This window comes from Crinia signifera, chromosome 11 (genome assembly GCF_055691185.1).
Source record: "Crinia signifera chromosome 11, ASM5569118v1, whole genome shotgun sequence".
Lineage (NCBI taxonomy): Eukaryota > Metazoa > Chordata > Amphibia > Anura > Myobatrachidae > Crinia > Crinia signifera.
Window position 1 is genome coordinate 86348334 of NC_139227.1, and position 72089 is coordinate 86420422.

Here is a 72089-nt window from a genome sequence, read left to right on the forward strand (position 1 = left end):
TAACTTCATGACATAAAAACACTATTCATAATAATAGTAGTGGTAGCCCTTTTATGGACTAACCCAATATTTTTGGGAACATACTCTGTGTCGTAACAATAGCCCCACAGACCCCGTGGTGGCGGGGAGGTGCTGAGAAAGTGTGGGCGCCGGGGGTCTGAGATGCTATTGTTACGCCGCTGCCGGCTGCTGGGACCTGCTGCATCTGTCTGTGGTCCCGGCTCTCCTGGCTCCTGTTGCTAATGCTACTGAAAACTGGCACTGACAAAATGGCTGCCCCCATACAGTAGACAATTTTTGAGGATGCTAGAGGAGGCGGCGACCTCCACCAGCATCCTTAAAAACGGTTTGCCGTATGGGAGAGCCGGGACCACAGACTGATGCGCAGACAAGACTGGCGGCGGAAGCCGCTTGATTCTGAGGGGTAAGGCAGGGTCGGGGAGGGTTTGGGGGTTGGGTTAACCCTACTTGGGGTGGTGCTGCCAAAATTTTCAGCAGGGGGTGCAAGTTTAATAGTTACACCACTAAACATACTTTAGCTTTTGAAGTCATTAGAGAGCAGTGATATCACTGAAGACCAATATGTCCTATATACACAGGGCTTTCAGGAGGAAAAGTAAGAAGCCTTCAAAACAGTGGATAAGTGGAAAAGTTGCCCAAAGCAACTAATCAGATTCTAGCTAGGATGTATCCAGTACATAAGAAAATGATAGGTAAAAGCTGATTGGTTGATGTGGTCAACTTTTTAACTCCTTAGGAGGATATTGGCTATAGTGATGTAACATAAACTTGCATGCCGTTTAAGTCCATAAGTCTGCTACCTCCATTGATTGACACTCTTTAACTCTCGCAAGACACCACCCAACTGTGCATTCTAAAATCTTCCCCTTTCATCAGTAGCTACAAAAATGGTATGTAATAGTCTTCAACGCTTTAAGAGAAATTGGGGGTATTCAATCCCAAATCTGATTGTCGGGACATTCACGCCCGTTTTCAAACTGTTCAGATTGTACCTCAACAGTCGGTTTTCAATGTTCCAACTGTCGAGCGTTGGTGCGGCTGTGTTTTGTGAGAAACAGACGCTAAATTGTCAGAATCGCCGAGAATTCGACAATTAACGTCCGTTTCCGACAATTCAGTTTCGACTGTAAAAAAATCAGATTCTGAAAGTTGTCAACGCTGCTATTTCCGCCGGACACATTGACTCTCACAATGTACAATAAATACATATTCAAAAAGAATTTAAACAGCTATTGGTGCTCTATATATTTCCCGCAGAGGTAGGTGCCTCTTACTCAGTTATATGTGTACTTTAATGTTTATAATGTGGTTATGTTTTCTCTTTTATTGTTATAATTGATGTTCTCTTACCAGACTGAACAAGTCTCATTATTGTATGATGGTACTGGTGATCCAATGGGGTATGAGTTTCCATAGTTATCGTAACAGTCACATGTGGCCACACACTGGTTAATATCTTCATCATAGTAAGGTGTATCTTCTGGGCAATTAGGGTAGCACCCTGTATGGACAAAACAAGCGATCGTCATCACTGATCATATGAAGAAATGCTTGATGAGCACCAAAAATATATATACTGTATGTACTGTAACATAATTCTCTATTTTAGATTAACCTTCCTGAATTCATGCACAGTGGTTCGATATTGCTCGAGCTGCGAATTCGAAGCCCAGGGATTGGGTCTGACTCTGAATCTTGCCCATTGTTCTTTGTAATATTTCTCTATTCTATTTTGCATTTTTAGAACATTAGAGATATAGGACAGTAGTGACCCAGTCCTATTCTCGGCCTGCTCGAGTGCATCTCGGCAGGCGGGATTCAATGTTTCGCAACCACACCGAAAAGAGGGCGTGGTTGCAAGAAGCGGCAGTGGATCACCGAGATCCGGCCGTGAGCTTGACAATCCACGTCCGTTCTCGGCAAAACGAGCCCAACTGCTTTTAAAGTCGGGCTTGTTTTGCCGAGATGCCTGTTCAATGCTGTCGGGAATAGCAGTGGGGGATTGAATACCCCCCTTAGTATAGAGGTTTGCCTCCTGCAGATCACAGACAATGCTCACAGCAGCTGGCAACTATGGGGAGAGACTTCCTCCTCAGTGCAGCCCTCCCACACACACACCCCTCTCCTTCATGTCCCCCCCCCCCACCCCCCCCCCAGCCCCCTACTCAGTACCAGTACCCATGGTCACTCCCTGTGGCCCTGCAAAAAGCTCTTTTTTTGCTATTACTTGTTTACATTGTAGAAATGTTAAAATAAATCTCTTATTGCCCTTAGATTAGAATATTTCTAAGAAATCCAACAGTTTTATGATACAAATTACTTTTGGGTTAATGCGTCATTTTATTTCTCACCTTCCAGGCCTGGCAAATCCTGGTAACAGTTGCCGCTAGGGTTCCTGCATGTCTTCATACACTCAGTACCAGAGCCATAGTCTCCACATGGTCGATAGTGCCACTCACACTCGTCTTCGCTGTTGTAGTAATCGCAAAACACAGCTGTATTGGGAATGAGCAAAACCAAGGTCATAAAAGACAAAAATCATTCAAAATAAATGCACTAAACATCAGATAAATGTTTATGTCTACTACCCCCCCCCTTCCTTTTTGTGATGTAGCTATGTGTGGAGCCCTCTGGTGTATGGGGGCTCCTTGGTAATCACCCCTTGTTGCCATGTTGTTATTCCGGCACTGGTAATCGGAGCAGACGAAAGTCATACTCACGACACAAGGACGGGTTTCTCCAGTGGACACAGGATCCAGCTTCACTGCAAGCTTGGGCGTATGCTGCGACAGCAGTACAGAAGCATTCGCAATCTCCGCCAGTATCACAAGCACAAGCATCATTCACACAAGCATCGTAATACACCAATGGATCCACCTGGCATAGAAGATAATGATAGTGGATTAAAGAATATAGGAGCTGCAAATCACATAAATGATCCCTCACAAACCAATTTCCACAGCATGCATGATTTGTGTAATGTATTGCGAGAAGATGTTGCTTGTATTTGGCATATCACAATTGTGCATGCCTTGATTTATTTCACAAAGGATCAAAGCAACCAGTAACTTATGCTAGTCAGCAGTACACTTTGTGGCTTCTCTAAGCTTCTCTAAGCTTCAAAAGTGATAAAATGGAGAGTGATAAACAGCCAGCCAATCAGCTCCTACCTGCCATGTCACAGGCTGTGTTTGAAAAATGTCAGACAGGAGCTGATTGGCTGGTTGTTTATCACTCTCCATTTTATCACTTTTGAAGCTTAGAGAATCTGGCCCCTTATGAGGAGGGATCCCACTCCTTCAACACACCCCAGCCCCTCAACAGACCCCGCCTCCATGAGCACTGCTTACATAAATTTCCCGGACAGGTTTTCCATCCTTATCTGTCCCTGGTAAGCATTCAGCAAATATGTGAGATTTACAGAATTATTCGGTTGTTCTAAAATTATTTGCATCATATTAATAATCCACCAGTCCGGTCCTTCAAAATAGCACAGTCAATCTTATAACATATTATTATCACGTGGAAAATAAGGTTAACGATGACACATTAAATAACGCTTGCAATATTTGATTTTTAGAATGTGATACATCTATTCATATTAAAATATGTTCTTCAAACAAATGGATTCATACCAAAGCATGGCAATCTGTAAATGTAGCGCTAGTTATGATGCTACATTGCCTTTGTGCCCAGGATTTCCTGTAGGGGTTCAGGGAACAAGGGTCCGTCAGAGCCAATGCATCTGGGCAGCTTGGAGAAAGCTTCCAACTGTTTCCAAACTCAACGACATTTCCGACCAGGGAAAGACTTCTAGTACTGAAATCATTGTTTGCGTTTCCATCAAAATTCCCGCACAATCCACAAACTGAACCCTATGGAATAAACAGAAGATATCTATAAAATCTACAATGGGATTGTTCACATTTTTCTAATTAAGGAAAATAACATCGGAATTTTAGCCTGAAGACCTGCTCCGAATTTGTAATTCTGTACCTGAAAAGATGCGTCCAACTTGACAAAAATGGTAGTCTTCTTATCCCATACCAACACTATTCCACTGAGGGCTTCAATCACCATGTAAAGGCCCATCTGATGCACCTTGTAGGGTATGTAGATTCCAGCATCAAGTTCTACTACCTCAAATTTTGCATCACTCAGGATGAATTGATAATTCTAGAGAAGTTAGAAGAATAAACACAAGGCTCAAATAACATTTCAACCTAAGGTTAAAGGATAATTATAAAATTAGATGTTTTAAGCTTATTGTTTTATATTTAAACCTTTACGTACACCAAGGAAGACCTTGATAGATTTTGAGCAGGTTGTGCCTGTTGATCCGCATGGAATGTTCTCAGTTATTATCCTGAATGTTCCAGTTGAAGGGTCGCTGCCACAGTAGTCCTAATATTGGTAGAGCATAATACATAAGTCAGAACATTGCACAGGGGAAAAAAATCAAGAACTTTAGAATTGGATACATTTTTGGGCCCGATACAGACCTGATTGCTGCTGTGCAAATTATCAGCGGCCAGCAAACAGCTAGATGCTGCCCCACTATAGTAAAATCCCACCTTGCAAAGCCCCCATCATTCATCGCAGGCATGAAATATAATAGGCCATCATTTTATTCCCCGGATGCCATCTTCAAGGTGCCCCACCACCCCATTACACCCAGTCCCCGTGCCACCCAGTACCCGTGTCCCACCCAGTCACCATGCCCTAGGCTGCCACTTAATCAGCATTTTGGTTAATCAGGCGCTGGTTGTACAAATTCACATCATGGAAGCGATTAGGGCTGATAGGGGCGCATTGTGCAGCTTTAAGAAGAAAACTTAAAAGTATTTATTTACTTGAGCCAATGTATATTCACAGTTTCCACTGAAGGCGTATCTCTTGGTGTCAAATGTAATGTAGTGACCGTCCCCATATATTGTACAGGTTCCCAGACATGATTGACTAGTACACTCCCAGTTTCGGTTTTGACAAGTACTGTAATGAAAAATAAAACTATTGTCAAGAATTAACTTCAACAATGATGTACTATATACTGTAGTGCAAGCTTTAAAGTTAAATGGAAATAAAAGTAGAACAAATGCACAATTGGTTTTAGTAGCCATTGGTGTTGAGAGAGGGGGTTTACTATTACCCGGGCCCAGGTCTGATGGAGGTGCCCAGTGTAGCAGCTTTTCCTAACCCAGTACATGTTGTTGTATGTTGGGATGCATTGTGGCCAGGGAGGTGCTTAAGGTACTATTTTTTTCCAATATTATAGTCTAATTGTGCATGGCCACGTCTCCACAATTGGACCACGCCCCCAGAAATGTACCTGGGCCCTGCCAGGCTCTCTACTGCCCTGTTAGTAGCATTATGTTCAGCCCCCGGCATAAAATTCTAACTAATGATGATGATGACTACGGCTCTGATGTCTGAATCCTTCCCGTATGGTACCGGGATGATAAGTCAACAGTGCTCAGGTTGACAGTCCATAGGCTGACACCATATGGTCATCATGCATTATGTCGACAGGATAAAAATGTTGACAGAGACAAAAGATCAACATGAACAAGGTAGAAAACTCAGACAATTATGCTCTCATTGGAGGCCTATAATCACCGCTGCTCTGCACAACCAAAATGGACATGAGTCAAAGTGAGGCCTCATCCCTTTTTGGTCCGGCTTCACATTGCTTTTAAGTTGAAAGGTACGGGCAAGAAGAGCAGAGTCCACTGAAGCATCTGTTATTAGCACTAGGATATATTGTAGGGGAGACTGCAAGACAATGAGTCTCCAAATAGTGGGATTATCCTGCTGAAAGGGGGACATTTGGGAGGTATGCTTGCCCACCCAAAACATCATGCACAGGCAAAAAGCACTGCTTTTTTGGGGGGTGGGATGTAGTTATTTTCTTTGAATTATTAATTACCATATATACTCGAGTATAAGCCTACTTTTTCTGAACATTTTTTATGCTGAAAAAGCCCCCCTCGGCTTAAACTCGAGTGAGGGTCCCACTTAAGTCAATAAGTTTTAACAGTTTTTTGTTGTAAAATTAGGTGCCTCGGCTTATATTCGGGTTGACTTATACTCGAGTATATACGGTAATTTTTTTTTATTTATATTCAAATCGTCTTCATCATCATCATCAACATTTTTTATAAGAACCTACCTGTATTTTCATACAGCAGATGAATTACGGCAGTATGCGAAGTCACATGAGACATTTATTGCGTTTGTGGCATACAATGCTAGCAAATATACACAAGAGCATATTATGATTTTGCCCATATTTATATCATTGTATGGAAAAACATTTGAGATTTTCATTTTAGACTTTTTATTTGCAATAAAGAAGTGCACCCTTATTATAGAATTTAGATAATATATAGAATTTATATTATTATTTAGTCACGTACCAGGTGTTACACTGCATTTTGATGGTAGAACCTGGAGAAAATACTTCATTGTTGTGTATACAAGGGCACGCGTCTTCCGTCACACATCCACCATTACCATCAGCTATCAATCCATTAGGGCACATGCATCCCGAAATACACTGTGTGCTGTACTGCAAGGGGCAGAAAGAAACAATCAGAGAAGAACTGTATTTACTAAAAACACATAAATAATGGTGTATTGATTTGCAATGCATTCCAATAGCTACAGTACTGTTCCTTCCAGTGCATTTATCTATAGAGGCAGACATTGTTTTAGGTAACCTATTATTTGTCAATTCATGGGTACACATTAAATTCACTTAGGGGCCGTTTCAGGATCGCTCGTCGCAATCCGAATTTGGCTCTAGGCCCGTTGGTCAGGGTTGCACATGTGCAAACCCCAGCACCGAACAGCTTTGGCCAGTTACCCCTTTCGGGGTTCGTTAATTGCGGGAAGGACGAGGGTGGAAATGGGGCTGGATCATAGGAATGGGGGTGGGTGGCTGACATCACAGGACATCAGCACCCGCCCCCTCTTCAGCGGACACCGACAGAAATAAAAGTCAGTTCAGACTGACCATCGAATGATTTCTGCCCCCTTCGACCGCATGGTACTGAGGGGATTCAGTGATGCGACACACACAGACACACACACATATGTTCATCCGGGCTCAATAGCGAGCCTTGCTGAATCAGGCCCTTAGTTATATAGGACCTCAATGAATCTGCTAGATCTAAAATGAAAGAAGACTCTTTGGTAAATATTTATTAGATAAAATTGTGAGATAAAAGGCCTAATTAATGAACTCACAAATTAGGCGATATATTGAATGACTGCACGTGTTCTGTACACATCAGGCATGCATGAGCCCAAATAACAACAGAAAATGCGTATGGATCATTAATGCAATCCGTTGCAACTTGACTGACAGGAAGTTGGGGGTGGTCACCGGATGTTTTCCGGGAGAGCCAGAACAAAATGCAGGTGTGCACCGCGCTTTAGGGATAGGACTGTGAAGTTACCACTGGCCTCCATCAACCTGTATATCAGTCGCGGATTAGTGGAAGGGTCAGAGCTAAATAGATTTGCACAGACTGCAAAAATATTTAGATGGTTTGAGAACTGTGTTACAGTATCTACTCCCAGTCATCTGCAACAAGCCGAATTATGCCCAAACTACCAACCACTCAGCTCCTAATTGTAATTTTTCAAACACAGTCTGTAACATGTAAGAAAGAAGCTGATTGGCTGGTACTTTATCCCTCACAATTTAATATCTCTCCGAGCTTTGATAAATACCCCCCTTAGTAGCTCCACATTGTACAGTGCGTTCGCCTCAAGCATATTGATACTATTGATTTTAACGTCAGTTTTTAAATGTAACTATCAAATATTCATTTTACGATGTTTTTTTCTGAAAAGTACCAATGGATATTTATAAATGTGCAGCAATTCTGGTCTATCAAAATACACATTCATCAAGTGGCATGTGGTTGGTTCTCACCATCAAATGTTATCCTCAAAGGACAAAATGGACCATAAGGGGTATATTCAATTAGTGTCAGATCCATTCCAATACAAGCTATTCAATCAGTGGGCACATCTGACTGTTGGATTTGGCCGCTGCTGCTGCTCACCCGGCCGGTGCCAGGACAGGGTGAGCGACAGCAGAAGGCAGCCGGGAGGCGGGATGACACCAGGTGAGCTGCTCTCTGTGACCCGGTGAGTGTCTAAGGAGGGTGCAGGATGTGTTCAGGAGGACGGCGGATGAGAGGACAGTATCGGGTGATCTGCTGCTGCTCACCCAGTGCCGTCCTCCCTGCCTCAATCTGATATTTGAGATTATCGGAAACATGGCCAAAACTTGTCGGATTTGCCCGGGTTTCCAACAAAAGCAATTCACATGGTTTCTGACAAGTCAGAACATTCCGACCTATCGGAAAAAAAAACAGACCTTATTAAGTAGGTTGAAAACCCTTCCGACCTATTCAAGTTGTAAACTGATGTCTTTCCGTAAAGACGGCAGGTCCAACAGGAATTAAATATACCCTACAGGGGTAAATTTACTAAAGTTAGACTTTTTAAAAGTGAGAGATGTTGCCCATACCAACCATTAAGATTCTACTTATCATTTATCTAGCACCTTCTAGAGCAGGGGTGACCAAACCGGTCCTCGAGATCTACCAACAGTCTACGTTTTCGAAATCACCTACCTGGTGCACAGCTGTAGTCATTACTAACTGTCACATTTTCAAACATGCTACATTCATTCCTACTATAGATCCACAGGTTGCCTGAGACACATGAACTGTTGGTAGATCTTGAGGACAGGTTTGGCCACCCCTGTTCTAGAGGATAAAAACTTGAATCTGATTGGTTGCTATGGGCAATTTTTCAGTTATGGCTCATGGCTATCCAATGTCAAAAGAGCATGTACAATCCCCCTAGTAAAGCTGCATCAGTATTACTTACACACTGCATGTCCAGTATTTGGCAACTCTTCTGGCACTCTACTCCACTTGTACTTGTCCCATTTGTACAGTCAAAAAAGACCATAGGGGCAGCGCATGCTACAAGAAAGAACCATTAAACAGTTTAAATGGCATAAGCAAATTACCACAAATTAGTAAAAACTTTGTTTTTCCAGCTACAGGAGTACCACTATTGCGTAAGGCAGTGTGGCTGTAAATGACACACCTTAATGATAATTCACACATCATTTAATTTATCTGAGCAATGAATTATTTTGCTAACACTTACCAGCATGTAGGCTACAGTAATCTGAACTATTCTTTTGAAATATGACTTGCAATTAATACAGGTCCATAAAGAATATATTATCAGAGCTTGCCTCCTGATAACTAACGCTATCTTTTGATGGCATTAGTCATTGTTGCTTCTAGGATACATTGCAATATTTTTCAGAAAGGGATCTGAAGAGCCCCTGTCTATTAACGACAAGCAGGGCCAATAATAACTCGGTCCCTAGACCTCCCACAATGCTCTATTTTAACTGATTCAGCTATATTTGTCTAGTTCAGGCACTGTGATGGATTCTGTATACACAATGCACACAAAGAGAACACATACCTGTAATATCTACTTTTCCAATGCAGTCTAGCCTTCCAGAAGAGCAGGTGCTGTATATAACACAATGCAGAAACATGGTAAACAGTTATTTTTTTTAAGGACAAAGGATATTTAATTTGACCTCCTTAGAGAAAAGGTGGCAGCTTTCTGAAAACTGTTTCAAAAGACCACGCTGCTGATTTGAGCTAATTTTTCCGCCATTTTGAAAATAAAAGCAGATGGTTTTTTTTTGCATAGTTTAAAAGAATAGTAACTACAATTTCACAATTAATTTATCTTGAAATAGCATTGCAATTAGATGATAAGGTAGTTCCTCATCTTTGCGGCCACCCCTTACACCAGTTATGTTAGCCTCTTCCAGAATAGCATCATCGTCCCCTTGTAGGCTCGCTCCGCTCGCCACACTTCAGGCTCGATGGCTCTCTACGTTCCGCTTTGTTTGCCACACCATTACTAAAGGTAATAGATGGTGGTGTGGACACAGGAGGGTGGCGTGGACCCAAGGTGGAGGTGTGGTAGGCAAAGATTCCTATGTAAGTTCCATAGCGTAAGCAGTGGCCGCAAAGATGAGGAAGTACCGATTATAATCTACTATAACCATTCCTTACACCGCGCCTGCGTCTTTTCCATTCCTAAAGCGCCGCACATCAGAAGATATTTCAGTCTACTCACCATATAGCTCCATTGTCATGAACCACTTCTCCGGGTGGTACTGCTGTGCCCCTGTAATAGCAAGAGCAGGCTGATGGAGGCACGCATCTACCGCTGTCATCCAGGTAGGTTCCAGCTTGGCAAATGCAGCCATCCACAGGAACAAATGAGATGTCACAGGTCGTGTCAAAACCGCTCAGTGAGCGGCAGGTGGGCTGGCAGGAACTGACTGAGTAACTGTATTCCAGGGATGTAGGACAGGTGGCTGCGTATGTACCTAAGGTTGAAACGCAGACACTGTTAGAGTATGTGCATCATTCTATAACAGTCACTTACTGGCTATTGTTTATTCTTAACCCTTTGAGAGCCAAGTGAATTTATCAAAATAGGTGTGAAAATTGACAAGCAAACATTTTTATTCGTCATAATGAACTGCCAGGTTTACCCTATATAGGAATCTATTTACATAACTTTTTTTATTTGAATTTATATAACAAAGGTGAGCAATGCTGGCGGATATTTTAGCGGCTATTTTGAACATCTCTCGCAGAGATGCTGGCACTCAAAGAGTTAAATCCCTATACTGAAATGTGCTTTATGTTAGCTGTGTGAAACCGAGAAGCAATTTTAGCAGAGAGCATGTTGGCAATGGAACCTTCCAGCCATTTGGGGACTGGTTGGATCACTGAGCTGTCAATCACGGCAACTCCTGTACAGGCTCATATCTGGCAGCTGGAAAGCTTCACACGCTCACTTGTCCATTGCCGGCAATGGAGTGCTGGAGACACACGTGCGACAGAGTCACCTGCGGGCCTCGGCAATTGTGGCTCTATCTGTATAGACATACTTTTCAGACCGAAGGGTGGAAAAATCATTCGATGGTGAGTAACCATCAAATGATTTTTCCTCCATGCGGCCACATGCGAGCAGATGTGTGAGCACACACATCCGCTCGCATGGTAGAGCGGGGATTCGCTCAGCGGGGGGAGGCGTGCATTTAGCGGAGCGGTGCTCACCTGCTCGCTAAGCAGCGAATATATACGCAGCCTAGCATACAGGTCTGAATCATTCCCCTATTTGAATTTTGAACTGTGCTGCAACCCCCTCCTCTGGAGTGTACATTTGTCCTAATAGGGTACACAAGGTGAGATATGCACTCTGAGTCTTTTTTTTTTTTATCCGATTTTGCTTCTAGAAGCAAAGTCAAATCGAAAATCATATAGAAAAATCGAATCGGCATCGAATGATTTTTCTACATTCGATGCACATTGTATCCCAATGCGCGCTCCTGTTTAGTGTAGATCAAATAGAAAAATAGTCTTGTCAGGCAAGGCTATATAGTACAGATCTGTACGATATAGTCTAATCGAATGCATTTTGCGTACCATTCGATTCAATCCTGATTCGATCCCAATCGAATCGCAATTAAAATCGCACTATACAGGCAGTGAGACCGGCTGTTATACTCACTGCAGACATTTTGTCTCCATCCTCTGAGAATAATTCCCTTCATTGCGCAGGCGTATACGTACGAGGACAGCGCAGCACACATGCACTCCTCGCTGTTGGCACAGTTGCAAGTATCAAACATACAGTTCTGGGGAGACATTAGGGAATAGGTTATAACAGTCTGCTGGACAGAGGATACAACTGTGTTACCATAATGACTTTCTCTTTGTTTATGTTTAAATTAATGTGCCACTTTTAATTAACATTATAGATATGGTAAATGTATTACGATAAATGGTGCCACATGTAGCACAGTACTTATTCAATAGTTTCCTATTTTATATGGAAAGGCTTTTATATCATCCCACAAAATGACTACTGTGAGTATGCACCAGGTGCACATTTATTATTATTATTAATAATAATAATAATAATAATAATCATTTAATTTATTTTTTACAGCATTAAAAAGGTCCACCAGTGCAATACATAGTAAAAGACAGGACTGACACTAGAAATTGTGGGGTTCGGGACCATACGCGCCGAAACCGTGGGTGCTCTGGGGCCTGAGCACCCACGGAAAGTGTGGAGCACCCACGGCATGGGCCACGGCAGTGGGGTCCCACTCCCAGCAGCGGAGATGCTGTCATCAGCAGGGGTCCCTGCGGGTATTAATACCGCTGCTAGTTCCCATATTCCGCAGGGACCCCGCAGGGGGGGGGGGGTTGGGGTGGTAGTGTGGGGTGGGGGTTTGTTTTCTGTGGGGGGGAGATGTTTTTGGGTGGGAGCACCCACTGGAAAAAATATAAATCAGTGCCCCTGTTGGGGACTGATTTCTAGTCCGGACCCACTCCAGTTCCTTCACTTACTGCCCAGCCACCCCCAAACACACACACACACACTTATCTGGAGGAAGAGAGCAAAGTGCAGTCTCCGAGTCCCCCACACCCCTTCTGTGCTGCATGAGATGAACGAATCCCACTGCTCCCTGAGTGCAGCCTTCTTCACCTCCAGACGCTGGTGGTCATTTAGAATATGGCACCAACTTGCAAGCCAATCAGGGCTCATGGCCCAGCAGCCAATCAGAGCAGCTGCCAGTGCGCAAGTTCTGATTGACTCACCAGCCAGTGCCACATTTTAATTGCCCACCAGCATCCGGAGGTGAAGAAGCCTTCGCTCTGGGAGCAGTAGTCTTCGTCCAGCGCAGACAGCACAGCGGAGACAGTCAGGGGGAGGGAATGCGGTGGGCAGAATGAGCGGCCTGGGCCCTTCCATCTCTGTCAGAGAGACCTGGCCCGGGACAGTTGTACCCACAGTACCCCCCTGATGGTGGCCCTGGTAAAAGAGGATAACATAGGTATACAGTAACCAAAAATGACATACTGTATATAGACTATTAGCAAATTGACTTGACTGCTAATGTATCAAAACATGATAAGAGAGGGCATTACTCTTAAATTCTAAAGTGCAATGAGGAGACCGAGAGAAGGAAAAGTATTTAAATTAGCTGTGATGCCAGCCAAAAGTCTGATTGATTGGTTGGTTGATTGATTGAGGGAATAACAGAGGAAGGTAACAGCTGAGGAGAAGGCAGAATGAGAGCAGGTTATCAGAGAGGAATGGAGCAGTTGCTTCCTGGACAACAGTGATAGGGAATGTGAGGGATAGCTGCATACATACCAGACCATTATCGTTAGCGATATGCACAATAATGATATCATTACCGATATTTTCATGCAAATAATCCGGTGTGTACGCAGTATATGATTAAAGATACGTATTCCCACGAGTCATTAACATTGTTCTCCGTTGTCTGTACATGCAGAGTACGGAAAAGGATATCGCTAACGAGGGCCATGGTGCCCCCACTCAGGGCCGGCGCTACCCACTCAGCAGCTCCTGCAAAGCAGGGAGGCGCCATGCTGAAAAGGCGCTGCCTCCCTCCCTGGTATGCTAAAGCTTCCTCAGCCCTCACTGTCACTGCCTCCAGCATGCCGCCCGCAGCGCCTGTCTGACAGCGGGCGGCAGTATGGAGAGGCTGAGCAGCTCCCTGCACCGTGCACACACTGTCCTCCTCCTACGACCTGCTCCCTCTTCCTCACGGACACTTGCGCTGAGGCATGTAGCGTTGTCTGTGAATGCCTGGATGACATGTCAGGTCCGGATACGCCCCCTACCCATTGCTCCCTGTGCCTGTCAGCTGTCAATCAAATGACGAACAGGCAGCAGCGCCGCCTCCCCTTCCTTCCCTCTTCTCAGTGTGCAGTGCCACTGCCAGTCCTCAAAACTCCACCCCCTCTATCTCCTCCCCTCTTCTTCCATCTCCTCCTTCTCTCACCTCCTTTCCCCCTCAGTCACGAGTGCTGCACATACTTTTTGTAGTGCTTTCGGATTGCATCACACACACATTGCATGCATGCCGTGCAATGCGATCTAGCCCATAACGTATGCGATTCTCGCAGCATGTATGAGCATCTTTAGTGCCTGCAACATTTTGCGGACACAGCACTGAGATGGTGTATGCATACATGTACATGCACCCGAGATCCTCCATAGGATCGCATGTTGCATACACTCCCACAATCGGGCTGCAGGTTGTTGCAATGGCAATGTGAAAGGGCGCAAAATGTATGGTTTGCAGGAGGGCGCCAGACACCCTAGCACCGGCCCTGCCCCCACTAACGCCCCAAAACAACCCCCTAACCAACGGTCAGCACTGTCGGCATCAGCGATACTGTTGGGTACACATATCGTTAGATTTGCACCCAGCATTGCTATGGCACATAAGCTGGGACAAATTAACAAAGGAGTTAACGGAATCCCAGACTTAGAGCCGGATGTATCAAGCTTCAAAAAGTGATGTAATGGAGAGTGATAAACAACCAGCCAATCAACTGCTACCTGCCATGCTACAGGCTGGGTTTGAAAAATGACAGGTACTGTAGGAGCTGATTGGCTGGGTGTTTATCACTCTCCACTGTATCACTTATTGAAGCTTGATACATCTGGCCCTTACTCTTCCCAATAGGCCTTTCAGAAACCAATCGTAAAACTACTGTAAAGCTGGCCATAGATAAGAACGACCAGCTTGCGATCGGATCCTGTCACGATTTCCCAGGCAGCTTCCCAAACACGATTTTTGTTTAATGTTTGTAATTTCGCGTAAGATCTATCGTAAGATCTGCAGCTCCCAGCATACTGGCCGTTAGCAGCATCTTCAGATCATGTGTGCAGCACATAAGATCTGAGGATCGACCACATGACCCGCGGTACCGCGCACCGTACCGAAACACCTCACAAAACAAAAACCACAGAATGCATCGCACGACCTGTCAAAATCGTGCTTTCAGGCCTGAAATCATTCTGATTTATGGCTAGATTAAAGAGGACATTACATTACCTGCATGTAGGTATCCGGGTTAACGTTTGAATGACATTCAGCAAAAACTCCTGCAGTATCAGTTAACATAGAGCACCAGTGTATAGCATACAGTTCTAGAGAAAAACACAACAGAGATTGCAGCTTTAGTTCACTAATGTGCATATCATGGAATGGAAGAGCTAAGGTGACAAAACACACACAGAATCACAATGTACTGTGGGACTTATTCTAGTTCACTCTTTCTGACAAAATCCTTGTTAGATGGACAAAACCATGTGCACTGCAGGTGGGGCAGATGTAACATGTGCAGAGAGAATTAGATTTGGGTGGGGTTGTACTTCAAAGTGAGATCTATATTGCAGTGTAAAAATAAAGCAGCCAGTATTTACCCTGCGCAGAAACAAAATAACTCACCCAAATCTAATTCTCTCTGCACATTTTACATCTGCCCCCCTGCAGTGCACATGGTTTTGTCCATCTAAGAAGGATTTTGTCAGAAAGAGTGAACTAGAATAAGGCCCTGTATGTCAATACAATATTGAATCGCGCTTGTTCATGTCTAATTTCACATAATAAGGGCTAGTGATCAGTTGCAATTCTATAGTAAAACTGCAGAATGAACGGCAAAAACCTCTTCATACAGTAAACTACGTGGGGCAGCCACCTAGTGGTGTACTTGTAGAATGCATGTGATAATTGCAAAGATCCCTATCATAATTTACTACATCCGCAACGACACTACTAGAAACCTGCAATTAATAATGCTTTTATTCAATTCACAGAAATCCAAGGTGATTTCTAATTTTAAATGTATTTATTTATTTATATACAGTATAGAGGCATAGGGGCCCATTTACTAACATTATTTTCACTACTTTCCCTTGAATTTAATAAAGGGCTTTTTGGAGCAGTTTTCGTGAAAAACTGCTCCAAACCCTTCAATAAGCAATTTTTTTTAGTAAACAGATCACATTTCCCATACTTATAATGGGATATGTGATCTGGCCAAATTTACAAAAATTTGGTCCTGTGATAATAACGGCAGCTACAGCTAGCGAATCGCAGGGCTTCTGCAGGGCTTTCTCCGCTCTTAGGCAGAGAAAGCTGTGCGGAAACGGGGCCAGCGTGATCAGCTGTGTATGTTCAATGGACACACAGGCTGATCACAGTGTTAAAAAAGAAAAAAAAACATACCTCACTAGAGCCAGAGATCAGTGGTCCGGTGAGGGCTGCCGGTATCTGTGGCCTCTTGCTGTGCTGTGACTCCCGGTGCAGTAAAGTGGTGCTGAAAAGTGTTAGCTCACTTTACAACACCATGGGTCAAAGGAGAAGAAAGCCTAAAGACCGGTAGTGCTGCAGGAGTCGATCCTTGGGGGTTGGTGAGTGAAATATACCCTGATGCTATTGTGGAGACCCTCGCAAGGACAGAACTTTATCACAAGCTCTGCCTCTGCATGTGATGATTCATCCTCAGATGTGGGTGGTAATAAATGGGAACCTTATCCATAGAGTAAGAAGTGGACCCAGCGGCGTAACTATAGCACCGCAGCCCCCGCCACCGCTGGGGGGTGCTGTGCATGTGGGGGCGCCAGGGGCTGCGGTGCTATAGTTACACCCCCCCCCCCCCAATCCCCCGCAGACTTACCTATCTCGCTGGTCCCGGCGGCTCCGTTCTTCTGCTGAGGACCACCACAAAATGGCCGCCCCCATATAGCACACAGTTCTCTGAAACTGTCTGCTGCGGGGGATTGGGGGGGGGGGGTTTTGCATGGGCAGCGGGTGCTTGGCGGGGTGGCATCGGCGGGGGGGACGCCCCCCTAACAGCGGGGGGGGGGGCGCCCAAAACTTAGCTACGCCACTGAGTGGGCCCCAACAGTTTTCCCCTGCATCGCTGTGGGCCAGTCCAACCCTGGCCAGTACTTTATCTCTGTCTACTTTATCTCTCTTTAAGGCTTAGTACACAGACAGGGAGCCTTCAGGATGTTCCTGGAGAGTAGCACATATGCCATAATCCAGTACATACTTTTTTAGGAGCAGGGAATGGAATGTTCCTGTAGAAATCAATGTCCAGTATGTCGAAATCCTATCACAGGACTCTGTGAGGTCTACATTGAAATGCTAGCTGTTCCTATCTTACCATTCTCAATGCTGAGGGAACATGGATTTTCAAAACTGTTAGTAACAGCTGTGCAGTCTGCTTGAGTCATCCAGGTATTTGCAAAGGAAGAGCCGGTTCCTTCAATCACTCCACTCAGGACTCTGAAATCATCAGCTTGTATGTTGTTGAAATTTCCACAAAGTCCTGAGCACAAAATTTACATCATTTCATTATATAGATCTGCATTTATTCACATGGACACATAACACTCCACACATATAACGCCCTGTTGGGAACTGAACTAATGACCGTAGTACAGCGAGGTAGCAGTGCTGCAAACTGTACCTCAGAGCCATTGGGGAATGGTAAATCCAGCAGCCCTTACCACCCCCTTCCCACTTAAAATCAATGTTTTATATAAAACACAATAATAATATTATTTCTGATTCCATGTGTCTAGTTGAATATGGTGATTAAGTATTGACTCAGAACATGGATATGGGACCACTGTTTTGGGATGCTTAAATGGTTTAAAACAGGCTTGCCTACATTTAGGGCAGCCAGCTCTGAGCAGCGGGGCCGCCAGGGGGTGTCATTAAAGAAGCGGGACAGGGGCGGAGCTTATGGGGAAGAGCTGTTTGGGGATGTGGCCAGTATGAATACATAATCATGGCCTCGCCCCTACCGTGAAATGCAGGTAATATAGACTTTGCCTAGGGGATTGGGGGGCTGCTGGCGACTTGCTCACCTTTCTATGGTGGACCTGATTTTTTGGAAGCCTCCTGGCCATTACGGGAGGGTAGGCAACCCTGGTTTAAAAGAGTTCATGTTCATGAACAGTATGCCAAAATATGACTACAGTATTTTATAGTATGGGAAATTTAATAAGATCAGAGATTCAGAAAGTGAGATACTTGGTAAGAAATCACCAGTTTTTTTAAAGCGGCAATCATTTACAATTCAAAACCAGTTTAAATGTGTAAATGATTGCCGCTTTAAAAAAAATGGAGATTTCCTATCAAATATCTCACTTTCTGAATCTTTCTTCCTAATAAATGTCACCCCTAGCTTAAAAAAAAAAAAAAAAAAATATATATATATATATATATATATATATATATATATTTATATTTATCTAATATCTTCTAGAGGGTGCTAAATAAATAAATAAGTAGAATCTGGTAGTTTGCTATGGCCAACATCTTATCTGCAATAAAACTCCCATCTTTGTAACTCTGCCCCTGTTCCAAGTTCCCAGACAGTTTCCATGAACAATGATATGAATGGTAAGCAAAAAAAGTATCAGTACCGGAGACTTCATTCATATATGACGCGTCCAGGTTGATGTGGAGCTGCATATTAGGAACAAGCTGGATTTCTAGCTGTAGCCCAAAATTGGTCTGCACAATGATGAAGAAGGAGGTCGGTTGGAAAATGGTAAAACTCCCTGCGAACCAAGAACAAACAAGATTATCAGCACAGTTCAATCTCTACATACCGTATAGAAAATACATGTATTCAGTCACACAAATAACATGTCTCAATTATATATATATAGATCCTGTGCAGAAATAGCCTATAATGTCATTGGGGGAAATTTAGTAAAGGAAATTTGTAAAAAAATAGGTGTATTTGTATCCAGAAATACACTTATTTTTGACATTTACTATCCCGAAAATACGGCAATTCATATTCGTATTGATGTGCTATCAATACAAATACAAATTGCCGTATTTTCAGGATAGTAAATGTCAAAAATAAGTGTATTTCTGGATACAAATACACCTATTTTTTACAAATTTCCTTTAGTAAATTTCCCCCATTGTGTCTGATGTAAATACTCTACAGCATCACCTAGTGGAGACCAGCGAAACTAAAGTGCCTCTGCTTTATTCTAATACAGTAAAATACATTTATAGTATTAAGGGGATGTTGTGGGATTAGTTAAAAACAGGACCCCAGAACGCCAGACCAGAGACCTGCAGGAATAGAGGGCTTCCTTGTCTGCCCCCAGTCTGAGGGGTGCCCTGTCTGGGGGGATCTGTGTGATGCCAGTCAGACAGGAGCAATGAGAGAATACAGCCTCACTGTATGGTCCGACCATTCCGGATTTTACCACATCCTCGCAGCATACAGAAAGGCTGTGGTCTCTTCCTCCCTGTCTTCCTAGAGACTACTGTCACTTACTCCCCTCCCGCAATGGGGCGGGACGAGGAAGCACTCTAACTCCACAGGGGCTATGATTCCTGTAGGAATCCAGTCCAGTCCAGCGTTCCAGGGTCCAGGCCGTTCCAGGTTTTTAATCAATCCCAGATTTGTGACTAAGGGGGCCCATGCACCTGAAATTCCCCTATCCCATGACTGTCGCTCTGGGGGATCAGGGAAATTAAACATGCTGAAAAATCCTGAATACTTGATCCCGGTTGAGATTTCAGAATTGGGACTTTGGTAAAAATCCCGATCCCCAACGGATCGCCGATCATCGCTGCCTACCGATTGGTGTATCCAGGTGGCAGGACAGTGGTGCTGGCAGATGTGCACACTTGCCTTTGTGATCTCTGAAATTGCGGTCACCTTTAGAGAAATGCAACAGAAGTCTAAGGTGCTATGGGGGGCCCTGAGCGAGCATTGCGGAAGTGAGCATTTATAGGATGTGATCCGGGCAGCACAGGTGTGTCTGGACTGTTTGTGGGGGCGCATGGCAGATGCATGACATCACACGCAGCCGCTGCAACACAAAAATTTACCGGGGCAACTTTGTTCCTTAATGTGATAACATCAACATACCTGATGAGATGGGCAACTGGGTGTAGAGTGAATTGACATATACACTGCCGCAGGGTTTCACATAGATCAACTATGGCAAAAGAATGTAAAGTTCAGAACAAACTTAATACTAATCAATGTATTATCAATGTGATAGATGAGTCTGTAGGAAAATGCACATCAGGACTTACATCTTTCCCATCGTTCAAACTGAGGGCCACACTCTTCAGGCAAGTTTCTGTGTTAGTCAACCCACATATACGAATCTCTCCCAGCAAGCTGAATGTACTGTTATAAGCCGTCTAGTGAAAGAGAAAGAAAATAAATCTATTAAAATAAAGTGAATGGGAAACATATCAACTTTGTTTTTAAAGGTTATCCATGTTGTTTAGGCCCAAGCTGAATTCTGCCTCCAGCAACTGGCCCCTTATACTATGATGTCACTAATGCTGAGTGCAGGTGGGGGTGTGGCCCCACCCAGGGAACTTCTGCTCCCAATCAGATATTTGCTTTCATTGCCTAACCTGCTATAAGCAGATACAAGCTATTTGCTGGTTGGTTACAGTGGTTATGGGGATAATTGCACCTAAATTGCACCTTATTTCAACTTCCGGTGGGGCCGGGGATGGTCGCATGCGCATGGACCTCCAGTCCCCCATCCACGGAGCTCCACCATCCCCGGCCTCCAGAGCAGCGGGCAGCGTGGTGGCGGCGGTGAGGAGAGGGAAGGAGCGGGAAGAGGCAGCGCTGCTCACCCCCGGCAGCGAGCGGCGCCGCAAACCTCTGGAGCAGCAGCGGGATGGTCAGGATTATCGGCCTGCGGGTGGGCAGCCCCCCCTGATGGGGTTGGAGAGGAAACCACACTGGAGCTCCAGCTCCATCCATGGAGCTCCCATCCAGCGGCCCGTCAGCCCCACTGCGGGATCACGAGCTGAGACGGCCACCAGGAGTGAAGACGAGAGAGGGCCGGGATCCCCCAGGCAGCGGCGGTCCAGCCTAGCGGAGGCCCCACACAGAGGTCTGCAGGCATCTATCCCGCGACCCCGGCATCCACACTCACACTGTTACCTCATACTGTGCTCATACTGTTACCCACCTGGCTGCTGCAACAACCAGTGGCGCCGCTGATGGCTGCCTAGGCGCTGTGCAGCTTGGTGGGAATGTGTTCCCTGTGCAATAACTGTACTGTCCCTGCTTATATTGTTCCCACATGGCTGCTGCAACGACCAGTGGTGCCGCTGGATGGCTGCCTAGGCGCTGTGCAGCTCGGCGGGTATGTGTCCCCATTTGAAAACTGTACTGTCCCTGCTTATATTGTTAGCTACCTGGCTGCTGCAATGACCAGTGGCGCCGCTGAAAGCTGCCTAGGTGCCGTGCAGCTCGGCAGGCATGTTCCCCCGCATGTAATGTCCCAATGTAACGTATCCCTGCTTGATGCTGCACTGAAATCCACAAAAAAATCCTAGTGTGTGCAAGCACACATGGCCAATAAAGTTGATTCTATTCTATTCTAAACTTAATATCTGTCAATAATCCCTATTGGTCACATGGCATTACAGATGCTTGAAAATATCCACTTCTGCTTTACCTTTGATAATACATAGCTGCAGTCCCCATGGAAGGTGTAACTAGTAAGATCGAAGGAGGTGATGTGAGATCCTCCAACGATTGAGCAGGTTCCTGGACATGCCTTCTCAATGCAGATCCACTTGCCTGCAGAACAGGTGCTACGAGAAAAGGGGGCAGTGTCATCATTAGTCTTCACGGAAGGCAATAATTGGCTGTATTCTGAACTTTTTTGTTAACGGTGATATTGACAGCAATGTATTGAAATATGTATTAATACGGTATTTAACTTTTAGTGTCATCATATTTAAGCTGGAAATTTTTAACCCCTTCAAAATAAGACTACACTGGCCCTCCGGTGCACTTCTCAGATCATCAATGCTGGTAAGTCGGCACACAGTACTATACACATTAAGCATACTTCCCAACTTCGATGTTCTCTGAATCAAGATATGCTGCACCAAAGTCACGGCTGGCCCAAAAAGGGAGGTGGAACCACTGGGTAGTGTGCGTGGTCTCAGGTACAGTGGCCATGGTCTAGCGCCACAACCCCCATTTTCATCATTTTGGGGGCATGCTCAGCACCCCCCAACTGCTGGGCAACCCCTCCCAGCACTTCTAGATGCCATAAACACAAGCATGCCATCTATTCAGTGATCACCGGCTTCCCCAACCAGTGGTGATCATCGGCTTCCCCAACCAGGGTTGGACAGGCCCATAGAGGAACAGGAGAAATCTCCGGTGGGCCCCACTGCCTAAGGCCCGAGTCCCAACACCTTCTCTATCAGGATCCAAACTGTATATTTGAATTATAAATATTGTATGTTACATTAAACTGCAGAGGATTATGGTGTATTTTCTACAGTACATTGCTGTTATTAATCTGGTAAATTGTTATGCATTAACTAGCAGTATTTACTCCTTATGGTTAGCAAACCTTCTGCAGTGGCTGGCCACATCACTAAGCATGAGCCTCTACAACTGCATTCCCCTGGTGGGTCCTTCATTCCCCAGTTTGACACTGCCCCAAACTGTCCCCTCTGTCACCATCAGTGGGACATTGAGAACAGTGGGTGGGACCACAGGCGGAACTAACATTGGTGCAGCAGGGGCAGGGCCCCTGCGGACTAATGGGGCCCACTGCTGCCATTCACTGTTGAGTGGCTTATTGTGGACTTGGGGTGGAGTGAAGAAGGGGGGCCCAAATAATATTTTTGCACCTAGGCCAACCACTTCAAAGTTCCACTACTAGGTGGGACAGCGTCCAATTAGCAGGACTGTTTGCTGAAATCAGGGCAGTCAGGAGGTGTACATTAAGCAGTATAGCAAGAACCGTATATAATGGCAGGATGTAATGCTTGGCATGTTCAGCTTCAGGGATTTTAATCATCAACTGATGGCAAGCCACCGACACAAAGACATCTATGTGCTCTCCAGATTCAGGCAGAGGTAGCGCAGAGTAAGGAACTGAAGTCAAATGTTAGCGCTGTATTTGTCATCATCAGCTACTTCCATTGAAGCACAATGGAACTTGGTGTGACAAATAAGGGGCATGCTGGAGATCCACTTGCCTGCAGAACAGGTGCTACTTTTCCTTGGGGTTTAGAGGGGGATCCAATTTTCAGGAGCCTCTTGGCCATGCCAGGCGTGTAGGCAAGTATACATTATTTTTTTAGACTGTAGGTATACTAATAAAGAAATGTGCGATGTCTATAAACATTCAATACTGTCCTAAATCAATATGGCTTACCAAGACTGACACTGAGCAGAGTATCCACTTCCTGTCGAGTAGACTTGGCCATTGTAAGTACAAGAACATTGCTGGACAGGAATGCAGCTATTGTTATTGATGTCATCAAAGACCGTTCCTTAAATGATGGAAAAAAACAACAGGAATTGGTACTAATTGAATTCATTAATTTAAATGCTGAATTGCACCTGAATGATCCATAGCAATACATAGATCAGATACAACTGCTATGGTAAAAACGAGGGTCACTAGACTTTCACAGTTTTTCCTAAATGGGCTTCAGTGAATCCTGTTACTTCTATGACTTTGATCTGCTGTTGCAGAATAGTTTTTGCATATGCACAAATGGGTTATGGTGTCTTGTATGTCAGGGATGATAGGCAATTGCCTCAAGGGGTTATTCTGGTTGACTCGTTCGGATGCGAATTCACACCCTTGCAAGTTAACCTAACCCCGCCTTGCAAATGTTTGCCGGCCGCCACCCATTGGCAATGTGGATTCGCATGCAGGGCTTGCGAACGGATGTTACACAGTAACATCCAGTTGCATCCTTGTGGTATCTGCCCCCATCATTCGATGGGGGCAGATTCCACATGATGGCGAAGGCGCACGCAATATAAAAGTGACTCTAAAGTTACTTATTATATGCATAGACACTTGGGGGGAAGTGAGCGGGCAGCTGACAATCTGTCAGCTGCCCGTCCCCCGCACCGGCGTCATCGGCTTTTAATATGAGAACGTCCAGCGTTCTCATGGGAATGCCCAAGAAAGGCTGGGCGTTCTCATAAGCTAATGGACCAGCCCGCAGCCCCACGCGTACCCTCCCCCACCCCCGCCCTCCACACGCAAGGATGGATGTGTGCACCCAGTGAACAGATTGTTCACCATGAATGCACGCACCCAGCGCATGCACATGCGCACAAATGCGCAATAGGAAAACATCGGTCCCCATGCAAACGAGCGGCCACAGCGAACGGACATGAATAAGGGCCAAAGTGTAGAAGTGAGAGAAATGCAGTAAAATTGGCTTTAATTACCATTTGCATAACCTGTGATTTTCAAGTTATTGTTGAACTACAGATGGGGCTGGCTTCATCTTTGCAGGTCTGGCATTTCTAACGCCAGCCCGCCATCATGCCAGCCCCACCAGGGGCGCGCGCGCACAAGCTGCTCACGCGCCCCATGGGCAACGGAGCCTTCCTCCGGTCCCTGCCGCCTCCCCCGCCATCGCCGTCGCCGCCCCGAGCGCCCCCCTAACCCTGCCCGTCTCCCTGAAGCGGAGACAGGCAGGGACACGCAGCGTCCCCGCTGAGAGACTGGGACGCTTGTGCGTGTGAGATGCACGCGCGTCCCAGTTCAGTGAAGCCCCTGCCGCCGGCGCTCGCCAGCGCGAAGGGTTTGGCGAGCCCGGGCCAAGGATGGCAGGGGCTCCACCTGTACAGTATTTCTGTAACTAGCAGGAAAATCTACGTCAGCTGCCTGTCCCGAGCAGGCATTGCTAAGATTGCGTTCTCAGGGGTACGCCCAGTGTTTTTATGCGGATGCCTATAGTGTGAAATACATACATAGTTGGGGTAATATGACTGCCAATAAAATTAGTGTCAATCAGTGTAATACATTTGTAGTTAGTGCTCGGCTGTTTTGACCATGAAGGGATTATAGAATAACTAGTCCAACCTGTCAAACTGACGGCTAGTCCCTGTCTGCTCCTACCTCCAATCTCTGTCTTTGCAGCTTCCTCTCTAGTCTCAATATCCAGGAAGTTTGAAATATATAAGTTTTGCTTTCACTTTCTGTTAAGGAGTAATTTGGTCCTTTGAGTGGCCTCTAGTGGTCACTAGCGGTACTTTGCCTCAAAAAAGGTGAAGATTTAGCATTTTATATATAGTGATAGAGCAACAAAATAAAGCAATATTATAGACATAAAGTGATTATATTGGCAGTGCTAGGAAACAGTATTCCTGCCTTGAAATCAGATTCTATAATGAATGTGAACGGCACACAGTCTCCAAGTACAGTTTCAGAGGTGAACTTACCTGCCGGGCAGAAGCATCCAGCGATGCAGTGATTGTCACAGACTAGTGAGCTGTCCGGGTTAGAGCAAGTGTTAGCACATGGATTTCCACATTCGGTGTACTCCAAGTCATAATTGCATGACATTGCTGTGTATAAACAACAGACCATACAAAATGTTATTATTACAAAAAATAATTGTAAATCATACTTTTCAAATAGCTGATTATTAAATTAACAATTTCACATGTTTCGCTTATGAATAATTAGCCAAAAGTCAGGATTTGTTGGCACTTACGACAAAGTTGAGCAGTTCTCCAGTTGCTTGGAATTCCCCCAGCATGGGTGCATTGGCGGGAATACTCGGAAAAGGTGCTACACAAGCAAAATCCAATTTCATCTTGTCCACATCTACACAGGTCTTGGACACAGGCATCAATGTACTGATCTGGATTCACCAGGATGTTACACTGCGAAAATGCTGAGCCTGTCAGCACTTCCTCGCATATGTTCCTCTGTTGAGAATAATGTAGGAATCATGAGTGCATTGCAGGAAGAAGTTCTTAGAGGAAGTTACAAGAAGAAGTTCCAAGTAAAGTTAACTTGGTACTTGTTTCCTAGCACAGCCACACCGATTTGCATCGGGGTGGTCGTGTCGGAAAAATCGTGTCGGTCGCATCGCATGCGACCAAATTGCATGCGATGTGACCGACGCGATCGACACGATTTTTACATTGAATCAAATGTGAAGAGGGTCCCTGGGACCCTATTTTACATTGGATTCAATGTAAAATATTCCCCAGACCCCCAATTTTACCCCCTCAACGCCGCCACCCCACAATTGACCCCAACCCGAAGCGTGGCGAGTGCAGCGAGCCCACGAGGGGCGACGGTGCGCGTCCTCCGACCTTTTCATTCCCCTACTATCCACATTGACGTGGAGTTGAGAATATAAAGTAGCGAGCGCAGCGAGCCACTGAGCCCGAAGCGCGGCGAGCGCAGCGAGCCCCACGAGGGGACGCGTATAACTTCACAGGTATACGCGTCCCCTCGCAGGGCTCGCTGCGCTCGCCATGCTTCGGGCACGGTGGCTCGCTGCGCTCGCCACACTTTATATTCTCAACTCCACGCCGACGTGGATAGTAGGGTTATGAAAAGGTCGGAGGACGCGCACCGCCGCCCCTCGCAGGCTCGCTGCGCTCGCCACGCTTCGGGTTGGCATCAATCCTGGGGTGACGACGGGGCCATATACAATGTGAAATGGGTCATGTTGGCCCATTTCACATCGTTTCCTATGTAAGATGGACTTAATCAAGTCCATCTCATCTTGTGCCATTATAATGGCACAAGACCGACGCGATGCTCCCGATTTCAATAATATTTAAAATATTTTAACATTGAAGCCTATGGCAAAATCGGGGGCATCGCGTCGGTCGCCATGTTAATGGCCGCGACCGACGCGATGCCCCCGATTTTGCCTTTGACAGTAAAATGGACCTGATTTCAAAGGAAATCGGGTCCATCGCGGGCATCGTGTACCTTAAGTTTAAGGTACACGATGCCCGCGATTGTGGCCGTTCTAGGAAACAAGTACCGTTAACTTTATTCAACTTTACAATCAACTTTACGATAGGGCCTCATCAGAGCGGAGTGAGGGATATGATGTTTCCAGTGGCGTAACTCGAAATTTTGCGCCCCCTAGCCAAAAAGTCTCTTGCGCCCCCCTCATTATACATTTATGGAAATTTCTCATACTTAATCAATGCCAGTCAGGCACATCACTGAACACACCTTTTATTATAAAGTGTGTGGTGATGACAGTGCAGCGCTGTCTCTGTGTGAGCTGCCTGCTCACGAGTCCTGACCCCGGCTCCTCTCCGGCATCTCTGTCTCTCCCCCTGTGCATGTCACGTGATGACGTCACACTCATTATGGAGAACCGAATGGGACGGAGGGAGGCAGAGACCAGCTCTGTGGTAAGACTGCTGCAGCTGCTTTGCCTCCATCCCAACTCGCTCATCCTGTACACACTAACCAATGGCCAGCTCTGTGTACAGTTCAATTGAATCAGTGGGGATTTGTCTGTGCCACGGCCGCCTGCGACGCCACTGCGGATGACTAATCCTCCGATGCTCAGCCAGCAGGCAGCGGCAGCATGTCAGTACTCCAGACATTTGCCGGTGCCCACACAAACCCCGCTGCCACTCACTCCCCCAAGCGGCAGCGGGGTCTGCCTTACAGTAGTTATGCCACTGGATGTGTCAGAGGGTGATCTATAGTATCATAAAAACAAATAGTTTCAGGGCAATGAGTATGAAGAATTGGCTCATACTGTATACTGTGTTGATGACTTTGGATGTGGCAGTAATAGTGGAATGTTGGGAATGATCATGATTGCAGTGAGTAAGAGGTGAGTAAGATACAGTAGATGGTCATGCCCAAATAGTATTTTAGATGTTTTGGAAGCAAAGGGATAAAAGAAAATAGTGGTCAAACAAGTAGGCTGTTTCAATAGATGTGTTTTGGGAGTATAGTGAGGACAATGCATGTTTAAAGATTAATGGACATTTCCCATCAGAAAGAGGCAAGTTGAGTGGTGAACTGTAGGTGGGTATGCAGGAGGAAAAGGTGAGAACAAGTCAGAAGGGAGTTGGGCTGACTGGAGAGGTTATAGGTTATAGGGTTAGACGGTAATTATAGAGACTCCATTCTTGCTATTGGAATTAGGGTAGATTGAGGAGTGTAAGAAAGGGTGGTGTGTGCAGGCTTGGCATAAGGAGATATATTGACATATTACTGTATGTTTGTTATGTTTGTAGTAGGTGGGAGGAAGGTGCAAACCCATATTAAGGCTCCATGGGCGGTATTCAATTGCTTTTCATCAGCATTTCAGCTCTCTATCCCCGAGGGTGGTGAACTGAAATGCGTAACTGCGTGGCTTATGTACCATAGGAAAGAAACTGGTTTGGGGCATTTGATCCCTAATCAGCCCTGCCAGGATAGAAAAGCCATGTTTTACAACAGGTGGGAAAGATTTACAATGTGAGATATTTAAAAATCTAAATTGCAATATAAAAATAAAGCTGTACAGGCTTTTATGGCTACATGCAAAAGCAGCAAGTATTTACCCTGCATGCAAAAGATGTATATGAGTACATTTGCTTCCAACAAGGTTTATCCAAGTACAAAGTGATGTTTTTTTTAAATGTTCAACTTAGAAAAACGGCTGGATTTCATCTGTGATGTATTATAACTTCCAGACAGTCATGTATCAGCAAGGAAGGCCTCAAACCTTAGTGCAAATATTTAATATTGTCGATAGATTTTTTTTCAGGATTAACTGGGATTTTAAAAATGTACCCAATTTTTTGCTTCTATGTAATTCTGCTTACCAACTATCAACAAGTTAAGGCTTTGTTTACTTAGATTTACTGGTGCCTTTCTCGGGTTTCTATTCAATCCTCTAAAATACTTTTAACTTACTGTGTCTGTGCAGTTGTTCAGTGCAGTCGCTGTTACATCCGGGCAAGATTCCGTTGGACCATTTAACTTCTGCATATTTCCATACTGATTGACACTAATTTGAACCTCTGCAAAGTCACATTTAGCAATGAATTAGACATTTGGATGAAACAGTTCCCATAACTACACTAAAGAATAATATTTGCACTTACTGTTTGTAATAAACTCATTATAAATTGGAATCCCATTGTAGTCTCCGCAAAGTCCGCATGTCTGGTTGGCGAATTGTTGATCCAGTTCCAACTGCGACATAAAAAAATGTCAGCGATTGTTTTTTTTTTTTTTTTTTTACAATTAATATTTAGTTTTTGATTTACCGAAACTTAAGGTCCATACACGCTGGGCATTTTTGCCCAGCGTATATGGATAATGATGATGGGGAAAATAGCGGGGCTGAAACCAGCTCAGAGCATATACACGTTTTTCGCCCGTTTTAATGATTTCCCCCATGGTGCCGTCCACTCTGCCACTCATCTGCTGGTAATACCAGCAAATGAGCGGCTGGGCCAGCGATGATGCGGGAGCGCACATCAATGCTCAGTGCTGCCCCGTACACACTGGGCGGCTGTCAAGCTGAAAGACACTCGAACAAGTAAACTAAGCTGCTTTCAGCTCAAAGACACCTAGTGTGTATGGGCCTTAACTCTGGAGTGTGAATTGTGAGCGTATTTACTTCAATGCGTCTGGAGAAGTCATTACTTCTTATTTGTTTTAAGCTACAATTATTAATGCTATGATGAAGAGATGTGTTGGGCAAGGGACACACTGACAGCCAGCACTTTGGCTGGGAATGGGATGCTGACACTTATGCACCCTTAAGGTGCCCACACATGGTACAATTGCTGGGTGGGATGAGATGCGCGCTCCCGCACACATCTCATCACATAGCTCAAAAACTATGTGCTGCACATACTAGTTTGCATCTAGGGATGCCAATCCCGGGGCATTTTTTCAATCCCGGGACCCGGGATTGAAAAATGCTCAATCCCGGGATTCCCAGGATCCCGGGATTGGCATCCCTACCTGGGATCATAATCCCATAGACATCCCCACACTGCCCGACCCGCACAATTACTTACATTAGCAAGCGGGCGGGCGGCCGGGAGTGGGTTTGGAGGTGCAATGTGCCTCCCGGCAAGTGCACCTCCTCAGCAGACAGCAGGCGGGCGGACGGAGGAGAAGAGGTGGGCAAGCGGAAGAGAAGAGTGGGCGGCGAGTGATGACGGTGTGGCCTGCGCAGCGTGACCTCTACTGTCATGCTACGCAGGCCGGGGTCGGGATTCGGGTGCTTAAGGCGCCCAAGGGATTATGTTGGTTACCTTGTGTTGTTACCTTACATTACTTCCTAGAAATAATTCACGCGGACACCTTATCTAAAAATAAGACTCAGACAACCATGGCATAAGTTTAAAATGGTCAAGTTATTTATTTAGGTGGTATGACCCTTGTTAGTCTATCAAAGGGATGGCCAAGAAAGCACTTGAGACCAGCACCAGTCAGAGGTGTATGCCAATGGCAGCGACTGCATCGCTCCAATCTAACAAACACACCCCTTACGTAAGGTACAGCCTGCACCGTGACGGCTCCCCGCCCTCTCTAAGGTAGGGCGCGGACACCTCAAGGAAATGCCCACCGTCCCCGCTCAGTTCGGGACTCGCCCACCGTCCTGGCAAGGGGGGGTAATACCGCACGGTGACCACCAGACACCTCACCCGACTGCTGGTCGAGAGCGCCTTCTCGCCGATTTTTAAACTAAAGTTAAATTTACCGAATTGTTTGGACAGCCCGAAGGCAATGAGCACCAGAGAGAGGAAAGAAAAGAAGGGATGGGAGGGTGGGGATCCGGATTCCAAGAGGAAGTTCCTACCCCAGAGCTGGACCCTATATACCCCGCTTAAGCTACCTCCCCTCTTGGTGCTGATTGGCCCAGATGCACCACATGCTAAACTGCCTATGAATCATACACTGCTCTGTGCTGCATTGCATCTGCGTTTAACCCCCAAATCCCCAGACTCTTAACTGCACTCTGGCCTATGCTGCCCTCGTTTTGCCTAGACGCTGCCCGGCATTAGACTGCACATGCGCAGTCTAATCCCGAAATCCCGGGATTTAAATCCCGGACTTTTTGAGGCCAAATCCCGGGATCCCGCCGATCCCGGGATTGGCCACCCTATTTGCATCTCATTGCATTGCAAAACGTATGCGATGCAATCTAGTCCAAATTGTATACAATAATTGTACCATGTATGGGCACCTTTACACCTGCTGAGTGTTGAACTGTGAGAGATACATTCAATCAAATTGTGCTACAATATTTTAATCTATGCTAGTATATAATGTAAAATAATACATTGTTCATATTAAAGAAATGTTCTAAGGTACATAGGATTTGCTTAATATTGTATGAATATTGCCATTCATTCAATCTCAAATTAGTATGTGAGGACTTTTGTTAGATAACGTTTTCTCTCCTAGACCTTAGAACAGGGCTGGGCAATTGCGGCCCTCCAGATGTTGAGGAACTACACATCCCAGGATGCTTTGCATTAGTTTTGCTATGTGGCCATGCTGAAACTGATGCAAGGCATGCTGGGATGTGTAGTTCCTCAACATCTGGAGGGCCGCAATTGCCCAGCCCTGCCTTAGAAGAATGGAAAAAGTTGTTTGTTCTATTTAATAAAACAAGTGATCCACTTCTAAGATCTATTATCTTCTAGAATGGGCTAAATAAATAAGAAGTAGATTCTGATTGGTCACTCATAGCAACATCAAATGTGAAATAGAACTCCCAGCTTAGTAAATTTCCCCCCAAGAGGTTATTCAAGTGAGCTTGATTCCTTGCATCTGTTGTATGTAGACTAGCAGTGGATACTAATTACTTAGTACCTGCGCAATGGATCTGGCAGGCAATAGAACAACCAGCTGCAGTGCAAGAAACACCGGCTTCTATGGACAAGGCTGCACAAAACACTTCCTACTTACTCTCTGCTTATTGCAGCTAGGTCTGCCAGTCCCAGTGAGAGGGAACACCGCCCAATGGGACTGCCGATAGTGTCTGTGAATAACAGTTCGACCTTCCTATAGAAAGTTACTTCCATTCACAGTGAAGTCAATACAGCCACAAACTGCCACAAATCCTCCACAGATACAGACTTACAGAATAAAGGAGGTCATTCTGGTTGGCGTTAGTTCGCTGCTTAGCGAGCCTTGTAATGCGAATGGACGCCCCCTGCTGCACATCGAATATACCTGCCATTTTCCATAAACATCTATTCGCAGGCTTGCGTGCGGGCCCGGGAATCATTTGATGGTCATCATCCATCGATTGATTTCTGTAGTGCTCACAAATCTAAGTCAGTCTCTGCTGAGATATACGGAGTCCTGCTCTGAGAACTCGGCGGGCAGCTGACATCCAGTGATGTCAGTCGCCCGCCCCCAGAAGCCATTTGCCTGCCCGTGTTGGCATGGAGATGCCCAGCGTTTCCTGGGCGCTCCCAACGTTTTTGTGTCCACCTCCTCCATGCCCCCCACTCTGCAAGCGCCATAGAGACTATGCAAGTCTACGAAGGCACCCGCATAGAAGCCCTGCACATGCGCATGACCGAATATGCACATGCGTAGAGCTTCAATATCGAACCTCCAGTGTGACAAATTATACACTCGCCTGGCCGTTCATAGCGGGGAGGAAGGGCCAGGGGCAGAGATGGAGCTAGACCATGGGAGTCCCCATGAAAACGCTTGCTGGAGCGGCGTTAAGTTGCTAAGTAAGCACCAAACAACCGCTGCTTACCGAGTGGTGAATCACTCCCTTGGTGCATTAGCTGCTTATTCCTAATAGCATACATCCTTATATATCGTACATTATTACTGTTTTTTTTAGCTACTCAAAATAAAACCTCTATATAATTAAAATTTACCATAACAGCATCATCTTCATTCCACATTAATTGTATACCCAGTCTTGCAACAACCTGTATGTATAAGCCAGCCCTATCGATTTGAACTCCAGAGTAACTGTATGGTAGGTTCACCCTGTGAAAGACATGAGACACAATTAACTATATGTAAATAGGGCTGACATGTAAAAGCTGTAATGTGGGTTCTAGTAGGATTGCAATATGGGCCTGTTTCCTGTATCTGCGGTAGACCCTGTATGTGTAGCCTTGCTGTGAAGGCAGTTGCAGGGCCATTTTTTTGCTCGAAGCGACTGTCTGTGAGGGCATGTAGCTACGGTGAACTGCCCTGGAAATGGTCCAGACTTGCCTCCATCGCTGCTCACCAAGTGCGAGCATGTGCAGAATTGCTCAAGTCCCTATTTAGCGATATTAGCAATGTTACAACCCATGCTGGATCACCCCCACTGATTGAATTTGGGTGACTTTGAAAAGCAGACATTGGGCTGATTCAGGTTGGCTCACAAAAGCAAAATCTCTCTCTAATGGACAAAACAATGGCCCTTATTCTGGTTGGTGCGGCCGGAGCCGCACACGGTGCTCCGGCCACACAAACCAATCCCCGCCCACGAGACGGATCGCCACGGCCGTCCGTACACGGACGGCTGGCGATCCGCATAAAAATGGTGGAGGCGTACGCCTCCACCATGGTGGGAGCTGCCCCCTGCATTCGATGGTCGTCGACCATCGAAGGCAGGTCCGCACGCCCCAGCAGCTCCCGCAAGCTGAGACCACACGGACAATCGTCCGTGTGCTAGCTTGTATGGGGGCTGAGAGCTGACATCCGGCGACGTCAGCTTTCCGCCCCCATGAGTTGCGTCATACCCTCATTACCATGCATACGCCCCGCGTTTGCATGGGAACGCCCATGAAACGCGGGGCGTACACATAGGGAAATGAGGGTATGAAGCCCCTCACGCCCCTATACGCCCCCTTTGCGGCGGACGAAATACGTCTGCGGCGAAGGGGGCTGCACATGCGCAGATTGACCTCTGCGCATGTGCAGAATAAAAACATTGGCGGTACGGCCGCACGCGGGCCGTACCGTCCGAATTAGAATAAGGGCCATGGTGCACTGCAGGGGGGGGGGGGGCTATGTAACATGTGCAGACAGATTATCCTTTTGCAAGCTAACCTGAATTAGGCCCATTGTAAAATGAAGAGCATTTAAACAAAATTATATCAAATAAAAAAGTTCTTAATGCACATGAGAGAATGATCCAAGAGAGGGGTAAACTATAAATATACCTTATTATATATAACGCATTGCTTCCAAAAGCCACTGACTTCACAAGATTAGATTAGATTTATGACCTCACAACATTAGATTACATTGGTGACCTCACAAGATTAGATTACATTGGTGACCTCACAACATTAGATTACATTGGTGACCTTACAAGATTAGATTACATTGGTGACCTCACAAGATTAGATTACATTGGTGACCTCACAAGATTAGATTACATTGGTGACCTCACAAGATTAGATTACATTGGTGACCTCACAAGATTAGATTACACTAGTGATTTTACAAGATCAGTTTACACTGGTGATCACACAAATTCAGATTATAGTGCTCAGACTAAGATCATGAAAATAGCCACTGACCTTATGCATACCCTGATGTTGGTCATTGACTGGCCTATTGTTGGTTATTTGTCCTTGTTTTTGATTATTAATGAATACAAAATTCAGTTTAATATCGTGTCGATGTGATTACAATTGTATTTATTTAAAGAGCTAGACCAGTAGTTCCCAAACTTTTTGAATCACGGCACTTTATGGTATAAGAATATTTTTCAAGGCACTCCTAGGCCAAAAGTTTGTTACTGAGAATTTCTAAAAAAAAATATATTAAATTATATAAGTTGTGATTAAATTTTATCCTTAGGTCCATTTATGTGGTGAGGAACATGATTCCCTTCTGTTTACCCACATATTTTATAACTGGAAGCCACAAGCACTGATTTTGCCTATTTCATTGACCATAAATACAGATTGAGTATCCCTTATTCAAAATGCTTGGGACCACAAGCATTTTTTCCATACTTGCCTGGTCCCCTGGTGGTGCCTTGATGGTCCCCCGATGTCCACAGTGTACCTCGGCCTCCATGGCGGCCCTCAGGATCCTCTTCAGCAGAATCTCCGGTCCCAGGGGTGCATTGCGCAATGGGACCGGAGATGCCGCTAAAGAGGATCCCGGAGGTCGCCGTGGATATTGGGGGATGAGGTGAGTATGAAAAAAAGGGGTGGGGAAAATTTTTCTGAAAAAACTCAGTTTTTGGAGTATTTTGGTTTTTGGAATACACGGATAAGGGAGACCCGACCTGTAAATTGAATTGTTTCTGGAGCACCAACCTGAGGCACCCCTGCAAGTACTTAGTTCCCCTGAGGGAACTAAAAGTAATGAATAACTTACGATTGACTATTGAGTGATACTGAGCCATTTTGTAATTCAACGTAAATGCCATCAATCTTTATGGCAATGTGGCTGACAGTTGGCAGCTCATTGACAATGGTTCGTCGAATCTGGATGTTGAAGTCTTCAAAGTTGCTCTTGCAGTTTGAAGCAAGCAGATAGTTGCAGGTACCAGGGAAGTACAACATATCATCATCAAAGGTCTTAAAGTAATGATTGCCCCATGTGCTGCAAACTTGTCCATTGTGAGCAGAATTAATGCCTATAGAGAAAACAATGGAATCTTAGTCATTAATGTATAAATATGCTGGTGAAATATATTTACTTATTCCAAATATTGGCACCTGAATAGATTAGACATTTGGAGGTTACAAAATAATATATCCCATTGATGATGATGATGATGATGATGATGATAATATTAATAATATTAATGTATATTTTTATTATTATTATTTGACTATTTATGTTCAGATAGCACAAGCAACTGTTGGTAGCATCGTAAATGGGAAAAATACAACGGTACTATATGTCAAAAGTTTTCAAGTCAACATTTAGTCAGGCTCAACAGCCCTAGCACTAGTAGCAGATCCAATGATGAGCTACTTTAAAATAAGAACATTCAATCTAGTTCATTTTTTTTTATAAAATGGAAAAAAATACAATTTATTTAAACATTTAAACCAGACTGTTTGAATTGAAAAAAAAAAAGACTCCAAAAGGTTAAAAAGATTCAAGAAACAATTCACCTAGAAAAGTATCTCAACTGAGTGAGAGCAAGTAACAGCAGCACTCAATAAGTCAGTGCCATGGGAGGGTGGCCAGTATCAGAATACGCAGCTGCACACAGTAAGCAATAAGAAGCCAGTAATCAGATAAATTATAATAAACTCTGCAATTTAACATGGAGCAGAATTGAGGTTATTTGCATAATTTTGGGCCAATTATTTAAAAGACAGCAACGCCATCAAGGCGTCTCCTGTCATCCTGCAGTTATAATTATCAATTCCAGTTCCTGTGATGATTCGGAGTTGCTTTATTCACCAGTGTAATTGGCATTGGTTTTCAATATCGCTGATTCTGATATCAAAGTTCGTATTGATATTATGATATACAAAAGGCCTGATTCAAACCTGCTCACTAAGCAGCGTTCTTTCGGGTAATTGCCCCCCCCCCCCCCCTGTGCTGCCAGCGCCACCCGCATCCCCTTGGTAACATGTAATGATATGTGTCCAAGAACACATCCCCTCGCATGACCCTTCACTGAAAAGGGACGTCAGCCACCGGCCCCGAGCAGTCATCGGCCCACCTGCATTCCCAGGAGGACGCCCAGGGTGTCACGGGGACGCCCATGTTTTATGGGAGTTCCCCTGCTCCGGCCCGGTGTTCGTCCTCAGCCCGCCCCTCTGGAGCAAATGCCATTCTCTCCTGGGGTCTGCCCTACCATTGGAATGAGCACAAATTCAGCCTCATCCGATCAAAACAGAATCCCCCCAAAAGTGCAATTAACTATAGTAAATAATATACTTGTAACAGTTTATGGGCCAGATGCGCTAAGCTTCAAAAGTGATAAAACGGAGAGTGATAAACAGCCAGCCAATCAGCTCCTAAATTCCATGTCACAGACTGTGTATGAAAAATGTCAAGCAGGAGCTGATTGGTTGGTTATTTATCACTCTCCCCTTAAGCACTTTTGAAGCGTAGTGCATCTGGCCCTGTGTATTTTGCTGGCTGGTATGAACTTACTTTTCATAACTGGAGCTAAAGTTCCAATGAAGTTCACCAATGAAGGGTTTCCTGCTTAAGAACATATTTTAGAAAAATGTTATTTCAGCGTGTAGGTCTACAGACGTTAAATGCCCAAACAGAACATCTCTATGGATAGAACAGGTCCTAAAGAAGTGATTATGGCTCATCAATGGTTTAGAACCATGTGAATTTACTAGAGTTTCATTAAACATATCACAGATAGGTCGGCCTAGATCACATATGTCTATTCAGAGTAAAGTACGCATAGATGTTAATAACTCGTTTCATTGGACTTTTCTAAGAGGTCTTTACTCTTTCTGCACCTTTTAACCCTTTAAGTGCCATGGAAATTTGGCAAATGATTGTGAAAATTGCCAAGCAACATCTTTGTTCATCATAATGACCTGTAATGTTTACCTTATATAGGAAATATGATCTTTGTTTATACAACATTTTTTGTTTGAAGTTATATAACAAATGTGAGCAACGCTGGAATTTTAAGCGGATATTTTGTGCATCTCTCACAGAGATGTTGGCACTCAAAGGGTTACATTATTGTCACATACTCCTTGGGTTTATATTCACAATAAGATTGACTATATAGTAGTAGATAAGTATATGCCTAGTTTTTATATATACTTTTTTTTAAACAATTTGTACTGTACTTCTAATTTACATGCAGTACTTTGAATGCAAACAAATACATTTACAACCAGGTATGTACAACCATCTATAAGCTTCTGTAAGCTGATAGCAAAGTGTTAAAATAGGCTAGCTAATATTACGTTCTAAACTCTCCCTATGGGCGGGATGTATCAACATACATCGCCGCCCTTCGCACGGCAGCCGCCGCGATGCTACCGCATATGTACTAACATATGCGGCCAGCATCGGGCTGCGGTAACGGAGACCCCCGCGATACCTGTAATGTGGGCTGCGGGGGTCTCCGTCACCTCCCGGCGGCTGCCAGCATCCCCCTGCGTCTCCTCCTCCCCCCTGAAGCCGGATGTCCTCCCGGCTGTGACACCAGGGGGAGAAGGAGGTTAAAGGAGGACGGGAGGGGGGGCGGCGCGCGTACGGCGTACGGCGTACGGCGGGCGGCGAAAGAAGCCCATAGGCTTCTATAGGGTATCGCCACCCTCTGGGTGGCGATACCATGGCCAGCAAAAACGGGGCGAACCAGTGATGATACATAGGAAAATGCGGTAAAACGGGGGGTTTACCGAATTTTCCCTTTAGTACATCCCGCCCTATGTCACAATAGAAGACCTGGATTGTCTCTATTGCAAAAGTTGTTTTAAAAGACTACCATCTTTGTATAGACAACACTCTGTATGTTCTTGTGCAAAAAAATGCCTGCATCAATGTTTATTACTGCATATTAAGGAGGCAATTCCTATAACATCCCCTTTACAAATAACAAAGCCAAACACAGTTATCCCTTTTCAATTAAATAAATAAATATATGATTATTTAATGATCTGATTCTACACAATTACAATACATAGGGGGAAATTTACTAAGATGTGTATTCTACTTAACATGTGATGTTGCTCTGGGCAACCAATCAGATCCTGTCTACTATCTTCTAGGGGGTGCAACATAAATAAGAAGTAGATTCTGATTGGTTGCCCATAGCAACATCACATGTGATGTAGAATACACATCTTAGTAAATTGCCCCCGTGTTCTCTTAATTCCATTGTAAATACAGTAGTTGTTAGATCCAAATAGTATTGTTTAACATAACATCTGTGTACATTATTAGAATTATATTGCATTGAATCAATATTGTTTGTACTATAAGTACAAAGTAAATATTAGCCCTGAGCCAAGCAGGTCACAAACACTTCAAAATCAGATATACAGATGGAGCAGCTCTCATTTCAGCTGCTCCTGGTGATTCTATCGCCAATCGCCGCCACCCCGCCAGCCACCGTCCTCCGACAGAAGGGGGCGCCCGTCTCCCCCACTCCCTGCCACTAAGCAGCAACCTCCCCCCTCTCCCTGCCTGTCTCCCTAAAGCAGAGCCACCGATGACCGCAGGGAAGCCACCGATGACTGCTCCCCACCAATTTGCTGACGGGGACGCTTTAGGGAGTGAGAAGCTTGCGCATCCCAATCAGCCAATCTGCCGTCCCGACTGGACCGCTGACGGCGGCTCCATCTGTACATATTGGAAGAATATTTATAACCGGATAAGTTTTATATGATCTGAAGTGAGACTGTATTATTGTGTTTATTATTTTACCATATTCATGTTATTTGTAAACCCCCTGTGCGAATATATGTGCGCTATATAAGAAACTGTTAATAAATAAATACTGGGTAATGTACTTGTGTATTATCAGGGCGCCCGGCTACGCTACGTTTTCAACGTAGGCTTAGTGTAGATGCTGCCGTGATAATACAGGAGGCAGCAAGGTGGTATGGTTTATACTTAACCTCCACCGGCCTGGGCACCGCGTAGATCCCCTCAATCCCCGCTGACTCCCCTCGATCCATGGTGACTCCCCAGCAGTCGCATTCAGTCCCCCTGCTCCGACACTCGCCAAGGACGCTGTACGCAATTAGCGTAGTGCCGCTGGTGGCGCATCACATGGTTTCCCTGCTCCCCCAGCAGCACTACTCTAATTGCGTACAGTGTCCGTGTCAAGTGCTGGAGCAGGGGGATGGAATACGACTGCTGGAGAGTCACTGTGGATCACGGGGAGTCAGCGGGGATCGACGCGGTGCCCGGGCCGGAGGAGCCCGTATCTGCATCCGCTCACCAGGCTTCGGGATCGGGGGCTCGCTGCGCTCGCCACACTTTATAGAATCAACTCCACGCCGACGTAGATACTGGAGGTATGACGTGGATAGTGGGGATATTAAGCATTGTGTATTTTTAGGGCTCCAGAGCCACTTACGTAGTTTACGTAGCCAGCATAGTGCTGTATTGGTATTCTCAATACACCACTACATAAACTACGCAATGTGTGCCCTGATAATACACAATTACCAAATACTGTACTTAATTATAATACCATATTTATAAATTAAAAGTTTTTGTATGTTTCATTCACATATTGTACAAATATGACTCTACTTTCTACCATAGGACATGATATCGTTAAAAACAGTTATATCTCCTGATGCAAAGGCCCTTACCAGTTGCCGGTTGAATGGAATAGTCGGATACCATTTGACCTGTTGAAAGAACAACAAAGAATTATTTAAATTTGAATAAAATGTGTAGAAGTGTAAAATTATATAATTAGTAACCAAGGATTATGAGTAACTGTCACAAAAGAAACTCACTGAGCTGTAAACATTACATTTAATATAAATATATATTGACAAAGGGGCTAATAAAGCCCAGAAATGTTGGTTTAAACCTGTGTGTAGTCTTTTCATTGCCGAGTGCCGCCATCCCCCAAGCCGTCTACATATATATATAAATTTATACAGGTCGGGTATCCCGTATCCGGGCCTCCCGTATCCGAATTATTCCAAAAACCGTGTTTTTTTGGAATAATAAAAAAAAAAAAATTCCCCCCCCTAACCCTCTTTTAATACTTACCAAGTCCTCCGGCGTCCATAGCAGGCCTTCAGCATCCTCTCCGGCGTCTCCAGCGGTCCCAGGAGTGCGTCTCCAGCGGTCCCAGGCGCGCCTGGGAACTTGCGCAAAGCACTCCTGGGACCGCTGGAGAAGCCGGAGAGGATGCTGAAGGCCTGCTATGGACGCCGGAGGACTTGGTAAGTCCTCCGGTGCTGGTGGCCTGCCGTGGACGCCGGAGGACTCCATGGACGCCGAGGGACCATCGGGACCCACCAGGGGCAGGTAAGTATGCCTAAAAAAAAAATATTCCAAAAACCGGAATATTCCCTTATCCGGAATGCTCGTGGTCCCGAGCATTTCGGATAAGGGATACTCAGCCTGTAGTATATATATATATATATATATATATATATATATATATATATATATATACATATCTATATATATATATATATATATATATATATACATATATATATATTTTTACTGTATACTTGACCCGAAGACTCATTCAGGTGGAAACGTACAGCCAATTTAAATACAGTAGGGCAGGGGTCCTGAAACTATTTGCTCTGGGACTCCATCATGCAATAAAAATAATGACAGGACCCCAGCAAGTTACTGCAGAAGGTCATCACATCACATGTGTAGTCAGCGGACAGCACATACATGGCAGCATTGTGGAGGCACAAACTGATGTGAGGAGTCTAAAATAACAGACAATTCAACAGATTTTTCAGACTCATTGAATCACTGACTGAAATTAGAAAAGTAATCAGCCTGATGGTCAGCAACATGGAGTCGCGACCCCATGCTGAGCAGGTCGGGACCCACTTTGGGGTCAGGACCCACAGTTTCAGAACCGCTGCAGTAGGGTATGTATTTAAAATCCTTATACTAAACTACAGTAGAAAGTAATGGATTTCTACAGTACATCTATCTATTTTGTGTTTTTTATATATATATATATATATATATATATATATATATATATATATATATATATATATATATATATATATATAGAGGAATGGAAGAGGCGGCACTCAAATGGGATTTTTCAAAAGTGTATTGTGGCAAAAATAGGACCAACGTTTCGGGGTCTTAATCACCCCTTTGTCAAGGTGATTTCCACTTGCACCTTGACAAAGGGGTGATTAAGACCCCGAAACGTTGGTCCTATTTTTGCCACAATACACTTTTGAAAAATCCCATTTGAGTGCCGCCTCTTCCATTCCTCTACCTACCTGTCCTGGAAGGCACCGGGGTATTCGGACCCAGCTGCGGGAGTGCCAGGCCTTCTCCATTTTCTATATATATATATATATATATATATATATACACATACTGTATGTATATATATATATACTGTGTATATATATATATATATATATATATATATATTCTTTATGTATCTTTTTAGTTCTCTAATGTGACATTGGCCTGAATGAAATTGGAAATGTTGCACTCACCTTGCACAATAAAATAGGGTAGCACAGTTGTAAGGGAGCATAGTGCTAACCACATGCCCCTCTGAGTTCCCATCTTTTTTAGCTCAGTCACCTCAGCAGGTACTGAACCTAGATATAGCCAGAGGATGTGCAGCTCTTCTTCCCCTCAGCTTTGCCTTTTTATAGAGAAAAAAAAGGACGTAAACCAATGTCACAGTTACATCACAGAAGGTGTGAAATGCATTGTGGGAAGATTTTGGTTGGGACCAAACTGATTAGATCCTTTCTCAGACTCTTGAGCATGATCCAGGATGTTTGCTCTTTTGGTTGATGAATGAAATTTACTTACACAAGAAAAGTCTTGGAGGTGACAATGTGTCAATGACATTATATTAGACACATAACAAATTAGTAGGCTATGTTTAGTTTACTATGAATGAAAATCTCCAGGTTTTTTTTTTTAACGTAAACTTTAAAGAATAGAGATGGGTCATGGAAATACAGATCTGAAATGATGTTTTAAGAATCAGAGAAGGTACATACAGTATCTGTGTGATTAGTAGCCATATTAGGTTGTTACTTATAGTTAGCTTAAATTTGGGGGATTTGGCCAGATTGAATTATCCATTACATTTAGGCGTTAAGATGTGCAGTGTGGGTTATCAGAAATCCAGAAATATTGTGGATCTGAACCATACCAAAATCCAGTCTGGACCACCAGAGTGGAGCCAATCCGAACCTAGTACTGGTTTGGATTTTCTCGTGGTTCAGAGTTTGTTTGATCTAGGATTTAGCTTGATTGACATATACATATTTAAACTCTCACAGTTACTCAGCACATTTAAAGACTTTCCATTAAAATATATATATATATATATATATATATATATATATATATATATATATATATATAACATCGGAACGAAAATATCAGAGCAAACTACAATCCCTAAGCTTATATTCAAATTTATCAAGTGTTTATTTGTACAAAATAATAAAATTTTGAAACTTTTCAAAGACAGCTTTCTCATTTTAATCATCATGTTCTATGTAGCAGAGATGGGTAACAGAAGTCTCTCTAGCACGGAAGGGGCTGAAACTTAAGGCACCACCTGCAGGAGCAGCTACAAAGGGGGTCAAAATGGACAGCCGACCTGAGTTCAGATGATCTGAAGGGCCCCCAACCCCCCCCAGCTAAGCCATCCGGCCATTCAGTACTGCACTCAGTCCTCAACTCTCCTCCCCTTAGACAACCAGCTACCGACTCAGCCACTTAGCACGGGTGCTGAGCTACACTGGATCCGTGTGTCAGAGGTGAGAGGACATGGCTGGAGGCAGAACTTAGGGGGACCTGGCTGGAGTGGGGAGCTACAGGTGGCTGCTGCTTCCTGTGCAAGAGTCAACAAACTCGTATTGGACGGCACTCACAATAACATTAGAAACAGGTACAATGAGAGTCCACACGCAGCGGTGTAGTCAACGTCAGTCTTGATAAAGGGTCACGGACCCGAAACATTGACTACATTGCTGCGTGTGGACTCTCATTGGTACTTGTGTAGTTTCACGGAGCCAGCATGGCGCCGTGCTACTTCCGGGTTCTACGCTCACCACAAACTATGTTAAAAAAGTAACTTAACTCCATGCCAACATGGACAGTTCATACCTCCACTATCCATGTTGGCATGAAGTTGATTTTAAATAGCGTGGCAAGCATAGCGAGCCACCAAGCCTGCAGCGTGGGTGAGTGAAGCCGTGAAACTACACTAGTACCCTCTCATTGTACCTGTTTCTAATGTTATTGCGAGTGCCGTCTACTACGAGTTTGGTGACTGGACATGGCACCGCAGAAGTTGATCACTTTATGTGAGAGAGAGAGAGAGAGACTTGTAATGTGCCGGGCACTGCTTCCCTTGTCTATTGCTGGTCGGGTGCCGTTGTCGATCGAGTATGCAGACTTTGTTTGGTGGACACAGCACTCCAGTCTTGTAGATATTCAAAAACACTGGTTTATTGAAGATATATATATATATATATATATATATATATATATATATAAATTTTTTGCATTTTTTGCAAATTCATTTATTGAGACGATTGGCAACGTTTCAATACAACAGGATTTTCGTCAGGATCGACGAGCCTGACGAAAATCCTGTTGTATTGAAATGTTGCCAAACGTTGCCAATCGTCTCAATAAAGGAATTTTTCCATATTTGCAACAAGTCTGGAGTGCCACGTTCCTTCTGCAAAAAGTCTACATTACCTGTCGACGACAAGTTCAACCTTCAGTATCTAACTTGTAACTACTGACTTGAGTAAGTAATATCTATAGGATTCCCTTAGAGGCCAAAAATGCCTCCAGTTTTGAATTTTACTGCTCTAATTGTGAAGAATCCTCTTCTTAATTCAGTATAAATTATTTTCCTTGAGCCTTAGCCTGCGTATCCTAAGTATAGGCCTGTTAGTGAACAAATCATCTCCCAATTCCATATGATTCCCAATCCTGTATTTGAACATACTACTCGTATCACCTCTCAACCTCCGTTTCTCCAGTGAAAACATATTCAGCCTGGTTAACCTATCTTTGTATTCTGGTGATTTGAGACCTGTTACTAGCTTAGTCGCCCTTCTCTGTTCCTGTTCCAATTCATTTATGTCCTTTTAAAGGTGTGGTGCCTAGAACTGAACACATTATTCCAAGTGTGGTCTCACCAATGCCTTGTAAAGAGGCACTATCACATTGGCATCCCTTGAATCCATACCCCTTTTAATCCATGCCAGTGTCTGGTTTGCTTTTGCTGCTGCACTTGAGCAGTGCGCACTATTACCCAGTTTTTCATCTTTGATGATCCCCAAGTCCTTCTCCACAGCAGAATTCCCTATAATCACTCCATCTAGCCCAGGGGTGTCAAACTCAAATTCATCGGGGGCCGCATCAGCAGTTTGGTCACCCTCAAAGGGCCGGTTGTATCTGTAGGTTCCCCTGTATAATTATAATGCCATGACACTACAGGCTGCTCCCCCTGTATAATATAAAATGAATGCCATGACACAACAGGCTGCTCCCCCTGTATAATAATAATGCCATGACACCACAGACTGCTCCCCCTGTATAATATAATAAAAGTAATGCCATGACACATAAATGATTATACAGTAGGAGCAGCCTGTGGCGTCATGGCATTATTATCATTATACACGGGGACACCTCAGGAAACAGCAGATATATATATATATTTTTTATTGTGAGTGTGATCCTCATCCTCACTTACTGTTTCTCCGTCTGTCCTGCAGCTGCTGCGGCTTCCAGCTTTTCTTCACTGCTTGCTGCGGCCACACTGTCCCCGACTCCCGGTCCAGCTTCCCTGCCTGCTCCTACTTCTCTACAGACGCATGGGCGGGCGGCGTCATCGTCATGACGTCCCCACCCAGTGTCTGTCACTGCCGGGCATCAGAGGGAACAGGCGGCCGGGCCCTCCTCCACGTAGCCGTGGAGTCCGGCGGCCATGTTTCTGTAGCCGCATACATATGTGCCTACAGGAACATGGCCGCCGACAGTGGAGGAACAGGTAAGATGGCCTGTTTTAGACACACTGCCCCTGCGTGCTATCTCCTCGTTTGGGCCACATGACGAGGTCTGGCAGGCCGGATTTGGCCCGCGGGCCTTGTGTTTGACACCTGTGATCTAGCCTATAAGTAGCTTGTTCAGTTTTGTTCCCATAATGAAATACTTTACATTTATCAACATCAAACTGCATTTTCCATCTTTCCATTCACCATTGTAGTATATCCACAGTGGCGTAACAATAGCTCCACAGACTCCACGGTCCCTTGAAGGCGCTAGGTAACTTTGGGCTCTGCAGGGTCTGCGGAAGCTATTGTTAATGGGGCCGCCGCTGCCAAATCTTTGCTTTCTGCAGTCCCGGTGCTCCTGCTCCTCCTGTTAGAATGTCATTTCTAAAATGGCCGCCCCCTTTACAGCAGACAGTTATTAAGGATGCTAGAGGAGGCGGTGACCTCCTCTTGCATCCTGAATAAAGTTCTGCTGGAACGCGGCGGCCATTTTGTATGTGACATTCTAAGAAGAGGAGCAAGAGTTCCGGCACTGCAGACAGCAGATTCAGGAGGCCGGGACCGCAATGGATCATCAGTGCGGAGGAAGGTGCAGCGGTGAGTGGGGGTGGAGGTTGGGACGCACAAATTTTAGTGGTGGGGGGCGCCCCAATTGTAGTTACGCCACTGTGTATCCACATCCTCTCCTGAGTTGATTTCCTTACTCAATTTCATGTCATCCACAAATATAGAAAATTTACTCACTATGTCACTTCCTACAGATGGAGCGCCCATTGTCCTTGCCCAGCGCCTGCCAGAATGTCCCCTCTGGCAAGCACTGGTGGACAGGGTCTCCATTAAACTGGGATGCGCATGCGTTTCACGCGCACACATGTCCCAGTCTCTTGGCGGCTGGGCAGCGGGTCTCTGCCTGTCTCTGCTTCGGGAAGAAGGGCATGATTGGGGGGGGCAGGCGGGGATGGGGACCATCAGGGGAGGCTGGGGAGGAGGCAGGCGGCGGTGGGAAGCTCCATTCCCACAGGGTTCCCCTGGCAGAAGCTGGTAGCTGAAAGGAGCTGGCAATAGTTTCATCAGCCCCTGCAAGGAAGAGGCCAGCTACATCTGTACAGAGCCGGCCTTATCCAATTTGATTCCCCAGGCAAGATTTATGTTGGCTCCCCCTAGCAGATGATACCACCACCTAGAATTGAACTGAACGCCCTACCCCTCCCCGAAACCCCCCCCCCCTCCCCCGCACTCGCCGTTTTCACCTCGCGAGGCTCGCTGCTATATGCAGTGGGCTTGCTGCGTTTTTGGAGCCGTTCTGGGGAATCCTCGCTGCACTGCTGACAGGCAGAAATTACAGCAGTGGCTGCAGTGCCAGGGCCCCAGGCATAGGCAAATCTAAAAATATGGTAATGGATGGTCCCAGACCCAAATACTCAAGCAGGTTGGACCTTTGCACTGCGAAAAACGGGCGTGGTATTACACATTATACACATTAGAACACACACCGTAATGCCATTTACACATTTTAACAAACTCCTTAATACCCATTACACATAAAGCCACACGCCATAATGCCAATTACACATAAGGCTACACACCCTAATGCCCATTACACATTATGCCACGCACCCCAATGCCCATTAAATATTAGGCCTCACAGTAAGACTTCTAATTACTCGCTGCTGTAACTGAGAAAGAGAGATCGCCATGGAAAAATAAATTCGGTACTCTTTACTTAGAAGGGCGCCCATCATGGCCATCTCGGGCATTGAATGCACTAAAAAATCGGGTGCGATGCGACCGACGAGATGCCCGAGATTTCCCATAGGGAACAATGTTAAATGTCTCAATTGACCCGATTTTCCTGTTCAATGCCTCAATTGACCCAATTTTTCCATAGGAAACAATGTTAAATGGGCCACAGAGGCCAAATAGGCACCCTGAAGTGTATAAAAGCCACCCGAATTGTTAACGCCACCCCACGATCAACGTCAATCCGAAGCGTGGCGAGCGCAGCGAGGCCGCGAGGGGCGGCGGTACGCGTCCTACGACCTTTTCATGCCCCCACTATCCACGTCGGCGTGGAGTTGAGAATAGAAAGTGTGGCGAGCGCAGCGAGCCACCGAGCCCGAAGCGTGGCGAGCGCAGCGAGCCCCGCGACGGGAAGCGGATACCTTCACAGGTATCCGCGTCCCCTCGCGGGCTTCACAGCTGTCCGCGTCCCCTCGCGGGGCACGCTGCGCTCGCCACGCTTCGGGCTCGGTGGCTCGCTGCGCTCGCCACACTTTCTATTCTCAACTCCACGCCGACGTGGATAGTGGGGGTATGAAAAGGTCGTAGGACGCTTACCGCTGCACTCGCCACGCTTCGGGTTGACGTTGATCGTGGGGTGGCGTTAACAATTTGGGTGGCCATTATACACTTCAGGGTGGCTATTTGGCCTCTGTGGCCCATTTAACATTGTTTCCTATGGAAAAATCGGGTCAATTGAGGCATTGAACAGGAAAATTGGGTCAATTGAGACATTTAACATTGTTCCCTATGGGAAATCGCAGGCATCTCGTCGGTCGCATCGCACCCGATTTTTTAGTGCATTCAATGCCCGAGATGCCCGAGATTTTTTACTAACGATGCCCACAATCAAAATCGTGGGCGCCGTTCTAAGTAAAGAGTACCATAAATTCCCTCTCTTTCTATTTTGTTGCTCCTCAAAAGAGAGATGTGTGTGAGAGAGAGAGAAAGAGGGTGTCAGAGAGAAAGGAGGAGTGTGAGCATGAGTAAGGAAATGTCAGGAAGAGAGAGAGAGAGAGCAAGAGTGCATTTCAGAGAGAAAGAGAGGGTGTCAGGGAAAGAGAAAATGAGAGTGTGTCAGGGTAAGAAAGGGGTTGGAGACAGTGAGAGAGAGTGTGTCGGAGAGAGAGAGAGACAGTACCAGGTAGAGAAAAAAAGGGGGCGGTAAAAGAGAGACTGTCAGAGAGGGTGAAGGAGGAAAGAGAGAGAGAGAGGAAGCACGGAGAAAGGAAGGGAGCCAGAGAGACTATGGGCAGAGAGACACAGAGGAGATAGAGAGACATGGGGCAGGGAGAGATAAAGAGATGGGGAAGAGGGAAGAGAGGAGGGGGGCAAAGATAAAGAGAGAGGAGGAACAGCAGAGGAGAAAGGGTGACAGAGAGAGCAGGGGAGAGAGAGAAAAGAGGACTGAGAGAGCAAAAAAAAGGAAAAAGTATGGGGAAAGGGGGGGTGACATATGGTGAGATGACGAGATGAGATAACTTGATGAAATGATGATGGTGGTGTAGTGATGAGGGTGAGTCTTGATGTGGTGATGGGGCAAGGTGACGGGGAAGAGGTGACGGGGGAAAACAGGAGATGACAGGGCAAAAGGGCGTGAGTGTAATGGAGGAGCAAAAGGGGGTGTAGTGTCAGGGGGTGAGAGAGGGTGAGCTGATGGAGTGAGTTGAAGGGGGGAGAGGTCTGCTTTTACCAGCATTGACGGGCCTCCATCTCTTGTCTGGGTGCCACTGCTCCCCCTCTCCCTGTCTGGGTGCCACTCTGCTCTTCCATCTTCCTGGATGGGCACTGCTGCTCCTCTACACAGCCGGGTGCTGCTGCTGCTCCCCCTCTAGCTAGCCAGATACCGCTGCTTCTCCTCCTTGGCAACTGGGTATGAGCAAGATGAGATGGGTAGGAGGGTTGGAAAGGGGCAGGGTAGGAGGAGATGAGCAGCTGGGTATGAGCAGGAGGAGATGGGAGGCTGGGCATGAGCAGTAGGATATTGCAGGCTGGGTATGGGCAGGAGGAGATTGCAGGCAGGGTATGAGCAGGAGGAGATGGCAGGCAGGGTATGAGCAGGAGGAGATGGCAGGCTGGGTATGGGCAGGAGGAGATGGGAGGCTGGGTATGGATAGGAGGAGATGGCTGGCAGTGTATGAGCAGGAGGAGATGGCAGACAGGGTATGGGCAGGAGGAGATGGCATGCTGGGTATGGGCAGGAGGAGATGGGAGGCTGGGTATGAGCAGTAGGATATTGTAGGCTGGGTATGGGCAGGAGGAGATTGCAGGCAGGGTATGGGCAGGAGGAGATGGGAGGCTGGGTATAAGCAGTAGGATATTGCAGGCTGGGTATGGGCAGGAGGAGATTGCAGGCAGGGTATGAGCAAGAGGATATGGCAGGCAGGGTATGAGCAGGAGGAGATGGCAGGCTGGGTATGGGCAGGAGGAGCTGGGAGGCTGGGTATGGGCAGGAGGAGATGGCAGGTTGGGTATGGGCAGGGGGTGGGTGGGACAGGCAGAGTGACATCACAGCGCTGCCCCCACCACCATTCAAGCTGAAGCTTTCTGCAATAAGTCATTAGGCGGCGCCCGCACAGTACTGCACAATCTGGGTGCTAGCCTAGTTCAGAGGCAGAGCAGATGCCGTGTGTTACAGAGGAGCAGGAGGCCATTTCAAATATGGTGCCAACTCATGAGCCAAACAGAGCTTGTGGCCCGGCAGGCAATCACCACTGGTTGCCGCCCCTAGGCATAGACTGCTGCCATAGGCAATTGCCTAGCATGCCTATGCCTAGGGCCAGCTCTGCATCTGTATATCAATAATTAATATATTAAACATGGTGGGTCCAAATATTGAACCTTGCGGGACACTTTGGACCTTACCACAGCTGGAATGTATGCCATTTACCACCACTATCTGTCTCCGACTGTATTTCTTTAACATGGTTATTGTGTTTATTTAATTGTTTTTGCAAGTGGCCCTGTATGCCAGTTATGCAAGCATTCACTTGCTCTAGTAATCAGGTATATGCTGAAAGTCATTGCTGGCATTGCTGGGTTTGCTATTGTAAAAATATGAACAATGAATTGCCCTTTTACACAAGTGTTTGCAGGAGCACAAGTGCTTTAACACCAGATGTGTTTTTTGTAGGGAATTTATGGACCACCTAGCAAGTTTAGGCTAGGGCTAATGCTGGCCATACATCAGACAAACTTTCCTCTAACCATCCAACTGACCAATCATCTAGCTTGTACTGTATGTTAAATAGACACCACCCAACATACCTAACCAACTTTTTCATCAGACCAGCCAACCTGAGAACTTTTTCCTCATACCAACCAACATGTTTGGCTCAAAACAAAATGTGAAAAACTTGCTGACCTTTTGACTTTCAACCTTCCCATTGTTAAATTAATGATTGTGTTGACCATCCAACCCTGTCAAACTTAGCCATGTCGACCTATTCCAAGTGTCGACCTAAGCCCTATCGACCTTCAGTGGTCAACCTAATATATGTCAACCTTAATTGAGTCGACCTAGTGACCGTATCTCCAATGAAGTCCCAAATCCATCACAGTTTACAGAATGCATCATGGTACATGTCACAAATTGTGGCTAATGATCCCCCAATACAACTGTGAGTGTTTTTTAATTGTGAACTGTATGCATTATTAACTGAATTCTGGGCTGGGGTTTTGGGTGGGGGAGATGGCGACGCACCTATTTTCCATGGTCTTGGCAACTTTATTATATGTATTTTATATATTACTGTACATGACTTTCTGTGATTATTGCTAACCATGTTCATTATTTATGACACTTCAATAAAAAAGTTTTACTAAAAAAAAACAGTGGTCTAGTTGCGCTCATTATTGTAACTAATTGTATGTGCCCTAAATCCATTTGGTTCCCACTAACGGCTTTGAACACTTGTGTCCAAAATGATTTATGACCCCTGTAGACCATACCTTATTTTATCGAATTAATTATAGAGAATGTATTAGAGCTGTAATATATATGTCAATGTATATTACTTATGTGGATGATTAAAGGATCTCATAGGAGTGACCACATTTGTCCCAAAAAACAACAACACATTACCAACCCATTTGCCCCAACCAGATAAGAGAAGTAGTCCAGTCTTTGGTGCTTTGAGTTTCATAGTTTATTGACATATACATGAAAGGGATGACATGGATAACAAAGCTATCAAAAACATAAAATTATGCTGACCTTCACATGAATTATACAACAGAGACATTAACGACATTAACAGTTACACTGAAGCATCTTAAAACTCTGAGTTGTAAAGTCAACATAAACCTTACAGTTTATGTTTATTGCATAACAAAACCTTTTCATGATCTTTACAACCTATAAAGGCCTCTTGTCATCCATCTAAATTAGACTATAGGGTAGCAGGATAAGAAGACAAAACACTGGGAACATTTACACAAGAGGACTATATATTTCTGCCTTTCTCTCTAAATTCTCATATATATCCTCGCAGTTTGGAATTTCCACTGCTGCTCATCTGGTTACTGAATCTACGCAGAAGGGTGGGGTTCGCAGGTAGCTTCAGAGCAGCCGCATCTAATAACATCTTTGTAAGTATGGACCCTACGTTGACCATTTTCGCACAATAGCTCAACTTGTCTTTCTGCTACTTCCAGCTCTGTGCAGCAACTACATTTGTGAGCCATACCCTGAGATGCCATGGAATATCTAAGAAGAAAACAAGGAACAAAATTAGAACAATGCAATAATTTGACACTATTGCATGACAATGTCAAATGTTTATTTTAATAAATGGTAAATTATGCAATAAATTCAATAATTTGAAGAAAAAATATCGATGACTTTAAGGGGATGAGAGTATGTCATGGCCATTCCCATTGGTCGATAAAGTTGTTATTCTAACTTTTTATGTAAATCCAAGCCAATTGACGGTGCTGCTATATAATGAATTGCTAGTTTCATCTTCTAGGGATTATGAGCTAGTAGCTTTAAATTCATTAAGCATATGACTTACATGGACGATCCCATGCAGGGGCCTCCGCAGTATGTGAGCTCAACCTCAATCTTGCAGTCCTCCACTTCCAAAACGGTCAAGTTCTTGCGAGAGCTGCAGTTTTCAACAACTGGTTTCTCTATTATTTTAACTTCTGTCAATAAAAAACAACATTTATTTCATTATAGAGGAATAAATAAGCATTTTAAAAAGTGGAATACTTTAATTCTTATTAGCACAATTTACCTTAACCCGTCAACCCTACCCCCAAATTGCTGTAGGGGCTCAGTTTGGATGTACGGGTCACAGTGAATTTTATCATCAAAGCCTCACTGTACACTGTTCCCTCAACCTGCTCAATTCTTTAGGGAAGTTGACATTGCTGGGACTCTAGTCCACTCTCTGCGATCCTCAAGAGTTCCTTGGAATATGTAGGTCTCACAGACATTATAGTAGCGTAGGTAAGTATTCGTTAATGTTAATTCTATTCTATAATACTAATATTATATTAAACATTCAATACTTGGGGGGGGGGGGGACCAGGGTAGTACAAAGGTTAATAAGTATAATCAAGGGAGGATAGACCTGATACCGCTTGCCATACAGGACAAGCTGTTGGTTAACATGAGCCAGGGTAGCAGGAAGACGGCGCAATGAGTTAAAAAAAATTGTATTTTATCATTGTCTATGCAACAAAAATGCACTGAATTGTAACTATACGTATGAGATTGTATGTTGTAAGTCTTTTTCTAAGTGTCTTTATATGTATAAAGAAATAAAAATTTGAAGTAAAAAAAAAAAAACATTCAATACTTGACTTGTGCCATCTCCCAGACAACAGATTATTACATTGCAGCCTACGATAGCTTTGGGATGTAGTCAACTTCCACTTAAGTTTTTATTAATCTTCATGCTCCCATATTTCACAAATTTTCCATACTGGTGAATTTTTAGAATATATTTATTTTATACTTATAAAATGCATAATCCAATTCACTGATTGCCTTGAATATCATACTTGTACCCAGCTTTGGGTGGTGAAGCTGTGGGAAGCTCTACAGCCATTGGTTTTGTGTTGCAGTTGTACATATGACTGTATTTATACTTTATTTTTACTTAATGATAAAGTAATTGTATGCCCACTTACCTGTCTTTAGTGTGCAAGTCTGACAGCAGCCATCTTCATCATATTTAATTGTATCCTGGAAGGAAGATATTAATTATGTTTATTAATAGTGTTTTACAAGACACCTACAGTGCTACATAGACTTTCCTTTCTTCGCCTTGGCATGAAAAGTTACTAATCTGATTAATACAGTTAATGCAAATACTTGAGATGTAATTGTTTCTTGTAAGGGGAATTATATTTTAAGATACAGCTCCAAGAACATACAAAATGGGCTGCAAGACATAAAAGCATTCCCTTTGAATAATAACGTACACCATTTTAGATGCGCAGTTAATGTACAGTTTTAATTGTGGACAATTGTCATGATAGCATATAATTCTGTCCGATCAATTAATACAGATACATTTTTGGAATTTGAAAGTTGGAATTTTCCCACCAATCCAAAGGTAGAATAAATCAAATGTACAGTCCCAGGTTAAAGAGAACATAAGTTAATTGTGAAATAAATAAAAATGTACCTTCTCGCATTTGGAGATGTCCAACTCTTGGCAAACTTTCTTCACCTTGGTCAACACGGGTTTGTCATCTTCTTCATTACATTCATAGTAGCTGCAAGTGCTGCCCTCAGGACGATAAGAGTCTCCAATCTATGAATCAGCAAAGAATGGAGATCTTAGATGGGACAGTCAGGGACAGGAATTGATTGGTAGCATCATTATATTTGAATGTTATAACTGTAGCCCAGCTGCTCTGGGTTAAAATAATGTTTGATGAACTGCTTTGCTTAAGTACATATAATTAGGCAGATATTGGGCCAGATCCACCAAGCTTCAAAAGATGATAAAGTTTAGAGTGATAAATAACCAGCCAATCAGCTCATAACTGCCATGTTACAGGCTGGGTTTGAAAAATGACAGAAGCTGATTGGCTGATTGCTTATCACGCTTCACTCCATCACCTATTGCAGCTTGTTGCATCTCGCCCGTAGGATGAAGTCAATTTGCATCTGTAGAAAAAGGATGAGGGAGGATCAGGGCGAACTAATTTAGAGCTATTCTCCATTTTATAGAAGCCCAATAGTGATGTTTACTTCTGCAAGCAAAACAAACAATTGCAAATTTGCAGACAAAAAGATAGCACCTTTTTAGATGTTCAATAAAAAGTGTTATTTTTGGCACTTTTTTAGTGAACACATTTAACTTTGGTTCAGGGCATCCAACTCAGAACTAGTCCCACTGTGGCTAACCCAGTAAATTATAGTGATCTACACAGATGTATTTAAAATTGAGATCTAAGAATCTAAGAATTAAATCTTGAATTCACCTTGATTTTAACTGATTTATCATCGTCTCCTTGTTCTCCCTGTTCTTCTTTTTCTCCTTTTACTCCTTTAATGATACATTGTTTGGGTACACATTCTCCACAGCATTCTCCCTGTTTCTCAGCATATGCATAGCCCTAAAAGGAATAATAAGAGAACATAGATTAAGAGCAATCACAGTAAAGAACACACTAATCTCCATTTTCTAAGCAAAAATTTAAAATACAGTATGAGAAAATGTTATGAAAAGAAACCTATATTTAAGGAATGCACAGTCTAAACACAATACGAGCTGAATCTGTGCATGGGCCAATAAGGCTACTGTCTGGGGTGCCATAGGTCCAGGGGGGGCATTCAGCCAGCATAGATTGTGGCATACATACAGTAAGTGAACCTGGGGGTACCAGCTAAAATCTTGCCTAGGGAACCAAATTGGTCATAAAAGACTCTGCACGTGGAACAGGTGGGCAGAAACGTTTGAAAATGAAAAACCTCAATTTACTAGAATGACGGACATTATTGATGTTGTTTGTATTGTGAGCTGACCAGTATCCTTGACTGTGTATTGTCCAATTGTTGAAATCTTTTTGATCTACTCTTGGATTTATGGTAAGGTTCTCCCTTAAATACAGTCACCCCATTTCATACAGCCCAGAAAAAAATCCACAAGGCACTGGATAATATCTATGTAGCGTTTGTCATACTGGTATGGTATTTGTCAATATGGTAACAATATCATCCCCACCATATGAACATGCTGAAATGCTGCTCTTAATTAAATATTACTCTAATGAGTATATACAGAATATTTGACGAACCTCTTCACATGTATTATCACATTGAAGGGCTTGGCATTTTACAGCGTAGAAACCAGACTCATCCTTTTCATCCTTAGCACACTCGCAAGTCTGACATACGTTCTTGGGTTGAGGGATGGTAGATCCACTCTGGAGAAAAAAGTAAAGAATCAATCATAAGCCAAGGTAAGTTTTGTGTACACATATTCAGTTTTACACTATATAGAACATAACGTCAGTATCTTATGAGTATGGGGGATTGATCAAAACTGAGAGAGCGATAAAGTGGCAACCAATCAGCTACTAACTGTCACTGTTACACTGTTACAGGGTATATTTGAAAAATGACAGTAGTTGCTTGGTAGTTACTATCACCCCACTTTATCTCTTTCCAATATTTGATAAATACCAACTACATGATACACCCTGGGTCACTAAATATAAGCAAAATCCTCGTCTTGTATCCAACATGGACCTACAGCATTACCTACAATTAAAACAATTAATATAATGACGCTGATGATTTAAAAAATAATTATTTACCTGGTATATGGTATTGTCCACAACACAGACAGAGTCAGGCTCTGTTAAGAAATAAAAACATTTATCCCTTTGTTAGATTTTGACATAATTGGTTTTAGAAAATCAAACAGACTTTAAATACCCTGCTAAATGCAAGTTTATGTATGTGACATCATAGAAGTTTACAATATGTCTTTCACTAGCTATATATTTGTATTTCCTCCTTCAGTAGTGAAATTAATTTGTCAAGTCAAAAGAATCTAAGAAATAGTGTCCCTCTTCCTACTGAGGCTAGTGCATTGGCAATTTTACCTCAATATTTGGAAATATCATTTTCCGTTTCAGTTTCTCAAAGTAAAAATGGAGGACAAGCTATTCCATCTATAATCTATTTATCTAGATGTTTCTGTTCATCAGTATGTAATCTATTGTAGGTTACCTATACCTATATCTTCCAGAGGAAGGGCTCCAGCACAGTTCAAAATTCAAATAGCTGAGCCACAGCAATTGCCACCAACTGTCATTCCAAACTGCCTCACTGTTTCTCCCTATTTGAATTATGAACTGTGCTTTAGCCCCCTCTTTGAAGTCACCATTATGCAGTACCGCATAAAGACATCTGTGGCAAGAGAAGAAAGCCCAATTCCAATAATCCAAAACAGTCAAAATAGACAAAAATGCAAAGGTAGATAACTTCCTGGGCAATACTAAATACAGTATTCTGGTCTACAGGTAAAGGTGCAATGTTTCAGAAATTTAATGTCATCTTTTGCACTTTCATTATTCTCCATCTGAATAATTTGTAAATATTTCACAAAAAAAATAAAGCCACTATCACCAGTTAAATATTAAGAAAATGAACTTAGATTTAATTAGAACATACCACATGTGACATTGGCGCAGCAGGCACCAGGAGGCATATAGGATACTACACGATATCCTGTTCCACAGGTTGGCATCAAACACTCGCAAGGTCCACAGTCTATAAAATAGTGAATATTTTAAAAACACATACAAAAAACATAAAGTGCATATTACAGTAGATAGTATGTATGATTAGTGCACACATGATGGAAACATCTTCAGTTATTAAAGGATACTATATGATCACCTTTTGTGACAAAACAGATCACTTGAGATCTGTTTGGCCCCTGTTTGGCCCTGGCTAGCCGGTAGAGTATGGCAGCTAAATCTCTCATACGTTGCATCTACTGATTACCTTAGTTCCAAATGTATTTTCTGTTTCCTTCTACAACACCCCTTGCACTCACCATATGGCTGGCCCCATCCATCATGCATTTCTCAAAGTCCCAGGCTTTCTTTGTATGTTGCTGAAGATTTGAAAGGCAATGGCTGGTAATACATTGGAGGGTAGTGCCCTATACTGAGCACTGCTTGTGTTATGTTGAGTGACCATGATTATCTTATGTGCTAATCTGTCAGACTAGTATTACCACCACCCAGCTGTAGCAGTGCATTCAGACAGTTAGTCGGAAAGCACCAAAAATGCAAGTACCACAGTGGAGAGTAATCCTAGAAATCTTCATCTTCCAAATTACCTTCTGTTTCATGTGTGCCCCCTAATCCCTCTAGATTGTATGATCTCAGCACATCTTGTTTCGGCTGGTGGTCAATTGGCATTTTGTCTATAAACCCATTGTACAGATCTGCAGAATCTGCTATATAAATACATAAGAGATAACAGAAAACATCACAATATGTGGCAGTTGTAAACATGCCCCAATGCCATGTTATATGTAAAGTATTGGTTTATTAATGTCCGATTTAAATTAAACCAATGATTTAACCAATATGAATGCACAAGTGATGTAAATGTGCAAACACATTTAAATAGTAGAAGTATGGAAACTTGAACCCCCCTTTCAGACCCTGTTTCTATCTCTCCCCCTTTCAGGCACCTATCTGAACTGTCTTGTGCATCCTCCCTTCAACACCACACTTTTAGAAGTGCACTTTAGAAGTTCCCAGTTCTCCGGCCCGCAGTGTAGTTTAGAAGATCCAAAATTGTCTAATAGTCAAAAGAAGTGGCCATTTTTTGAATCTGGAGTTCATTGCGCACCAATCGTCAATTGCGGACTACCAGTCAATGAGAAGCTGATGTGGCAAGATGTGATTGGCCCATTTGAAAAAAGATGCCCCTTTTCTCTATGTGGGCAAAAAAGAAGTGGTGGCAGGCAGTGGTGGTAAGTCATAGCGACATGTACCACCCTACTTTAAGCACTGCCTTTATGTAAATAACCACAATAATAACAGATTTACCTTATCCCATACGTATTTGTCAAGGTGTCGGTGGACTACAGCAGTGTTCTACAGATCTCTTGATATATGTTAATGCCATGAAATTGTTCTTGCGTCTGGCTAAAAGTCTACTTTATAATGTAAGCATTTTCCACTGTGCTTTGACTGTGGTCAGGGCTAACCTTCTGCACCGCACTAGTGTCACAGTTTTAAATATCTGACCTTGACAATTTTTGAGGTGGGCACAGAATCACCTACAGCAGCATCTCCTGCCCTTTGCCCATCTATGTGCAAATGCTTCCACAAATGGGTCTATTAACTAAGTCTTGGAGAGAGATAAAGTAACGAGATATAATGTACTGACAATCCTCTCCTGTTGTTTTACATGTTGTGCTTGAAAAATAACAGGAGCTGGTTGGTTGGTATTTTATCGCTCTCCTTGGCTTAGTACATAGATCACAAAGACCTTTCTTATTGGCCCGACCACCAAAGCTTGCACTAGCCATAGAGTATATCAGGTACCATTTCTCCATACAAGTATGACCTCCATAGTAAGCACAAAATCATCTGTGTATGCAACCACTTTCCCTGACACATCGACGACCACTCACATAACACAAGAATAAGATGGACCACCAAGGTGCAAGTGCTAAACCATTTTCCTGTGACCAATAAGGACGGCCACTACATTTTCACTTCTCCATGTTTAAAAATTAGAACCACGACTCTGCACAGACACATTTGGGATGCATGTGGTTACTTAGATGCATGCGCATTACCCTGCACTGCATTTAGTTACTATTTTACTAAATAATAAAGTTCTGTCAAGATGCCTTGCTGGAATTTGTAGTGCTTCTAATGAGAATGTATGAAACGTTAGGAGCTTATGAACTGTTCTCTAACTGAAGCATCAAGCTGACCAGGAAGCAATTTTTAAATGTTATTTAAAATTATGCCTGTAGGTAAACCACTGGAGACAGATACTGTAGAGCCCAAATGGGTCATTTTAATTACTTAATGTATGTTTATTCTCACAAAAAATAAAAATGATGACATCATACTGTACTTGACCAAAATAATTGGACTTTCTGCTTATGATACAGTATATAAGGAATTATACTATTAGATATATCCATCATGTGTGCTCCTATATTTCCACATACTGTATGCTAAAAAAAAATGTCAGAAGATCAAAAAGTCGATAACTGTAGTATGAATTATGATTATATACATCAATACACAACAAAATAACATTTAAAAGCATAGTAGTCTGCTTTATACTTACTGGCTTCTGTCGAGGAACTAGGTTCACCAGATGTACCTGGTTCGCCAGGCTTGGTTGGAGGTCTTTTGCTTGGTCTGGTGATTTTTGGTTTGCCACTGGTAGCATCCAGTATGTGTGTAAGCTCGTCACTAGTGAGAGTTGTTACCTCTGGTGTAGTTCCCGGTGTTGAACAATCTCCTACACGTCTCTCTAATTCGCATGTTTTGCTACATGTGGCAGTATATACACAACCGTCCATGTCTTCTTTCTGGTAGATAATATCACCTGAGTTGTGTGAAATAGAAAGTACATGGAATTTTAAGAGAAATTAATTGTATAAAACGCATACAACATTTAATCAAGAAAATCAGATAACATTGTTTCTATAAGATAGCAAGAGGGCATGTAGTACAATACAATAGGTCAATTTGTAGCTAGCTATAATCTGATTGTATGGGATGAGGAACATCTCCAGTGAGAAGGAGAGAAGCGATTAAACCTATCTGTGCATGTAGTACAATAAAAGAGGTCAACTCGTAACTACAGTACAAGCTATTTTATAAGCAACCTCAACAGTAAATAAGGTATTTAATATTTTGCTTCTACTATAAAATGTACTACAGTCTAATTGGTTCACCACTATTGGTCGACACACACAAGGTTGACACATGAAAAGGGTCTACGTGCATTAGGTTGACATAGTTACAACTTGAAATGTGAAAGTAATTAATGTACAAAATATTTAATTTACTAAAGATGGTTAACAATCTACATAGTTACTACAAGATAATAAAGGTTACATTGATTCTTACCTGGAGAATATATTTCATCTTTTACTTTGCAATAACAAAATACTGTGCTGGCGGATGGAGGTACTGTTGGAGCTTCAGAAGATGATGGAGAAGATTTTTCAGGTCCACTAGTTGTTGCTAGAATCTCAGTGCTACTGGTAACTGATGTGGAAGATGTGGTGGGAGAAGCGGAACCTATGGGTGAAGCTGTTGTGCCAGACGTTGAAGTCACAGTTACTGTGTTTGTGGTGGTACCCGAAATGGAAGATGTCTCACCTGGTGTAGTGCCAGGAGTAACCTCTGAAGATGAGGTTGATGTAGGAGATGTGGTTAAATCACCACAGGATTCAATATATCTTTTGGAACAACATTCAATTCTCACTGCATAGTCGTGACACTCTTTAGGTTCACCTTTTTGTTCTTTGTTCTTACAAACCAATCCATCTTTTACATTACATGTCACAACTTGGTCAGTATCTTTATAAGACAAATCTGAATACTTCTCAGCTCTGCACTCAATATCATATTCGACTTCTTCCTCTTTACATACTTCTATTGCCTTAGATTTCAGTTGATCTGAATTTTCCTTTTCTTCACCATCAATATCTGGGGAAGGTGTATTTGTGTTATGCCATATCGTCCAGTGACATTCACTTTCTCTCAATATTTTACAGCTAGAAGATGGTGGAGATGTCTTGCTAGGTTGTGAACTGCCAGGGGATGGTGGTGTAGATGATTCACTACCTGTTTGTCTGCCAGGTGTAGAGGTTTCACCACTTGTTGGCATACCAGGTGTAAAGGTTTCATCACTTGTGGATGTTTCAGTAATAGAAGTTCCACCTTGTGATGAGCTTCCCGGAGACTTGGTAGATGAAGTTGTTTGCCCAGGATATGTTTCCGTTGGTGTAGAGCCTGTAGTCACCTCTGAAGATGAGGTTGATGTAGGAGATGTGGTTAAATCACCACAGGATTCAATATATCTTTTAGAACAACATTCAAATCTCACTAAATAGTCAAGACACTGTTTAGGTTCACCATTTTGTTCTTTGTTCTTACAAACCAATCCATCTTTTACATTGCATGTTACCGCTTGGTCAGTATCTTTATAAGACAAATCCGAATATTTCTCAGCTTTACACTCAATATCATATTCAACTTCCTCCTTTTTACATACTTCTATCGCCTTTGATCTCAGTTGATCTGAATTTTCCTTTTCTTCACCATCAATATCTGAGGAAGGTGTATTTGTGTTATGCCATATTGTCCAGCGACATTCACTTTCTCTCAAAATTTTACAGCTAGAAGATGGCTGTGAACTGCCAGGGGTTGATGGTGTAGATGATTCAACACTTGTTGGTCTGCCAGGGGAAGCGGTTTCACCACTTGTTGGAGTACCAGGAGATGAGGTTTCTTCACCTGTTTGTCTACCAGGGGTAGAAGTTTCACCACTTTCTGGTCTACCAGGGGTTGATGGGGTAGAGGATTCACCACTTGTTGGTCTACCAGGTGTAGAGCTTTCACCACTTGTTGGTCTACCAGGTGTAGAGTTTTCACCACTTGTTGGAGTACCAGGAGATGAGGTTTCTTCACCTGTTTGTCTACCAGGAGTAGAAGTTTCACCACTTCCTGGTCTACCAGGGGTTGATGGGGTAGAGGAATCACCACTTGTTGGTCTACCAGGTGTAGTACTTTCACCACTTGTTGGTCTACCAGGTGTAGATTTTTCACCACTTGTTGGAGTACCAGGAGATGAGGTTTCTTCGCCTGTTTGTCTACCAGGGGTTGAAGTTTCACCACTTCCTGGTCTACCAGGGGTTGATGGGGTAGAGGATTCACCACTTGTTGGTCTACCAGGTGTAGAACTTTCACCACTTGTTGGTCTACCAGGAGTAGACTTTTCACCACTTGTTGGAGTACCAGGAGATGAGGTTTCTTCACCTGTTTGTCTACCAGGGGTAGAAGTTTCACCACTTCCTGGTCTACCAGGGGTTGATGGGGTAGAGGAATCACCACTTGTTGGTCTACCAGGTGTAGAACTTTCACCACTTGTTGGTCTACCAGGTGTAGATTTTTCACCACTTGTTGGAGTACCAGGAGATGAGGTTTCTTCACCTGTTTGTCTACCAGGGGTAGAAGTTTCACCACTTCCTGGTATACCAGGGGTTGATGGGGTAGAGGATTCACCACTTGTTGGTCTACCAGGTGTAGAACTTTCACCACTTGTTGGTCTACCAGGTGTAGATTTTTCACCACTTGTTGGAGTACCAGGAGATGAGGTTTCTTCACCTGTTTGTCTACCAGGGGTAGAAGTTTCACCACTTCCTGGTCTACCAGAGGTTGATGGGGTAGAGGATTCACCACTTGTTGGTCTACCAGGTGTAGAACTTTCGCCACTTGTTGGTCTACCAGGTGTAGATTTTTCACCACTTGTTGGAGTACCAGGAGATGAAGTTTCTTTACCTGTTTGTCTACCAGGGGTAGAAGTTTCACCACTTCCTGGTCTATCAGGGGTTGAGGGGGTAGAGGATTCACCACTTGTTGGTCTAACAGGTGTAGAACTTTCACCACTTGTTGGTCTACCAGGTGTAGATTTTTCACCACTTGTTGGAGTACCAGGAGATGAGGTTTCTTCATCTGTTTGTCTACCAGGGGTAGAAGTTTCACCACTTCCTGGTCTACCAGGGGTTGATGGGGTAGAGGATTCACCACTTGTTGGTCTACCAGGTGTAGAACTTTCACCACTTGTTGGTCTACCAGGTGTAGATTTTTCACCACTTGTTGGAGTACCAGGAGATGAGGTTTCTTCACCTGTTTGTCTACCAGGGGTAGAAGTTTCACCACTTGTTGGTCTACCAGGGGTTGATGGGGTAGAGGATTCACCACTTGTTGGTCTACCAGGTGTAGAACTTTCACCACTTGTTGGTCTACCAGGTGTAGATTTTTCACCACTTGTTGGAGTACCAGGAGATGAGGTTTCTTCACCGGTTTGTCTACCAGGGGTAGAAGTTTCACCACTTCCTGGTCTACCAGGGGTTGATGTGGTAGAGGATTCACCATTTGTTGGTCTACCAGGTGTAGAACTTTCACCACTTGTTGGTCTACCAGGTGTAGATTTTTCACCACTTGTTGGAGTACCAGGAGATGAGGTTTCTTCATCTGTTTGTCTACCAGGGGTAGAAGTTTCACCACTTCCTGGTCTACCAGGGGTTGATGGGGTAGAGGATTCACCACTTGTTGGTCTACCAGGTGTAGAACTTTCACCACTTGTTGGTCTACCAGGTGTAGATTTTTCTCCACTTGTTGGAGTACCAGGAGATGAGGTTTCTTCACCTGTTTGTCTACCAGGGGTAGAAGTTTCACCACTTGTTGGTCTACCAGGGGTTGATGGGGTAGAGGATTCACCACTTGTTGGTCTACCAGGTGTAGAACTTTCACCACTTGTTGGTCTACCAGGTGTAGATTTTTCACCACTTGTTGGAGTACCAGGAGATGAGGTTTCTTCACCGGTTTGTCTACCAGGGGTAGAAGTTTCACCACTTCCTGGTCTACCAGGGGTTGATGTGGTAGAGGATTCACCATTTGTTGGTCTACCAGGTGTAGATTTTTCACCACTTGTTGGAGTACCAGGAGATGAGGTTTCTTCACCTGTTTGTCTACCAGGAGTAGAAGTTTCACCACTTCCTGGTCTACCAGGGGTTGAGGGGGTAGAGGATTCACCACTTGTTGGTCTACCAGGTGTAGAACTTTCACCACTTGTTGGTCTACCAGGTGTAGATTTTTCACCACTTGTTGGAGTACCAGGAGATGAGGTTTCTTCATCTGTTTGTCTACCAGGGGTAGAAGTTTCACCACTTCCTGGTCTACCAGGGGTTGATGGGGTAGAGGATTCACCACTTGTTGGTCTACCAGGTGTAGAACTTTCACCACTTGTTGGTCTACCAGGTGTAGATTTTTCTCCACTTGTTGGAGTACCAGGAGATGAGGTTTCTTCACCTGTTTGTCTACCAGGGGTAGAAGTTTCACCACTTGTTGGTCTACCAGGGGTTGATGGGGTAGAGGATTCACCACTTGTTGGTCTACCAGGTGTAGAACTTTCACCACTTGTTGGTCTACCAGGTGTAGATTTTTCACCACTTGTTGGAGTACCAGGAGATGAGGTTTCTTCACCGGTTTGTCTACCAGGGGTAGAAGTTTCACCACTTCCTGGTCTACCAGGGGTTGATGTGGTAGAGGATTCACCATTTGTTGGTCTACCAGGTGTAGATTTTTCACCACTTGTTGGAGTACCAGGAGATGAGGTTTCTTCACCTGTTTGTCTACCAGGAGTAGAAGTTTCACCACTTCCTGGTCTACCAGGGGTTGAGGGGGTAGAGGATTCACCACTTGTTGGTCTACCAGGTGTAGAACTTTCACCACTTGTTGGTCTACCAGGTGTAGATTTTTCACCACTTGTTGGAGTACCAGAAGATGAGGTTTCTTCACCTGTTTGTCTACCAGGGGTAGAAGTTTCACCACTTCCTGGTCTACTAGGGGTTGATGGGGTAGAGGATTCACCACTTATTGGTCTACCAGGTGTAGAACTTTCACCACTTGTTGGTCTACCAGGTGTAGATTTTTCACCACTTGTTGGAGTACCAGGAGATGAGGTTTCTTCACCTGTTTGTCTACCAGGGGTAGAAGTTTCACCACTTCCTGGTCTACCAGGGGTTGATGGGGTAGATGATTCCCCACTTGTTTGTCTACCAGGTGTAGAACTTTCACCACTTGTTGGTCTACCAGGTGTAGATTTTTCACCACTTGTTGGAGTACCAGGAGATGAGGTTTCTTCACCTGTTTGTCTACCAGGGGTAGAAGTTTCACCACTTCCTGGTCTACTAGGGGTTGATGGGGTAGAGGATTCACCACTTGTTGGTCTACCAGGTGTAGAACTTTCACCACTTGTTGGTTTACCAGGTGTAGATTTTTCACCACTTGTTGAAGTACCAGGAGATGAGGTTTCTTCACCTGTTTGTCTACCAGGGGTAGAAGTTTCACCACTTCCTGGTCTACCAGGGGTTGATGGGGTAGATGATTCCCCACTTGTTTGTCTACCAGGTGTAGAACTTTCACCACTTGTTGGTCTACCAGGTGTAGATTTTTCACCACTTGTTGGAGTACCAGGAGATGAGGTTTCTTCACCTGTTTGTCTACCAGGGGTAGAAGTTTCACCACTTCCTGGTCTACTAGGGGTTGATGGGGTAGAGGATTCACCACTTGTTGGTCTACCAGGTGTAGAACTTTCACCACTTGTTGGTCTACCAGGTGTAGATTTTTCACCACTTGTTGGAGTACCAGGAGATGAGGTTTCTTCACCTGTTTGTCTACCAGGGGTAGAAGTTTCACCACTTCCTGGTCTACCAGGGGTTGATGGGGTAGATGATTCCCCACTTGTTTGTCTACCAGGTGTAGAACTTTCACCACTTGTTGGTCTACCAGGTGTAGATTTTTCACCACTTGTTGGAGTACCAGGAGATGAGGTTTCTTCACCTGTTTGTCTACCAGGGGTAGAAGTTTCACCACTTCCTGGTCTACCAGGGGTTGATAGGGTAGATGATTCACCACTTGTTGGTCTACCAGGTGTAGAACTTTCACCACTTGTTGGTCTACCAGGTGTAGATTTTTCACCACTTGTTGGAGTACCAGGAGATGAGGTTTCTTCACCTGTTTGTCTACCAGGGGTAGAAGTTTCACCACTTCCTGGTCTACCAGGGGTTGATGGGGTAGTGGATTCACCACTTGTTGGTCTGCCAGATGTAGAACTTTCACCACTTGTTGGTCTACCAGGTGTAGATTTTTCACCACTTGTTGGAGTACCAGGAGATGAGGTTTCTTCACCTGTTTGTCTACCAGGTGTAGAAGTTTCACCACTTCCTGGTTTTCCAGGGGTTGATGGGGTAGAGGATTCACCACTGGTTTGTCTACCGGGAGTAGAAGTTTCACCACTTTCTGGTCTTCCTGGGGTTGATGGTGTAGAGGTTTGTTCACCAGTTGGTCTACCAGGGGTAGAGCCTTCACCACTTGTTGGTCTACCTGGTGTAGAACTTTCACCACTGGTTGGTCTACCAGGTGTAGATTTTTCACTACTTGTTGGAGTACCTGGGGATGAGGTTTCACCACCTGTCATTGATGTTGAGCCTGTTGAGGAAATTTCTGTTACTGATGTTGTTGAAAGGCCTTTTGTCACTTCACTAGATGAAGGTGAAGTAGGAGATGGGGTTGTTTTTCCACATGATTCAATAAATCTTTTAGAACAACATTCAATTCTAACTGCATAGTCAAGACACTGTTTAGGTTCGCCTCTTTGTTCTTTGTTCTTACAAATTAATCCATCTTTTACATTGCATGTTACTACTTGGCCAGTTTCTTTAAGAGATAAATCTGAATATTTTACAGCTTTGCACTCAATTTCATTTTCAACTTCCTCATCTTTACAAACTTCTATATCTTTGGATCTCAGTTTTTGTAAACTTTCTTTATCTTCCCCATCAATATCTGATGAAGGTGTCTGTGTATTAAGCCACTCTGTCCAATGACATTCAGCTTTTCTGAATTTCTCACAGCTGGTCGTAGTAGAAGGTGGGGAGGATGTACTTTCAGTTTTTGTTGTAGAAGATGTTGTAGATGGAGAGGATGTGATGCTTGTAGTTTGTGTGGGTGTGTTTGTATATGTTTCTTCCGTAGATGATGGCTGGCCAGGAGTTGAGGAATCTGTTGCTGACACACTTGTTGTTGTTGAGATGCTAGTGGGGGATATAGCAGAAGGGGTAATTGGCTCTCTGCAGAATTTAACAAACTTTTTTGAACAGCACTCAATTCTTATACTGTAGTCATTACATTTTCCTCCTGGCTGATCTCTATTGTTACAAATCAAACCTTCTTTTACATTACATGTTAGTTTTTGGCCAGTATTTTCGAATGCCAAATCAGGATATTGCTCAGCTCTACACTCAATTTGATTTTCAATGTCATCATTTGTACAAACTTCTGTCCCATAGATTTTTACTTTAGATGTATTTTCATTGTCTCCACCGTTAATATCAGAGGTAGGTGTTTCTTTATTAAACCATTCTGTCCAGTAACACTCATCTTTTTTTAAATTGTCACAATCTTCAGGAGTTGGAGATCCAGGCTCAGTTACTGATGTTGTAGATGAGCTTGGTGTAGAAGTTGGTAAGGAAGATGATGTCTGAAATGTACCTGTTGACTTAGGTTCATTTAAAGTGGTTGTTGATGCAGTTATCGATGTACCATCTGTAGTGGGTGTTTCTAATTTCTCACAGTGTTCTGCACAACATTCAACCCTTATTCTATAATTGTAACATTTTTCTTTATTCTTCTGTTCTCTGTTGAAGCAAGTCAATCCAGTTTTTAAATCACAGGTCATTTTTTGTTGATTATCTAATATTTTTACACCATTTTTATCAATGGCTTCACACTCTATATTGTTTACATCTTCTTCAGCTATACATATTGGAATTCCTTTAGATGTTATATCTTCATATTTTTCAATATCTCCACCACTACTTTTTGTACTAGGAACATTATTATCATACCATGGAGTCCAACGACATTCCTTCTTCTTTATACACACTGTTGTTGGTTCTGATGTGCTTTCAGATGAGGATGGACTGGAAGGAAAAGAGGTACTTGGAGTCTTAGTGCTTGAAGTAGGCTCAGATGATTCACCAGGAGTTTTAGTGCCAGTAGTTATAGTGGATGGTGGTGATGTCCCAGATCCTGGTGAAGAAGGTATTGTAATAGATGTTGTTGTTGACATACTTGTTATGTCAGTAGATGATGGTGTGGTGGCTTTGCCACAGAATTTTACAAACTTTTCAGAACAGCATTCAATTCTTATACTGTAGTCATGACATTTTTCTCCTGACTGGTCTTTATTTTTGCAAATCAATCCGTCTTTTACATTACAGGTGGTTTTTTGTACAGTATTTTCATTGTTTAATTCTGAAAATTGTTCATCTTTACACTGAATTTGGTTTTCAATGTCACCCTGCTTACATACATCTCTTCCCTTAGCTCTCAAATCATCTGAGTTCTCATTGTCTTCACCATCTATATCTTCTGATGGTTTATTTTCATTAAACCAATCAGTCCATTGACATTCTGATGCTCTAAATTTTTCACAGTCTTCAGGTTCTGTAACTGAGGATGTTGTTGTAGGAACTGTAATGGCTGATGAGGGTACAGATGATTGAGTACTAAGAGGAGTGGATGTGGTCAGTAGTGGTTCACAGTGTTCTGCACAACATTCAACCCTTATTCTGTAATTATGACAAGTTTCATTTTTTTTCTTCTGATCTTTGTTCTTACAAGTCAATCCATTCCCCAGCACACAAGTAAGAATTTGTTGGTTATTTGCTATGGTTACTCCTTTATGATCAATAGCTTCACATTCTATTTTGTTTTCATTTTCAGGATCTTTGCATATCTCGTGGCCTCTTGATTTTATATCTTCTGGACTCTCACTGTCTCCACCCTCATTTTCAAAGGTTGGCCTGTTAATATCATACCAGCGAGTCCATCGGCATTCCTTTTTATATACACATGTTGTGGGTGAAACAGAAGCTGTAACTTCAGATGATGATGATGAAGCTGATGGTGGGGATGTGTTTTCAGATGAAGATGTTTCAGGGCCAGGATTTTTAGTTGATGGTATTCCTGTTGAAGGAAGCTTTGTGGGCTCTGATTCTGATTTTGTTGTGGTTATTGTGGTTTCACCAGCAGTTGGTTTTGGCTCAGAGGTTTCAGTAGTTGTTACTTTAGATGTGGGTTTAGGTTTACAATTATCCTCACAACATAAAATTCTTATTCTATAATTGTAGCATTTCTCCTTGTTGGGTTGGTCTCTGTTTTTGCAACTCAATCCATCTTTCACATTACAACTAACCTTTTGATTGTTGTCAATTCCTTCTCCTTCACTGTCTATTGCTTCACATTCTATTTGGTCTTCAATTTCCTGGTTTGTACAAACCATAAAGCCCTTTGATTTTATGTCATCAACACTTTCAGTTTCTCCACCATCACTTCTTAAATTAGGCAAATTATGATCATACCATTGCGTCCATCGACAGTTCTTCTTGCTCTCGCATACTGTTGCTTGTGAAGGGGTAACCTCAGATGATGTTGTGGGCATCGATGTATCAGGTACAGGTTGCTTAGTAGATAATGTGCCAGTAGAGGGAGTTGATGATGGAGATTTTGAAGCATCTGGTTGTAAGGATTCTGTTGGTGAACCAGTTGTTGTTCCCTTGGTTGTAAATTCACCATCTGTGTTTGACTGCTTAGTGGTCTCAGTTGTATGTATGTCGGGTGTTGGTATAGGTTCACAACGCTCTTCACAGCATTCAATCCTTATTCTATAATTGTAACATTTTTCCTTCTTAATTTGTTCTCTATTTTGGCATTTTAGTCCATCATTTAAATCACAAGTAACATTTTGATTGTTATCAGCAATAGTTATGCCTTTATCATCTACAGCTTCACATTCAATTTTGTTTTCAACTTCTCGATCTGTGCAAACTTTATCTCCTTTAGCTGTAATGTCTTTAACAGTTTCACTTTCTCCTCCATCACTTCTTGTACTTGGTGTATTGTTATCAAACCATGGTGTCCAACGACATTCCATCTTATGCACACAAGTTGTTGTTGGGGAGACTGTAGTAGCTGTAGGTACTCCTGGTTCAGAAGTTAACTCACTAGGCAAAGATGGTGGGGCTTCTGTAGATGTAGGAGACTGTGTTATAGGTTCAGGTGGAGAACTTGTTTTTGGTGTTGGAATTGATTGTACACCACTTGTTGTTGAAGAAATGGTAGTGCATTCTCTGTAGTTACAACATTCAATCCTAATTTCATAATTGTGACACATAGGTAGATTCTTGCTATTTAGACATATGAGGCCAATATTTTTGCTGCATGTAACATCTTCTCCGATATCTTTGAGAGATTGATTAGGATATTCCTTTGCTCTGCATTCCACAGCTTTAGGGTTTTTGCATACGCTGTGACCTTGGGCTTCAATATCCTCAAAGCGTTCCATATCACCATCACCATTTTCTGGTCTGCTCACATCATACCACTGTGACCATGTGCAGTCATATGCTTCAACACATGTTGTTGGTGAAACTGAAAAACAAGAAAAATTATTATGATTAAAGTACTCTCAACTCTATGTATTAATACTTGTCAAATTCGGTAAGAATATTTACACAAATATTGACAAATGACAACCATGAAGCTATTTATGCGACACAACAAGAAGAGATGGATGTATTGCGAGTTATGACCTTGGGCACTATGATGAAAGACCACATTTGGTAAAATTGTGGAAATCATACCATCCGATTAATAACTAGTGGGGGGAAAAACAGAAATAGATCTGGTGCTGACAGTTATATTTTGAAACACCTATCAATCCAGCTACCATAAGTTGAGGAACACTAAACCACTAAATAGTGTACCACCCCCTTCACAAAAAAACACCCCAAAATGACAATAATACATAAATGGCAGTTATAAATATAACTTTTTACATTGGAAATAAATCACAATAAAAGCCAATAATCCACCATCCAATTTCTTAGTTGCTATGCTTAATAGATTTTTTATGTTCACTTAGTTCTATGATTTTGCATTAGATAGATAAATGCACAATACAAACATAGTAGATAGACAAATGCACAATATAAACATACTGTAGTATTGCCATAATATAGTGTAGAAGTACCTGATGGAGTACTTGTATCACCAGTGGAAGAACCTGTAGTAACTGGACTAGGAGGAGCACTACTATTCATTTCTGAACTTGAGCCGCCACTGGAAGTTGGTTTGGTTGGTGTGGGAGATGTGTAGGGAAATTCAGTTGAAAAATCAAAAGTTGTGGGTGGACTGCTAGTTGTTGGACAATTTTCAATTGTTCTTTCCAATGTTGAATTATCTGAACAGGTGGCATGTATACATCCTCCTGTTCCATCAGCTGTATGGTAGACTGTATCGCCTGGTAGAAATTCTTTTCCTTGATAGCGGCAGCATGCTTCAGGTTACATGGAAGACACATGTAATATGTAAATCATTTTGTAAAATGACACTAATTCTGTATATTTTGCATGATTCTATATTGCACAGCATGATTAACCTATAGAAAGAAAGCAATACCTTTTGATTGGGTACATTCTTTTCCTTCTTTTGTACAAACGCTAGAAGTAATAAAAAAAACACTATGTTATTATAGCTCATATAACTCTTAAGTGTTACTTAGTTTCCATAATGTATAGATGATAGTTATTTTTATATGCTTTTTAATAAAGACCCCAACTGTGTAGAGTTTGTATATTCTCCCCATGCTTGTGTGGGTTTGCTTCAGGTTCTCCGGTTACCTCCCACAATCCCAAAAAATACTAGTAGGTTAATTGGTATCAAACAAAAAGAAGCTCTAGTGTGAATGTGTGTGTGCACATGTGGTAGGGATGTATAGATTGTAAGGGTACGGACTGTGAATGGCCAAATATTCTGTGAATGGGCAAATATGTGCATGTTGCTAAATATATGTGCTCTATATAGATAACTTGCAATAATAATATCAATAATAATAAAGTGAATTCAGGTCAACATAGCATTGACTAATATATTAATATAAGTGAAATACCTACTGCCAACTATTGGTACCCCTTAAAGAGGCTGTTACTCCTACTGAGTTCTTCAGGTCCAGTTGTGCACATGTGCGCTTTAAACTTTAATTAACTGCTT

At 43.6% G+C, this 72089-nt stretch overlaps 1 protein-coding gene across 1 annotated transcript; it reads right to left on the bottom strand.

Moving 5' to 3' along the window:
* Positions 1-1367: 1367 nt before the first annotated feature.
* Positions 1368-41955, bottom strand: LOC146045095 (mucin-5AC-like). The gene is made up of 28 exons (XM_083163776.1): positions 41883-41955; positions 40020-40058; positions 36868-36918; positions 35122-35383; positions 32664-32778; positions 28899-28989; positions 28708-28814; positions 25523-25739; positions 25248-25373; positions 23212-23329; positions 21484-21622; positions 20087-20197; positions 19917-19986; positions 18439-18576; positions 17169-17333; positions 15050-15144; positions 11671-11830; positions 10222-10477; positions 9544-9599; positions 8932-9029; positions 6438-6589; positions 4875-5013; positions 4315-4425; positions 4018-4197; positions 3657-3896; positions 2742-2898; positions 2373-2516; positions 1368-1522 (listed from the first exon to the last, which is right to left on the bottom strand). The coding sequence occupies exons 1-28, from the start codon at positions 41953-41955 to the stop codon at positions 1368-1370; spliced, it is 3765 nt and encodes a 1254-aa protein (XP_083019902.1).
* Positions 41956-72089: the final 30134 nt, after the last annotated feature.

Excerpts from the sequence above, each read along its gene's own strand:
- LOC146045095 (XM_083163776.1), bottom strand. The coding sequence starts at position 41,955 with ATGGGAACTCAGAGGGGCATGTGGTTAGCACTATGCTCCCTTACAACT. Across the intron at positions 35,384-36,867 it reads TTTAGCTCCAGTTATGAAAA|GCATTAATTCTGCTCACAAT; the intron begins GTAAGTTCATAC and ends TTTTCTCTATAG. Across the intron at positions 11,831-15,049 it reads ACCCGGATACCTACATGCAG|ACTGTTATAACCTATTCCCT; the intron begins GTAATGTAATGT and ends TCTGTCCAGCAG.